The 67,685-nt window shown below is 33.9% G+C and overlaps 2 protein-coding genes and 1 long non-coding RNA gene across 5 annotated transcripts in view; 2 read left to right on the top strand and 1 right to left on the bottom strand.

Moving 5' to 3' along the window:
- Positions 1 to 7,042: 7,042 nt before the first annotated feature.
- Positions 7,043 to 15,251, bottom strand: LOC149484889 (very long chain fatty acid elongase 7-like). The gene is made up of 5 exons (XM_089701226.1): positions 15,186 to 15,251; positions 10,260 to 10,450; positions 9,387 to 9,461; positions 7,865 to 8,164; positions 7,043 to 7,295 (listed from the first exon to the last, which is right to left on the bottom strand). The coding sequence occupies exons 1-5, from the start codon at positions 15,229 to 15,231 to the stop codon at positions 7,101 to 7,103; spliced, it is 807 nt and encodes a 268-aa protein (XP_089557352.1). The 5' UTR covers positions 15,232 to 15,251; the 3' UTR covers positions 7,043 to 7,100.
- An 8,597-nt stretch (positions 15,252 to 23,848) lies between these two features.
- LOC149484888 (very long chain fatty acid elongase 7-like) lies at positions 23,849 to 33,747 on the top strand. Its single transcript, XM_089700416.1, has 6 exons — positions 23,849 to 23,929; positions 29,374 to 29,436; positions 31,530 to 31,720; positions 32,039 to 32,113; positions 32,377 to 32,676; positions 33,107 to 33,747. The coding sequence occupies exons 2-6, from the start codon at positions 29,382 to 29,384 to the stop codon at positions 33,344 to 33,346; spliced, it is 861 nt and encodes a 286-aa protein (XP_089556542.1). The 5' UTR covers positions 23,849 to 23,929; positions 29,374 to 29,381; the 3' UTR covers positions 33,347 to 33,747.
- Positions 33,748 to 54,520: 20,773 nt separating this feature from the next.
- The window catches only part of LOC149484887 (uncharacterized), an 18,124-nt gene continuing 4,959 nt past the window's right edge, over positions 54,521 to 67,685 (top strand). Inside the window, exons 1-2 of one of the 3 annotated variants that reach the window (XR_016316323.1) lie at positions 54,521 to 54,589; positions 54,864 to 54,962. This is a non-coding gene — a long non-coding RNA (uncharacterized LOC149484887). Of the gene's footprint in view, positions 54,590 to 54,863; positions 54,963 to 55,464; positions 55,482 to 67,685 lie in introns of those variants that run through there. The other 2 variants (XR_016316324.1, XR_016316326.1) reach the window with 2 other exon arrangements.

Genomic DNA, 67,685 nt, shown 5'->3' with positions numbered 1-67,685 from the left:
AATTGTCAGAAATTGAAACTTCTTTGGCAAGATTCAAAGATAACAAAATCGTCGCCTTATTCCATGAGGTGACGGTATTGCCCTGACGCAACCTTGAAATTTTACTCTCTACGCGCCTAAAAAGAAATTACACTTCAAAAATATGCACTACAATACGTATAATGCATGTATACAGAATTAAATTGTCAAGGACATAATATTTCCGCAGAATTAACTGGAGCAAAAACAAACAGAGGTTATATTTGTTATATATCTTTTGCGACATATTAAATGCGTTGGCCTTCGTTTAGATTCATTATGTCAATCTATACTAATATTTGTATACGTAGTATATTATTATTAGTCTGTGCTAATATTATAAAGCTGAAGAGTTTGTTTGTTTGTTTGAACGCGCTAATCTCAGGAACTACTGGTCCGATTTGAAAAATTATTTCGGTGTAAGATAGCCTATTTATCGAGGAAGGTTATACGCTATATACCTATCATCACCCTTAGACCAACAGGAGCAGAGCAATGCGGGTGAAACCCCGGGGCACAGCTAGTGAAATATAATGCCTACCGGACTAGAAATTCTATTATCCGATTTTAAATTTTCTTGCAAATAATTAGACTGTGAAGAGGTACCAAATTAGATATCTTAAGTCTTAAATAAGATGGTTTTTAATGAAAGAGGTAATTGCAGGTTTCCTTATAGTGAGCAAGATTTAAAATATGCATATAAATGCAAGCGATGTTGCACTTAATATGATTGTTACATAGTAGGATTTTGAACTCTCCATGTGGAAGATATATCTTAAAATTGATTTATATTATCCGTGAACTAATTACGCATATAAATAGTATTATTTAATGCATTGAGAATGATTTTGTCATTATAAATCACTACGTAGTATAAAACAAAGTCGCTATCTATGTCCCTATGTATGCTTAAATCTTTAAAACTAAGCAACGGATTTTGATGTGGTTTTTTTAATAGATAGAGTGATTCAAGAGGAAGGTTTTAGTATATAATTTATTATGTTTTAGACAAAGCGGGCGAAGCCGCGGGCGGGAAGCTAGTAGTATACTAAACAAAACTTACCTCCTTTTTCAGTTCAATAGAGGTGACCTACTTGTATCACCTCCCTGTTTTGTCTGTTTTATATCCACGGATAAAACGACGGGCAAAAACTTCCTTCATCGTTACTTAATTACTTACAGACTTTTAGGGATCGAAATCAACAACAAAGTTAAAGCTAATGTTTGTTCTCCAATATTTTCATTCCAAATCTCATCGAAATCGGAGTTGTCGTTTAGCCGAAAGCGTGAATGAAAAAAGTATTTTGCAATTATAATATATGATCACAGATAATAATCTATACAGGGTGTCCCAAAAAGTAGTGATGAACGGAAGCTGGGAGGTAGAGGACCTAGAGGGCTATCGGAATCACCCCAATATATAAAAATAAACCCGTTTTCCTTGGTCACGGCATCACGCGTGAACGGGTGGACCGATTTCGATAATTCTTCTTTTATTATATTCCTTGAAGTACGAGGATGGTTCTTATGTAGAGGAAACATAAATATATACCACGGGCGAAGCCGGGGCGGACCGCTAGTTTAGTATATATTATAATATAAGATCTAGCTAGTAAGAAAGTGCGCGCACGTAGCGACGCAAATCCCGGGAGACTTTTTTATTAGCCCATAGAGTTGATGGGAGAGACAAAATAGTTGCGGAGACAAAAGTTGCTCTTGCGCGCTAGCTCTAACAATAGTAGGTGTTTACCTTACTAACGATGCACCGGAACAAACATATTTAAGAATTGCAAGTAGTTCGCAAAAATTGTGCCAATGCATACAATAATATGTAATATTTTCAAGGGCTTTAGTGCACCTTTCCCCCAATAGGCTCACAGATTCAGTTGTTTTGCGATTTGGCAATTGTGTCAAGTCAGACTTGTTTTCACGGCTAACACGATGTTTCAAAAGAAATAAATGCGCATAATTATAACCTTTTTAATGATATTTTGTCACATTTCTATGTGAAGTTGGGTATGAACTAGATCGTGTCTATAGGATAGGGAAATTTGGGATTGAAACTGCATGCAGGTGAAAACCGCATGAAAAATTGCGTATTTATTTAGTGTTGGTGTGGATATGCGTATTCCTTGCACTGTTAAATTATGAAAACCAGTTTTCTATCGTGTTTATTATAAGATATGAACAATCACAGAAATGAACCAAGATAATATTTACCTAAGTATTTTTGGTAGAGCATAATAATTAATAACCGAAATATACATTAAGTTTTAATATTATGCGCTTATCAATTTTGGAAAGACAAAGTTGTTCTATTTATTTGTTTAAACCCAATACAACCCAATATGAATTTTTCTTTGTATTTTATTAAAAAATTTAAAGACATATGCATTCCTAATATTAGTACAAATTGGATGTTATATATTATTATTATCACAATCAATCCATAGGTACTAATATTATAAATGCGAAAGTAACTCTGTCTGTCTGTCTGTTACTCAATCACGCCGAAACTACTGAACCAATTTGCATGAAATTTGGTATGGAGATATTTTGATACCCGAGAAAGGACATAGGCTACCTTTTATTGCGAAATATGTACCACGGGCGAAGCCGGGGCGGACCACTAGTATCAATATAAGTACTATAAATTAATAATTAGGTAACAGATATTGATATGTTTTTAATTCCTTATTAATTGTATTACGTGAGAGAGGAATTTTTCATTAACTATTAGTGTGATATAATAAAGATTAAAATATAGAGTTATAGAGATAATAAATGGAAAAACACTGTATCCTTTAAAATTTCGACGTTTTTAAAGTTAAAGGATCAGGATTTAGAAGAATAAAAAATGTTCAAATTATTTATTTTTGTTTTATCTTCACTGTTGCAAGTTTAAAAAAAAATTCTAAAAAGCTTAGCTTTTAACAAATTATTACTGAAATATTTGCAAAAACATTTGTTCGTTTTTACTGCGAACTTAATAATGCATGATCAACTTTTGACATTTTGTAGTTAGATTACTGACATTTTCGTGTAATTAATTTTGTTTGTGTCCCTTCTGTTTCATCAACTTTGTTAAATGATTTTGGTGCAAATAATATAGCGTAGGAATAACATGCTACATAATATATTATAAAGCTGAAGAGTTTGTTTGTTTGTTTGTTTGTTTGTTTGTTTGTTTGAACGCGCTAATCTCGGAAACTACTGGGCCGATTTGAAAAATTCTTTCGGTGTTAGATAGCATTTATCGAGGAAGGTTATAGGCTATATACGCTACGACCAACAGGGGTGGAGCCACGGGGGTGAAACCGCGCGGAGCAGCTAGTACTACATAATATTATAACAAGCAGCTTTGCCCCCACCGTCTTTGTTTGTCATATAATATCGTATGTAGTAATTCGGTATCTCAATACAAGTTATAACACATATAAATTGTCCTATTGCCACGAAGTATGCACGTATTATATAGTATTCTTTTCATATCTACTTACATTTAAAGCACAGGAAATATAGACAGATCTTTGTAACTGAATCACGCAAAAACTACTAAAACGATTTGTGTGGTAATTTATTACAAAGTTAGATTGTAGTCTGGATAAGCATGAGCTTAAGTTTCAAAAACCTATAGCTTTTCACACAGATAATTATTGATATTCAAAAGCTTTGCACTTCAAAGATATAATAGCATGTTTTAGTTGCTTGAAATAAATATTAAACATATAAATTAGTTACTTCTAACGTTCAATTTAAATGTTTTGTGTCAAGACTATCCAACCACGGTTGGCAAAGTTAATTTGTTTTTGTTTTACGATCCCCTGTTACAAATGAGCGGTATTTTGGCCTTACATAAACTGGACAACGGCAACAAAGTATAGGAATATTATCTACCTATAGGAGTGTAATTATAAGTCATTATGAATATTAATTACCCTAACGAGAGATAAACTCTATGTAAAAATAGACATAAGAATAAAATACACTACTTTGAATCATGGCAAAATCTTTATTAAAAAAGAATAAGAAAAACACGCTTAGGGCGCTTGTGCACTACAAGGAATTTTACTGTCCGGCATTCCGATTTTTTACGGTCCGGTGTGGCATGAAAAAACCGATGAATTGCTTGTGCACCTGTCCGTCTTTACTCGGATCAGTGCGGTACTTACAGTTCAAGGAAGTATGGCGGTATAATGCTATCATAAATGATTGTTTTCGCATTTTACAAGAAACGAGTAAAAATATAGAAGGTGAAATATTATATTACTTCGTTATAATAAAAAGTAAAGTTCCGTAAGAGATTTAAAATGCGTGTTTCACTTATTTATTTTAATCGGTGACGAGGAGCTAAATCTATTCCCACTTGAACTTTAACTTACCAACACTTACTTAGATAATAATTATAGGTCAATGCTTGGTCAACGTATATAAAATAACAATACCGACTTCTCAAATCTCATTGCCAGCTAAAAGAAAATAAAACAAGAGCTTGCTTTCAATTGGCATATGCAATAAAAAGAGTAAAATCCAAGCAAGTGGGCACTCGAAAATAATTATACCTACAGCGACTCGTAAACTCAAAAAACCATCCGGAATAGGGAAAAGTAAAATGTCGGACAGTAAAATTACGTATAGTGCACAAGCTAGTATTTAGATTAATTGCGTGCCATACCGGACCGTAAAAAATCGGAATGCCGGACCGTAAAATTCCTTGTAGTGGACAAACGCCCTAAGGGCGTTTTTACGGCCGATTTTTTACGGTCCGGTTTGGCATGAAAAATCCGATGAATTGGCTTGTGCACCTGTCCGTCTTTACTCGGATCAGTGCGGTACAGTTCAAGGAAATTTGGCGGTAGAATGCTATCATATTTTTTTTGCATTTTACAAGAAACGAGTAAAAAATATAGAAGATGAAATATTATATTACTTCGTAAGATATATTATTCTATAAAAAGTAAAGTTCCGTAAGAGATTTAAAATGCGTGTTTCACTTATTTATTTTAATCGGTGACGAGGAGCTAAAGCTATTCCCACTTGAACTTTAACTTACCAACACTTACTTAGATAATAATTATAGGTCAATGCTTGGTCAATGTATATAAAATAACAATACCGACTTCTCAAATCTCATTGCCAACTAAAAGAAAGTAAAACAAGAGCTTGCTTTCAATTGGCATATGCAGTAAAAACAGTAAAATCCAAGCAAGTGGGCATTCGAAAACAATTATACCTACAGCGACTCGTAGACACAAAAAACCATCCGGAATAGGGAAAAGTAAAATGTCGGACAGTAAAATTACGTATAGTGCACAAGCTAGTATATAGATTAATGGCGTGCCATACCGGACCGTAAAAAATCGGAATGCCGGACCGTAAAATTCCTTGTAGTGGACAAACGCCCTTATTGGGATCATATTGTTAAAAAACTTAAATTTTCACGCAACCAAGTATTTATGTTGGATTTTATTTCAGTTTAAAAAAAATCTTATCTATAAAATATGAATGATTAAAATGGATACCTAATTCTAATTATTTCACTAACTTAGATTTCACAACTAAAACTAGAACTAGAATTTTACAACTAAAGATAAAATGGCAGTGCTACGTCAATCAATCAAACACTAATTTTATAAATGTACATATAAAAAAATATACTCTATCACATAAGCATTTTTCCATATAGTGCCATCTAGCGGTTTGTATAGTAAATCAAATTTGTATTATATAGTTCGCATTTATATAAGTAATACAGAGTTAATACCAATAGATGTCGCTAAATATTAAATATAAATGGCGTCAGTTTAGATTGACTGAAGATAAACTTTGATAAAAATGTATACTACAGTTAATAATATAATATTATACTAGACAATTCACTATAGGCACATCGAGAATAATAATTAAAAAATATATAATAATAGTCACGTCACTAAACGTATATATTAATTAAAGAATTTATATAAAATATAGTAGAGCCCTGTGGAAGAGCTAGAGCCATTGCGTTTCTATTGAAATTATAATTATCAATCAACATTGATTGACGCATACTTGTTATCCTTCACAGTTATCCTTATTAATTTAAATGAACGCCTCTATGGTAGGTAGTAGATACTACCAAACGTAGCTCTTAGAATGGGTAGATCTTCTATTATTATAATAATATTATCTTCATCTCTAGACTCTACCGAGCTTAGTAACCTATAAAATCGGAAAGTTAAATTATAAAAAAAAATGCGAGGCAAGGGTTCTAATGCAGATTACCTATTTAAAAATTATTACTTAAATGGATGTGAACCAAGGACTTAATAGAAAATTCACTGATAATTATTTTGACCTACGACTGTCACCTATGCTACAAAAATAAATAATTACACTAGCCGATTTATGTAATGACGAATAACAAGCGAAATTCGCAAAATCATCAATGTAAATAATTAATTAGGTAGTAGTATAATTATTACTACTATAGCAGCGGGGAGCCGCTGGAGTCAGGCCGCTGCAGCTGCAGCACCAGCGCTGCATCGGTCGTTATGGAAATCTTTGAGGAAGGCCTATGTACTGCAGTGGACGTCTTGAAAGGCTGGAATGATGATGATGATGATAACTGGTGATATTTGGAGCGTTATAATTTTGCAGACAAATCTTTCTTAACGGTAGGTAGAACATAGTAAAGTATAGGTAGTGTCCCCTAGTAGGACACTGACTTCTTTATAAACAAGTATGTGATTAGCCTTGCTTCCTACAAGACCGAGACATTTTTTTCCTCGTCTCAACCGGGATTCGAACCCATGATTCGGTTCTACGCTGACGAGTTAACCGCTGTACCATAAAGAATATGGATTATATGTTTTTCTAATTCGTCCAATTTTTTAAATTAAAATGTATGACGACTGTATGTATGATGTTTAGTGTATTTTTGAGTAAGCGAATGAATATTTCCTGCCTTTTATTTCTAAGAAGGTTCTGAAGGATCAATATAATAGGATAAAGGAAGTAAAGCTTTCCTGGGAAATAAAACAAATTCAAAATAAATAAAATGTATAATATTAAAGCGATGTTTTCTTAAATCTAATAATACGCTAATCTACTTTCTTTGAGCACTTATTATTATTTTCTTCAGATTGATTCTTGTACGTCTTCATGTAGAAATCAGTGAATAAATAAACAAATAATAATAAATTTCCACACACTAGGGTTGTAACTACGTAGGAGGGTTTACATTTGGCTAGCTTGTATTCCGTTAAGAAGTGCGCTAAAATTAGGACGAATTGTACCTGTAAAGAAATAAGAAAATATATTACAAATAAATTCTAAATAGAGGATAAGGCTGCTTTTCCACCAGATATGTGCGAGGATGTGTAGCGAGGGATGTGTTTTGTAAGAACTAATCATATTATTATGCATCGTCGCACATCTCTGGTGAAAAAGCACCGTAAATCTATATCATATCTAAATCTATATTTATGTAAGTTTGAAGATATATCTATGTAACGCTCATTGTTGGAATAAATAGCTTACAACGGGTTTTATGGTCACAGTAAAATACGTAACGAATTTCGTGTTATGGTTTAAATGATAACACTCACGTCACGGTGTGAGCATCACAAAAAGATCACAAAGCGTAATTTGTGTCGTGGCTGACATGCGAATTTCGACCATGACGCGTTCACAGGAATGAAAAAAAGCCATGACGAGTTTTGTTAAATTATCATTTTAGGCTTTTATTTATTTATTCTTTATTCTACAATCATATTCTTATCCATATCATGTCAAAATGTCTCTAAGCCATCTCTACCATGCAACCTTCTATTATTACTTCATTTTAAAATTCAAAATAACTTACCAATTGCATTTTAGTGATATACTTCTTCCACCATAGATACTTCGCTAGTTCTGGATATGCTGACAGCCCATAATACGCATACATAACAATATGGACGTACGAATTGATAGTCCCCAAGAAGGCAACCGCATTGACATTAGGTTCATACTTCAATATTGCCCAGGTGCTTAAAACAGTGAAGGAATGATGGTATATGTGAAGGAAGCTCGCTTGGTTGTACTTCTTGCGGAGTATGAAGAATATCGTGTCGAGGAGTTCTGTTATTTTTGCCAGGAAGTATATGTATGTGCCTATTGTAGCCTGGAATAAGAAAATGGTAAAGCTATTGCATAGCATGCCTTCAAGCCACACCTCCGAGCCCGTCGGAGTGGGGAGCGTGAGGTTTTTTCGTTACGGAATTTCTCGATTCGGTCCTCGCGCTCAAGGCCCGCGATAGAAGCTATGCAATACCTTAATATAGCCTGTATTATTCTTATTAATTAAACCACTCTATCTACCAATGAAAAATATTTTTTAGCCTATTGAGTAGGCTTAGACCTATATCGTTAAAATAACCAAAAAATCGTATCTCTTTTTATAATATACGTTCGATTAGATATCAATTTGAACAACTGCAACGTTTACTTTTTTCACAATGTAAACCTGCTTTTGTAACAAAATTCCAACAAGGGTTGGTAACAATTATTACAATCACATCATATTATAACTTGCGTATATTATAAAGAGATGCTTAATAGTTATAATGGTATAAAATATTAAAAGTTTTAAAGGCAACACAATTTTACATTGAATAATAATAATTCATAATAAGGCCGTGCTTGTATTTGATTATGATTTATATTCTACCTAAATTTTAGACCTTGATTTTTATGTAAATACTAAATTATTGAACTTTGTACTGTTTAAAATTTATTTGCTATCCTAATTTTCTTTGTTCATAACTTAATTAATATTTAATTATTTAGGCAGCAATACAGTAATACTAGAATTCTACAAGATATGAATTATTTGACGCATATTGTGATTAAATATAGGTAGGTACAAAACTACGGTTGTAAGAAGGACATTTGACACATCACTTTTTTCATGCTACTACGAATTTAGTCCTACTGCTTGTTACGCCTGTTACTACTTACTGTTGTTTTAAAGATATCATTCATAGGGACAAACAGACAGCGGGAAGAGATTTTGTTTTATGCTAAGTACTAGATTTCCGCCCGCGGCTTCGCCCGCGTTTTCAAAGGAAAACCCGCATAGTTCCCGTTCCCGTGGGATTTCCGGGATAAAACCTATCCTATGTGTTAATCCAAGTTACCCTCTATATGTGTGCTAAATTTCATTGTAATTGGTTCAGTAGTTTTTACGTGAAAGAGTAACAAACATCCATACATCCATACATCCATACATCCATACATCCATACATCCATACATCCATACATCCATACATCCTTACAAACTTTCGCCTTTATAATAGTATTAAGATTAAGATTAAGATAAGATGTAGTAATAACAGTAAACTCACAGTTTTCTTTAAATCTGCCTTCTCCATTATACATTCAGTCTGTAATACTCCAGTATTCCACAAAAATGTGGTTCCCTGAAAACGAAAAATTGACAGTGATTATTAGGTATGCAGTTTACACTTCAATAATTTCACGTTTCTATTTTTTTTGCATGCTGTATTATTTTATAGGGTTTTCCACCAAAGTGGAATTATTAATATACAGTAAGAATCAATAAGAAATTTTCAAATTCATATAAGTAGATGAGTGGGTGTCTTTTGGTATCCATACAGTGTCGATTTTTAACCGACTTCAAAAAAAAGGAGGAGGTTATCAATTCGGCCGGTATGTTTTTTTTTTATGTATGTACACCGATTACTCCGTGGTTTCTGAACCGATTTACGTGATTCTTTTTTTGTTCGATAAGGGATGGTGTCGAATTGGTCCCATAAAAATTTTATTCGGATAGGCCCAGTAGTTTTTATTTTATGAGCATTTTTGTCTGTATTTGTAAATGTTGCAAGTGCAAGTTTGAAGTCGGTTGTTTTTAACGCAGTTATTGACTTGTTCCATTCGACATTACGATTCTTTATATAAACTGGAACTTTTATTGTGCTTGTTTATTTTTCGAGATGTATGCGCTTGATTTGAAAATATTTAAAATCGTCATAAATAAAATAGCAATAATTATGGACCCTCTTCACTATGGGCAGCGTTGGGAGAGTATAGGCAATCACGATAGTGTAGAGAGCCTAGCCTTTTCTCAGCCATCATTGTAGTTGTTTATTCATAATCGCCGTATTGGCGGCAAACATCGAGGAGCATTTGTTGGCCCAACGCTGTCCATTGTGAAGAGGACCCTTTAAATAAACACAATTATAAAAATCACTCACTTGATAACATATAAGGAAAGAGATCATCACTTGAATCACATTATATACCCCCAATATATTATTAAGTGGGTAAGGGGATCTATTCTTCATATACATAGGTCCTAGTTTCAATACAAAGAGCCAATACGAGATCATGATCGTCATCACGGGTATGGGAGACCCCATGAGGAACCAATTGTCGACGCCATTGCCTGAAAATAATAATAAAAACATTTTCAATAGTGTAGAAAATTTGTTTTACTTTACTTGTAAATTGAGTTGAGATTTGAAAACGTAAATAAGATAATTAAACGCCATGTCATTCTCTAAATTAATTTTTACATTCGCAATAATAAAGCTAGAGACAGAGAACAATAATTATTCATCCTATTTACGATAATTACTTTCAAAATGAGGGTTGTTGTGTCACATTATCTCGGGTATTATTATATTTTTAGTAGACCGCATTCCGCAATTTGCAATGAATACTTCACAAATTTTTATTTATTCTCTAAGTGTGGCCCGCGGTTTCAACTGCATTACTCCGCTCTTATTGATTTTAGCGTGTACACTGTACAATCCATACTAATATTATAAATGCGAAAGTAACTCTGTCTGTCTGTTACTCAATCACGTCTAAACTACTGAACCAATTTGCATGAAATTTGGTATGGAGATATTTTGATACCCGAGAAAGGACATAGGCTACCTTTTATTGCGAAATATGTACCACGGGCGAAGCCGGGGCGGACCACTAGTGTACATATAAGTTTACAGGGAAAGTTAGTGCTATATAATTTGCTATTGTCTAATTCAGTCAGTCAGATCAATACATATAATAAAATTCTAGAAAAGTGGTGTCTGTACAATGAAAATATGTAAAAAAAAATTAGCAGGGGTTATTACTAAATCGATCCCAAACCCAAAACTGTTGTTAAAAAAATTTTTGTCTGTTTGTCTGTTTGTCGGTTTGTCTGTTTGTCTGTATGTTTGAACACGCTAATCTCAGAAACGGCTTATCCGATTTAGATGCGGTTTTCACTAATATATTGTGGTAAGCTTCATTTAACATTTAGTGTTTATTTCATGTCAATCGGTTCATAAATAAAAAAGTTATGACTATTTAAGTAATCACAGCGAACATTTGCTAAGGCATTCTATACATGAATTACTTTATTACGTAAATTATACGCTAAAGTTATTCCTTGACATGTCCAGATGATCATATCGAAAGTCCCCAAGCGTGGGGGAGGGGGTTGTTATGCTGAGGGGGTAGTAGGGGGGGTCAAAGGACCTTTATTTAGATTTTTGCTCACAAGTCTAAAACCTGCACAAATAGCATTATGGTTACTTCTAGGTAAATTTTCTATATAAAAGGTCTTTGAAATTATGTCGTAGGTATTATATTTTTAACCCCCGACGCAAAAAGAGGGGTGTTATGTCCGCTATGTGTGTATTGCGTGTCTGTCTGTGCCACCGTAGCTCCCTAACGGGTAATACGAATTTGATGCGTTTTTTTGTTACATTAGTTGTTTATTTTATTATATAGGGGTATGTGGGAATGAAAAAAACGAATGTTAGTTGTTAATGTAGGTTATACCCAAGTGATATATCAAATGAAAATAGACGATATGTCAGAAACAATTAGTCAAATTTTATCAAAATCGGTTCATCCATTTATTTGTTATAGGGGTAAAAGTGGGAATAAATAAATGAATTTTATCAAATATACTCAAGTGACGTATCTAATGAAAGACATGGCGTGTAAAGTACAAGAAAAATTATTTTATCAAAATTGGTTCATCCATTTATTGCATAAAAGTGGCAATAAAAGTTGTCAAATATACCTAAGTGGCATATCAAATGAAAGGGCATGACCTGACGTGAGAAGTATAATGAGGCATAGGTATTTTATCAAAATCGGTTCATCCATTTATTATATAGAGGGGTAAAAGTGGGAATGAAAAAAACGAATGCTGTCTTTTGTACCCAAGTGATATATCAAATGAAAAAAGACGACCTGTCAGTAACAACAAGTCAAATTATATCAAAATCAGTTCATCAATTTATTTGATATAGGGGTTAAAGTGGGAATAAATAAATAAATTTTATCAAATATACTCAAGTGACGTATCTAATGAAAGACATGACGTGTAAAGTACAATAAGACATAATATTTTATCAAAATTGGTTCATCCATTTATTGGATATAATATGTAGGTATAAAAGTGGGAATAAAAGTTGTCGAATATACCCAAGTGGCATATCAAATGAAAGGGCATGACCTGACGTGAGAAGTATAATGAGGCATATTTAATCAAAATCGGTTCATCCAATAATTATATGTAGGGCAAAAGTGGGAATGAGAAAAACGAATGCTGTCTGTTATACCCAAGTGATATATCAAATGAAAAAAGACGACCTGTCAGAAACAATTAAGTAGTCCAATGTTATCAAAATCGGTTCATCCATTTATTTGATATAGGGGTAAAAGTGGGAATAAATAAATAAATTTTATCAAATATACTCAAGTGACTTATCTAATGAAAGACATGACGTGTAAAGTACAATAAGACATATTTTATCAAAATTGGTTCATCCATTTATTGGATATAGGTATAAAAGTGGGAATAAAAGTTGTCAAATAATATACCCAAGTGGCATATCAAATGAAAGGGCATGACCTGACGTGAGAAGTATGATGAGGCATATTTAATCAAAATCGGTTCATCCATTTATTGATTTATAGCGGTAAAAGTGGGAATGAATAATCGAATGTGGTCAAATAATATAATCAAGCGGCATATTAAATGACGTGTGAATTACAATTAGTCATGTTTTATCAAAATTGGTTAATCTGTTTATTACATATAGGGCACCTTAGGGGTGATAGTGGGGATAAATAATCCAAATGGAGTACCAAACGAAAGGATATGACATGTACATAATATATAGGTATGATTAGACATGGTTTAGATCAAAATCGGTTCTGCCATTTACTAGGGGTGAAAGGGAAAAGTTGAAAGTCTGTGAAAGTAGAAGGAATATGGGAGCGGGAGAATAACCACATCCTGGAAATTTTGAACTCTTCTGTACCTAAGTTTTATAGCTCAGTTTAGTAATAAATTTTACTAACAGTTCTTTTGTGTTATTATTTATTTGATTTCTTAACTTTATAATAATGTGTAAGTACTTATAATTTAGTTGTATATGATAGTACGTGTTTCAAGACGTGTTTACTCAATAATTGTGGGTTAAGTAGTACCTACTATGCAGTCACTATTCCACGCGGACGAAGTCGCGGGCACAGCTAGTCATAAATAAATCCAATAAGTCAATTATGTAGTAAGTATTCAAATCTAAATAATAATTTACATTTAAAATTGTAAATTCTTAACCTTTATAATTAGGTAGGTACATTGTCCACCTGTCTGTCCACGTTATACATTTTTGTATAAATTATTTTTATGGATGATAAGAATAATTTTGAAGTTAATTTGGTACTTATCAGAACATAAGAAGCGCTTTCAAATAACAATAATTGAAATTGATGGTTCAGTAGATAATATTATTAGTGGTTTATTACTTTATCGTTTTCTGAATCTCCTTTGTTGGATCATTGTTAAAAATAATAAGAACTATATTGGCATAAAGATGAGATAAAAAATCAATTAAATTATAGAAGTAAAAAGTCTTAAATTATTTCAAACTATATAGTTAGGTAACTAGTATGATGAATCGTAACAACTAACATTAAAGTCAATAACATTTCTCTCTGTATCTGCCATCTTAAAAATATTTTAAAATTCCATTTTTATTCTGCTTTATTGCGGACTAGCTTTCCGGCCGCGGCTTCGCCCGCGCAGTCAGAGAAAAACCCGCGTAGTTCCCGTTACCGTGGGACTTCCGGGATTGCGTCATTTTCTCGGGATAAAAAGTAGCCTATATCCTTCCTCGGGTATGAAAATATCTCCATACCAAATTTCATGAAAATTGATTCAGTTGTTTAGGCTTGCTGGAGTAACAGACAGACAGAGTTACTTTCGCATTTATAATATTAGTATGGATTGTAAATTTTATATTTTGGTATTTTTATCTATATTAAAAATGTAATTTGTTTTAAGCATTATAAATAGCTCATAAAGTATCTGTTGTTTTGTATTTTGGGGACAGTAAACAGGGTCATAGTACCTACATAAAGAAAATTTTAATTTTTCTGATTTACAACTACCATAATCTTTTAAATTTACTTGTCTTATTTAAAAAAAATGTCTTATTAAAAACAGCACTAAAATGCATGTCATTTGGTGTTTACTTTAATAAATAAGTATCGACTTATGTGTCTAGAACATTGCACGACTCATGATGCGAAGCATCAGAGTGTGCTTTACGATCGAAAAATTTTTTTCGCCTCATTTTTGCAGCTATTCTTATTATTATAGCCTTGTTAGTTCACGGAATCAAGATATTTTGCATACTATTGTCGAGATAATTTAATGGAGATTAATCCCATACTTTTTAAAAATTGATTTACTTCAATAGAATTGGAAAAAAACACCGAAATAGGTCAAAAAAATTTTCCTGTCCGTCATGTGTGAAACCTGAAAACACTATAACTTGTGAAAAAATCCATCATTTGAGTTAAATTTTTTTTTTAAATATTCTAATCGACGATTGTAGGTCACTGAATGCGAATGATTAATTAATTCAGTGTCGTTTAATTGCAATTAATAAAAAACGAAAACTACAATAAGTTTTTTTTTTATATTTCATAATTAAATGAGCATTATGAGTCGTGCACTTTTGGATTTTCCAAACTTTTTTGAATTTTTTTTAATAATCTTTCAAATTGAACATTTCATTCAGACTTGCAGTGTTATATCTTTTTTTTAACAGAAGAAATTCCCGCCAAAATCTAAAATTAGATGAGATAGAATTAAAACTCACCTTTGTCCCATTGGTATTTATAGATTTTCGTTTCATTGACGTCCATATTGTTCGGCGACAACACACGGTCTTACATCTTAATAAAATATTTTAAAAATTATTGAAGAAATTCATTATTTAATTAGTTGTGTGGCTTGAGTAACCGCGGTTTGAAATATAGACCCTTGACCATAGAAATCTAAATAACATGTGTCTTGTTATTTAGATTTCTATGCCCTTGACGTACTCTACGATTTGCTCTCTATCTTACTGTAGGATGTTCATTCATTTTTTCGCTTTTCGACTACCCTAAACTAAAAGTTTTAAAAATTTGTAGTACCCTTAATAATTTCAGTTAAAACATTTAGTTTTTTTTTAACATTCTCGCTTTCGCAGAAATGAAACAAAAATATTGGTGAAAGTAGCTGGTTTAATTTATTGGTTAAAGTTTAAACATAGCTTTTACAAACTAATTTGAATACCTACATCACATTATACGAACAATATCATTGCTTAATACATATTCATAATTTATTTCAAAATAATAATTATTGTAATATGAGGCTAAAACATATTTTTTTTCTAATCGCTATCAATCGGACCACTCCCGAGTGTAAAAGAGTCATACATTTTATTATTGATTATTCTGCATTTGCAATTTAAATAATGGTCAATGAATTGTATATACGTAATAAGTTGGAATACGATGGTTTATAAATATTTATATGCTAGGTAACTAGCTTTTCATTGCGATTTTGTCTGTAGTCTGAGGAAATTCAAACATAGTCTAAATCTAATCTATAGTCTATACTAATACATATTATAAAGCTGAGTTTGTTTGTTTGTTTGAACACGCTAATCTCAGGAACTACTGGTCCGATTGAGAAATTCTTTCGGTGATAGATAGCCCATTTATCGAGGAAGGCTTTATATTATCATCACGCTAAGAGCAATATGAGCGGATCCATGGGTGTGAAACCGTGAGGCGCAGCTAGTTTAGTCCTATAAACAAAATTAAAGTTTTCACGCTCGTGTAGTTACAAACACCCGGATACTAAACTCTTGCGTACATTTTTCATAATTCATATTAATTAATACAATAAGTACCTATATAATAGTTTTTTTTTAATGATTCCACTGCGGTAATTATTTTACAGAAAACTGTGTAAAGAGGAACAAACCTTATCTATATGATATTTTGATATAATATAAAAGAGTAAAGGTTATTTTTTATTCAATTAAACAGTATTTTCTATAAAAGCACATATGATTATGTAGAGCTTTCACTTCTTCAAAAAACATGTACCTATATATGCTTAGATATTTAAAACTATACAACGGATTTTGATGCAGTTTTTTTAATAGATAGAAATATTCAAGAGGAAGGTTTAAGTATACCTATAATTTATTAGGTTTTAGACAATGCCGGCGAAGCCGCGGGCGGAAAGCTAGTAACGAATACCTTGATGTCCTTACATTGTTAAATTGTTGGAAACTGTATGAAAATCCGTTCAGTACCTACTTTTTGAGGGTATCGCGAACATACAGACATACACAACAAGATTGGTTTATAATATAATGACGTGATATAGTGATAGTAGTTATATGCAATGACGAATTTTGGGCTAAAACCAACATCCATACTAATATTATAAATGCGAAAGTAACTCTGTCTGTCTGTCTGTTACTTAATCACGCCTTAACTACTGAACCAATTTGCATGAAATTTGGTATAGAGATATTTTGATACTCGAGAAAGGACATAGGATAGGTTTTATCCCGGAAATCCTATGGAAACGGGTTTTTCTTTGAAAACGCGGGCGAAGCCGCGGGCGTAAAGCTAGTACCTAATATATTATAATTTATTAATATGTAAATATAGCATTGACGAACGTCGTGACATATGACAATAATAATATGGTATGATGAGGTTATGGTATTATTTTTATTTTTCAAGCAAAATTCAACTTATTTGATTTACTTCTCAGTTGTAATACGTCTTGATTAACTTTTACAATTAAAGACAAATATACTGAAAAACATTGATCCATTTTTAATAAGTATTTAGAAAAATGAGAAAGTAACTAAAATTATTAATAAAAGAAAGTGATGTGTGTGTTTATCTACTCCTGATAAAAATAGTAATGGATGTTTGTAGTGTTTTCTACAAAAGAGTAAAATACCAGAAGATAAGTCTATCTTCTGGTATTTTACTCTTTAAGTGGTCACTTATACAAGCAAAGACACGGAATGAAGCTAATAAAGTCACGTTTACCCTTGAATTAAAATTCAGTCTATACTTCACATAGAAAATAAACACTTCAAAACCAACTTGTCCTTGTGAATGTACGATTTTCGAATCGGAAAACTTGTAAAATGTTAAAAAGTTAAAATAAATTCTATTTTTTTATCTTTTCATTGAAATAAGTCAGCTTTAAGAAATATATTTATTAATTTAATTATTTACAAAAGTAGAAAAAATACCTGCTTCATTGCTATATTATTTTTGTATACTTCCTAAAATTTCTTAAAAATACTTAGGTACATTTAAAATGAAAAGAAAACAATTAGTATTTAAATAGCATGGATTTATTCAATGTAAAATTACAATGTAAATTTATTAGCAACTCATTAAAATTAAATAATCGTCGCATACTATGGAAGACTCATCATATTCATGAATTATTTTAGTTTGAATTTAACGACATCTACCGAATATTACATGAACTACTAACAAATACAACTCTGATGTAATAATGCAGTTGCAAAATAACTATTATAGATGGCAGTTTATCGAAACGTTATAAAAATTCATAATATTATAATGTATTATTTTATAATAATCAGGATTAACAGGTTTTTCTGTCTGTCTAAAATCTAATTTCAAGTGTCTCATATTTTTTAGCAATAATTATTTACATGGGTCGTTTTGCACCTTTATCCATACTACCGAGAACTACCGAGTACCTAGATATAAGTCATAAGTGCCAGTTGAGCAAAAAAACAGTTTCAGGGTAGAAACAAAGCCTTTAAGCTGATCTTAATCTTAATCGTACCTCGAGGCGCTCCGAAGGATATCATCCTTTTATTGTGGATATCCCCAATATTCGAACTCGTCGCTTCGAGTCTTCCTTCATCATAAAAACAGCTAAACAATGGAATTCACTCCCTTACACCATTTTTCCTGAACAATACAACTTGGACCTCTTCAAAGCTAGGGTGAATAGGTTCCTTTTAGGCAGACGTGCAACCAAGTAGGCCACATCGCCGCTTCCTATCAGGTGGGATTGTGGCCAAACCTCTACCTATAGTTAATAAAAAAAAAACTTGCGATTTTAAGAATTAGGAATAAAATATATCTAATTTTCATTAGATAATGTACTGCGTGAGTGATGATGATGAAAGCCTTTGACTTCTCTTCTATAACAGGCAAATGCCGAGTCTAGACTCTAGATTATTATCACGTGAACTTGCTAATCATTTTGACTATATTAGTCTCTGTTCTTTTGTGTCCTTCATTTTTGAATCAATATAGCAATTCGCAAATAAACTCTGGACATAAACTTCAATATTAATATACTAAATACGTAGCTATGAGTTGATGATAAGTCGTCTTACAATTACATACCTACTATAATATACAGACTTATCTAATGATTAGGTATAGTATGTTTTTTATTTGATGAAACTACGTAGGTATCTATACTGTATGAAATCAAATTTATCATCACTACATAGTATAAAACAAAATCGCTTTCTCTGTCCCTATGTCCCTATGTCCCTTTGTATGCTTATAACTTTAAAACTACGCAACGGATTTTGACGCGGTTTTTTTAATAGATAGAGTGATTCAAGAGAAAGGTTTTGGTATATAATTTATTATGTTTTAGTTTTAGACAAAGCTGTCGGAAAGCTAGTACATAAACTCAAACATTGATACATACAATTAGACTTCTAGAATAAAAGTGAAGTCCCGTGTCCCCTAGTGGGGTAAAGGGCAGATGCATTACGCATACATCTGTTCCACTGGTCGATTTTATTTAGGGACAAGTAGGTGATCAGCCTTCTGTGTCCTGCCAGACCAAGACATTTTTTTCTCGTTTCCACCGGGAATCGGACCTAGGACCCCTCGACTCTACGCTCACGTGTCAATCACTGTACCAAGGATGCGGTCAGACTTCTTCAAGAAGCACTTTTTAATTGTCATAACATATGTACATACACCAACATAAATGCAAGTAGTCCAAAATATTCCATTAAAGTTCGATGAATCTTAAATGTATCTCAGGGTTGATTCTTTGTCTACGATTCCAGTCTGACCTATGTATTGTTTAGAAATAACATTGACCTATTTCCGAAATACTCCAGTACTGTATAATCAATGTCATTACCCTATTGTGTTGAGTTTATTGACTTTTGACGCCTAAAAATACATGTTACTAGAGAGACAAATAAACTATGTTTACCCGACTGTGCAGTAGGAAGGTTATGTTTTTCGAGCGTATATTTGCATTTAGGTTTTTTTTTATTTAACTTTACTCCTATTTTAATTACATTAAACATTGTTATAAAGTGTCTTTTCAAACTAACTGAGTAAAAAAGCAAAACATAATAATAAGTATGTAGTTTGTAAAACGAAATAACCTTAATTTATTAATTAATACCAGATCAAGCAATTATAAATACAATGTTTAATAATTCCACACGAGTACAAGGGTAATAGAATTAAAAAATATAAATTATAATCCAAAATAAAAGAAAAAGATCTTTGAAAGCTAAAAATTTAAACATTACTGATTCATTGTATTAATTTTTGACAAAAAATTATTAGGACGTTTTAATTTTGTACTAATGTGTGTGATTAAAGATCATACAATCATACATATAGCACAACATTCATACATCTTAATATTTGATAGTACCAAAAATATAATATTATGTACATTTCGCTGTTCGAAAACCTTATTTTGTACCTGATTACCTACTAATATTGTTTTTTTATTTGTAAGTAAGTACCTATTTATTTATTAAATTGTATCTAAATAACCTATAGGAGAGAAATGTCTAAATCCACCACCAACTTTACAAACAAAACAATATATTTAACTGAACTCAAAAAAGTAAGAATAATATTGACTTTACAAATCAGTTACTCAAACACTGATAGAAATAATAGTCAATATCTTGTCAATATTTAATTAGCATGTAGGTATATGAATAGTGTTCTATGCAATTAATAATTATTTTAGTCAATGCTAATAGGTATGCATTTATTAAACCTTCGTAACATTTAGAATAATCACGGATTAGATAATTTATCTAATCTTCTTATATATAATAAAACCGGCCAAGTGCGAGTCGGGCTCGCGCACAAAGGGTTCCGTAGCAGCAAATATAATAAATTACAGTTAAATCAACCTATCTCAAAAACTATAAGAGATACTTTGATCAAACCAAAAATCGTTGAAAGAGTTAATTAGCATGCATCACCTCTATTTTTTTTAGAATTTTATACCCCGTAGTTATAAAAATAGAGGGGGGGGGACATACTTTTTACGACTTTGAGAGCTGATATCTCAAAAACCGTTCACTTTAAGAAAAATGTTTTTTAGAAAACTTTATATCATTTTAAAAGACCTTTCCATTGATACCCCACACGGGTATGTACATCGAAAAAAAAAATTTCATCCCTCAGTTACATGTATGGGGGGCCCCACCCCCAATTCTTTTTTTTACTATTTAGTGTCATATTTTTGTAGCGGTTCATACAACACATATTCCCATCAAATTTCATCACTGTAGTACTTATAGTTTCCGAGTAAATCGGCTGTGACAGACGGACAGACGGACAGACGGACAGACGGACATGACGAAACTATAAGGGTTCCGTTTTTGCCATTTTGGCTACGGAACCCTAAAAATGAATCGAAAATGTGTTGGTAAGCGCATAACTCGAGAACGGCTGAACCGATTTCGATATTTCTTTTTTTATTATATTCCTTGAAGTACGATGATGGTTTTTATGTAGAGAAAATCTAAATATGTACCACGGGCGAAGCCGGGGCGGACCGCTAGTAAAAAATAATAATGGACGTCACTCGCACCAAAATTAAAGACAACTTTCATATAGAGAATCTAATATTTTTTCTTTTAAATAACAATAATGCGTGTATTTTAAATTTAAAAACAAAAACAGATAGCTGGATTATAGTAACACTAGCTGTGCTGTGCGATTTTAACTGCATTGCTCCGCTCCTATTGGTCTTAGCGTGATGATAATAATATTATCGCCTGTAGCCTTCTTCGATAAATGGATTATCTAACAATGTAATTGAACAAAAACTCCCTTTTATTTATACGTCGTCGTCGTCGTTTATACGTCGTAAACAGTAATAATTTATCAAATCGGACCCATGGTTCCCGAGATTAGCATGTTCAAGCAAACAAACTCTTAAGCTTTGTGACAAAATAAAAACCATTTACATATTCCATTACGTTCTAACTTCTAACTAAGTAGTTAAAATACAAAATGGTAGTTAAATTGATTAAATATTACTAAGTAACTGCCTGTGAATGATTATTTTGATAGTAAACTTCATTAATTAATTCACATGTGATTAACGACTTCAGTATATTACTATTTAAAGTGTTTATTTATATAGGTACTGTTATATCTCACAACTATTATCTCAAGTAATAGCTTATATAAAATGCACTTCTTGGTTCAGTGGTGACTTGTGATAGTTTTAGTATAGACTAGCAAACACGGCGAACTCCGTTTCGCCACCAGAGACACATTTTCTTTGCTATAAACCTCACGGAGCCCGAGACCTTTCCAACGAATGCAAAACCGTGGAAATCGGTTCGTGCGTTCTGGAGTTATAGCGTCAGGAAGGAAAACGCGACTTATTTTTACACGCTTTATATTAGCTTCACCTGTATGTTTGTATGTTTGTAACCGACTTCTTTGGGCGCGATTTTGACCCACTTTAAACGGCCAGATTTCGTTCAAACTTTGTAGATTTATTGAGGGCCGATGACAATACACTAATTTGATAAAATTTTCTATTTTTAGTTCGGTTTTCTATAAAAAGCGTGTTTTTTTTAGTTTTATCAAACTATTATTATTACACGCTATAAATTAGCTTCACCTGTAGGTGTGTTTGTAACCGACTTCTTTGGGCGCGATTTTGACCCACTTTAAACGGCCAGATTTCGTTCAAACTTTGTAGATTTATTTAGGACCGATGACAATACACTAATTTGATAAAATAAATATTAGTTAAAAAAAAATAAAAAACACGCGTTTTATAGAAAACCGAACTAAAAGCGTTTTTTTTAGTTTTGTTAAACTATTATTATTATACAGGGTGTCCCACTGTTGGTATACTAAGCTCAAAGGAGGATATAGTTTTGCATACGCTGAGTACGTAAAAAATAATTAAAAAATTCCAGACGCATTTTTTTTCAAATAGATGAATTCTTAAAACTCTATGTGTACACCCATAACAAGCGAGCCGCCCAACTTTGCCACCAGCACGTGAGCTATCGTTTAAGATTATGTTTTCATAGATAAAATGCTCATATTAGAGAAGCGGTATATGCCGGCTGCGCGAAGCTAGAGAAGAAAACATGGATTTTCAGGAAAAATTTAGCAAAAAATTTTGGACGTAATTTTTTTTTAAAGTATTTTTTACGTGATCAGTGTATGCAAAACTACAAGTTCCTTCGCGCTTAGTATACCAATAGTGGGACACCCTGTATAGTAGATAATGTAACACCGTAATAGGTTTTACTGTTACAACTGAAAAGAGAAAGGGGCTGGGTTCGATTGTCGATAAGTCTTAGTTAACTTAGAAGACTTAACTTAACTTAACTTACTACACTCTTAAAAAAATATACTAGGTAATAATTCCTTACTTCCTTATCTAATGTTATTAATGCGAAAGGGTTTGTTTCACCACGTTAAGACCAATAGGAGCGGAGAAATGTGGGTAAAACTGCGAGGCACAGCTAGTTTGATAGCCAAAGAAGGAAGTAGTTACTGATATTAGCGCATTCAAACCAACTCTGAACTCTTTAGATTTATGAAATTAAGTAGGTATAATAATATATACTTTTTTTTGCATGTAACAATAAGCTGATTAAAACGTCAATCTATCACGATTAATGAAATTACGTAAAATGCAAAAAAAATCTTGCAAAAGTTTAATTAAAACGCTTTTACCTTTCAAAATAGATATTCACATTTTTGGCCCAAAGATATAATGCATAAAAATAGTAACTAAAAGAAATGAATACCTAATAATTAATATAGCTTTCAAAATATTGAAAAATATTGAAATTCTCCTATTGGTCATAGAACCTTCCTCTATTAAAAACTATGTAACATAAAAATAGTTAAACATTAATTATTATAATAACTATTTAAAACAGTAGTTCTATAGATGTACATATCGAGACAAACAATCAAAATATTATAACTATGCAAAATATTGCATTTGAAGGGCCCCGGCAGTTGAAATAAACCAATCCATTTTGCTATCAAATTATTTAATTATTAAAAAATACAGTAGGTACCTATGATAAAATCATCCTGTGTTCAGTCAAGCGTGAACTTGACTCTAAGTGACATAAAATGCCAATATTTTTAAGAAAACCCACAAAACAATAAGAGGTGCGGTGAAGTACACACGTCTGTGAATTTTTTCATTAAAAAAATATAATAAATAAGTGTTAGTGTTATTTTTATAAAGGATTAACATGTAAGTTTATGAATATTGAAATAATAATTCATACTCATGAAAGCATTAGAGTACATAGTTTTAATACGTGAAAAATAATAATAAGGATCTTGAAAAAAAGTAAAATAATTTACCACATAAATAATTTGGCCCAATTTGTATACTTGAAATTGATATTTTTGGTTTTATGGCATTCAAATGCTTTATAAATACAAATTTATAAAGAATAGAAGAAATTCGATCACGAGGCGGGACTCGAACCCGCATCCTTATCGCCATTCCGGGGCGCAAAGAATAGCATAAATTCGATCGCTCTGGCGGGTCACGAGTGGCTGAATTTATATAGGACTTTTTTTAGTTTTTGATTAAAAAAATCGGATTTGAAATCGCTTGAAATTTAAAGACCAATGAAAATTCTACAGCTCTCCAAATTAATTAATTTTTATTTACAAACCGTAATAAGGAAAACTTTGTTATAACTGAAACTCTTAAATTCTAGTGAAATAAGAAAAATTAAAATTATACGTTTTTTTCAAGAGCCAATTCAACATTAGCTTTAATTACTTTATTAAAAACTAGCTTTACGCTCGCGGCTTCGCCCGCTTTGTCTAAAACCTAATAAATTATATACTAAAACCTTCCTCTTGAATCACTCTATCTATTAAAAAAAACCGCATCAAAATCCGTTGCGTAATTTTAAAGATTTAAGCATACAAAGGGACATAGGGAAATAGGGACAGAGAAAGCGATTGTTTTATACTATGTAGTGATATTTACATTATAAATTAATATAAATTAATCAATTTGAATAATTTATCTTTGCATTTCTCGTTTCATCTATAGGTATCAAGGAAATACGATAAAAAGTGATTAATTATTGCTAAATTCTAGTAGTTTTCTACAATATAGGTATCATAATATTATTATCAATACTATGAAGAAGTTGTTTGCCCTGGCTCCGCCCGGTATGTCATATTTAGATTGTTTTTATCGGTTTCAGAAAAAGGTATTCGGTTTCAGTCAAAGAGGATCAAACATACAGAGGTACATACATCCTTCTAGTTATAATATCATAGAAAGATTATGAAGATGCATTGAACCCGCGCTACCTAACTAATAAGTAATAACCTAGGTACTTACGATTTTTTTTTATCCTGAAAAAAGCCATGTTTTACCATTGAGTTACTATGTACTACGTACAGTATCTCAATGTGTTTTACTGCAATGCCATTTCTCTATTTCAATTAATTTATACCAATTCTCTGTACCAAAAAATAGCTTTCAAACAGATAACAATAAAGTTATATTTTATAGTTTACAAGTAACCTAAATATTTTCTCCAAAACCCATTTTCTTCTGAATATCTGTCGATAAAAACAAACATGAACTCTACGTAACCTAAACGAATTTTTTTATCAAATTAATGTTGCAATTATCATTAATGGTTAAAAAATGGTTTAAATTTACATTTTTATTCTTTAATTAAATTAATTGGTGTTACATTATCACATTACAAAATTTATAGATACATTGTGACGTTTTTACATACAAAAGGATTAATTACTTATAGATTTTTTATAAAAATCTGTAAAAAAAATGTTCATAAAATGCAAGAGTTTTTGTGCAATAATTAATCGAAAAATTCAATAATGTAACCCAAGGTGTAAAAAATTCCTTAATAAAAATTCTGTCATCGCGTGCGCTGCGGAATCTATTCCTTGAAGTACGAGGATGGTTCTTATGAAAAAGAAAACGTATAGGTACATGTAGGTACCACGGGCGAAGCCGGGGCGGACCGCTAGTATATACGTTATAATAAAACCTATTTATTTTGAGTATAATCTTGATTACAATAACCTTCTACTAATGCTATTTATGCAAACTTTTTATTTCGGTTATAACGAGGAAAGCAATTAAAATCTAATCTTTCACGTAAAAACTACGGAACCGATCACAATGAAATTTAGCACACGTATAGAGGGTAACTTGGATTAATACATAGGATAGGTTTTATCCCGGAAATCCCACGGGAACAGGAACTATGCGGGTTTTCCTTTGAAAACGCGGGCGAAGCCGCAGGCGGAAATCTAGTAACATCATACTTTTTACTATCAAAATTATCGAGTATTAAACAATAATATAATTTTACGTACCTATAAGCATTTTTGTTCAATCGATAACTTTAATTTAACTATGTGACATCTGCCAACCCGCACTTGGCCAGCGTGGTGGATAATGGTCTGTACCCTCATAGGAGGCCCGTGTCCCAGCAGTAGGAACGTATATGGTCTGATGATGATGATGATGATAAAGTTTAACTAATAAAAAGGTAACATATTCAGGTTAAAATTATCTTTATATATAAAAATGGATCGCAAAATGTGTTGGTAAGCGCATAACTCGAGAACGGCTGAACCGATTTCGATAATTCTTTTTTTATTATATTCCTTGAAGTATAATATATTATATATATTATAAAGGCGAAAGTTTGTAAGGATGTATGGATGTATGGATGTATGGATGTAATGTGCGAAGCCGGGGCGGACCGCTAGTGTTAAAGATAATTTTGGTCACTCGGTAGCTCGATGATAAAATATTTTTTTGAGATTTGGCTGAGTTTGTCGTCCTATCCGTTCATATATGTATGCTTAGATTTTTGAAAACTATAAAACGGGAATAGATGTTTTTTTTAATAGAAAGAGATTCAAAACGAAGATTTTAACATATAATTTGCTAAGTTTAAGACAAAGCGGGCAAAGCCGCGGCCGGAAAGCTAGTGCTAAATGAAAAAATTTCATTAATTTAAGGAAAATTGTAATAGAAAAAAAATATTACCGCAAATTGGTGTAAAGTCAAATTAAAAATAATTGCTTATTTGCAACTGGTTTATGAAAATCGATAACCTGAAGATGATTACTTCAAACCGGTTTGGAAGTAAACAATGAAAGTTAGCAAAAAGCTCTTATAATAAATCAAACTTTCATTTTTGATTAAATACGTAAAGACATGAAAGAAAATCAAGTACAGTTATTTTAATCAGTTACGAATACTACTGATACTCACCAATAATTAGGTACCGAATTACTGAACATTTGAAAAGTTTAATTGTAAGAAATTATTATCATAGCACTGAATTGTTTGAATCCCATCAAATTCAGTCTAGCCGTTTAGGAAGTTACCTACACGACACATAAGCAACATAACTACATACATTACTTTTTCACAATTACATGAAGTATTGAAACACGAATGAAAATTTACATTAGGAAGCTATGTCATCGCGAAGATGACGCAAGAGACGCCGCGAGATGTAACTAGTATGTCCCTTAAAACAAATATTCAACGTATAAGAGCAAAATCAATAGCGGAATCTCGATAAGCATTCATACATCTCCATTGTTTTGCGATAAGATGAAATAATGTTTAACTATTGTTCGTAAAATTCGCATGTAAATATTATTCTAGAAAGAAAAAACAAATTTAATAAACATAATCGTAGATATTGCTAATCCAGTCCTTACTAGACATGTAAACCTCATCATAAGTGGCTCCCAAAAGTCGAAGAACCTATAAATTAAAAGATAATTAATATTTATTTGTTTAACTGACATATTGAAGTGAGTAAAGTTATAGAGATAGGAAAGAAGTAGTAGAAGTACCTACGATAAAATTTAGAAAAAAGACAGATTGCACTAGTTTTTTCACCTACACTAATAACAGAAGCAATCCTAACATTATTATTTACGTATATTCAGTCGATAGTGTAAATAGCTACCTAATCCTTCTTGCTTAAACTTTTAATAATTATGTATCAAACCTCGTTAAAAAGACAAAGTATGTATTATTCAATTTAATAAACAGTACGTTATTAATGTTTGTAACAGTAGCAATATTAGATACTAGCGACCCGCCCCGGCTTCGCACGGGTGCAATGCTGATACTAATTAATACACTACAGAAAAACTGTGAACGTTGTTTATAAAAACATAGCGGCCCGCTCTGGCTTCGCACGGGTATAAATTAATATATAGTCGGGCGGCCGGCCGGTACCGCCGCCGCAAAGGCTACGTCCCGCAATTTTTAAATCTGTAATATCTTCGAAAATATTCACTTAAATCATACGGTGTAAATGGCCATATAGATCTATATTAAATGAACAATGTATTCAAGGTATTTAATTGGTTAAGGATTAATGCTGTATTGGTTAAAATCGCTTCGAAAATTAGCCATTATTTGTCGTAAAAAATAAATGACAAAAAAAGTTATTGTGGGTTATCCATAAGAGATAGACATATACCATCGCGGACTTTTCTGTAGACCTTTTCAATATGTATAATACTTAGTACATTATTTTGATAAAACTCGTAGGGTTCAGCCTGCGTTTGCAATGTAAGCGGAAAAAATGTAATTTTTTACGACATCACATTAGAAACCTCAAAAATAACAGTACTTCTCCACTATTTAATGGATGTTATTATACATATAAACCTTTCTCTTGAATCACTCTATCTATTAAAAAAAACCGCATCAAAATCCGTTGCGTAGTTTCAAAGATTTAAGCGTACAAAGGGACATAGGGACATAGGGACATAGGGACAGAGAAAGCGACTTTGTTTTATACTATGTAGTGATGATTACTTTGTTGTAAGTTGGTTGTAAGTTATTGACGGAACAAAATCAAAAAGGTTGTTTAACACTGAAAAAAATATTATATTTCCTGCTTGGTGCGATGGTGAAAAAGAAAGCATTATATTAGAAATATTATTCTTGACTCAAACATTTGAATAATTATTTTCAATATTAAAATTATTATCAACAGTTTTAGGCAGTCGTTACAAGTAAGGTTAATGAGATATACAGCCTTATCCATGAGGTCAATAACCTCTCGAATAAGTGTGAAAATCTGTACCAATATCATAAAGACATTATTGTTTGTATGTTTGTAGGCTAAGCCATCTTCGCAACTACTGATCAGTTTATGAAAATTATTTTACTAACAGCAAGTCGGACTATTCGAGAGACATTATGCTGCTTATTTTAATTTTATTATTTCTCTAAAAACGTTAAAACAAAAGCAACAAAAACAAAGTACAATAAGATATAAATATTTATTGTCTCTTCTAAATATCTTAATCTTAATACTATTATAAAGGCGAAAGTTTGTATGGATGTATGGATGTATGGATGTATGGATGTTTGTTACTCTTTCACGTAAAAACTACTGAACCGATTACAATGAAATTTAGCACACATATAGAGGGTAACTTGGATTAACACATAGGATAGGTTTTATCCCGGAAATCCCACGGGAACGGGAACTATGCGGGTTTTCCTTTGAAAACGCGGGCGAAGCCGCGGGCGGAAATCTAGTATAAAATAAAGGAACTATAATGTTGCATTCTAAATAAAGGAAGTATACTTTAGAATATTTTAACAAAAAAATAATATTTCTGTTTTATTTTCAGATTCAAAAATGAATAACAGCGTCGGATTACGATTTCCGGTATGGGATATGGCAAAAAGTAAATGTAAGTATGAAAATATTCAAAATATTATATCATTCATACTTTTATACTCTAAAATAAACAATATGAGTTCAATCCTGCGCATGAAAGACGGTTCCACGAAACTATTATTTATTTTTTGGCAAATATAATAAACTAGCGGTCCGCCCCGGCTTCGCCCGTGGTACATACTTTGCAATAAAAGGTAGCCTATGTTCTTTCTCAGGGTCTAAAGATTATCTGTGCCAAATTTCATCAAAATCGGTCCAGTAGTTTATGCGTGAAAACCATACATACATAATTACAAACCTTTCCTCTTTATAATTAGTATAGATATATCATACCTATATTTAAGTAAGCACACTGTGGTACCTATTTAATATTTTATGAATCATTTTTAAGTCTTATTCAAAAGATTGTAATTAAATGAAGCAAAATATGTGAATTCAATTATCAAATTTATTTACATAATCAAGTGCATTTAAAATAGTCCAACCGACATAATAAGTTTATACTGCGAATAGTTATACATTCAAACCAAATATAATTGGATGCAACTTTGTGAAATGATAACAGAATTATTAGTAATCCTACAATTAATACTGTGTGGAATTAATGTTTGATAAAGCGAACTAATTTGTCCGAGAAAAGAGTGCTTGCAAGTTATATTAAAGATAAATTAAAGTTACCTAATAATAGTTATTCTTCTATGCACCTCGTTAAAATTAACAATATTTCACGCATATTATGATGATAAAACATATTTATAAACTACCAGTGCATCGTAATTCATGAGCAAATCCTTTTTTAAGATTACATTACTAGGAAAAATTATCTTCCATACATGACAATTTTAACACCTAGGTGTTTCAAACAACGTGTTTACAATGTGTATACTACGGTTACATAGTTGATTCAACATGTTCATTGTATTATTTGTATAGGTTAATTAAAAATTGCGAAGGTTTTTTGCGCATAATGCGAATTTAGTGTGACGTCATACGATAATATGCAGGCAGTTTTATTAATAGTATATTGTGCATGTGCTAATAAAATTAACTAGCTGCGCCCCGAGGTTTCACCCGCTTGGCTCCGCTCCTGTTGGTCTTAGCGTAATGGCATATACCCTTCCTCGATAAATGGAATATCTTACACCGAAAGATTTTTCAAATCGGACCAGTAGTTCCTGAGATTAGCGCGTTCAAACAAAAAAACAAACAAACTTAACAATATTAGTATAGATAATTACCTGCTTACTCCTGCTCTACCTCTTCTATTAAGAAATTATATAGCTTTCTTGTGTTAAAACTGGTGCCGTAGTTCCAGAGCTTATTTGATACAAACAAATAGAATATATTGAAGATGATTTCTATGGTAATAATAATATGATATGTTCAAAAATTGAAATGTGTAATTCAGTTCATAGCACGGAAGAATTCTTGCAACTACATAAAAAAGGAAATTGATCAAAAGTAAATTTAAAACGTATATTGAACCTTCTTGAAGCTTGCGAACTATTGACATTTGACAAATCGATCAATCGTAAAAAATATTTCTGTTTATTGTAAACAGCTAACGACGTGCTTTTTATGAATGAATGTTTATAATTTGGATTTGTGTTATTTAATTAGTTCAACAAGTATGTATACTTCAATTATTAATTTTATTTGGTATTCTAAAACATTTCACATCGACTACCAAAAGATTAAATGCTAAGTGCTTGTCGCGTATACCTACAAATAACTTGTGAAGATATCTAATAAATTAATCCTGATACGAACTGAACAGCTATCAATGATTATTTCTATACACTACGGACTTCTAACAACAATCAACAATAGTCTGTAGTACCAAGTATCTGCCTATCTTATCTGTCCGATGTTTAACTCATAGCATTCTATGGAACTATGCAGATCATACCGTAAGTCTTAAGATCGTATGGATACATTCATCCCGCCTTGAACTATGATGATGGCATAGCTAGTGACTTCTTTTAAAAAGGCTTACATTGTCATATTCAAAAACATTGATAAGTTTTCCGTACCGTAAATAGCTTCTAGAAAACGTCTTCTTGAATTAATAAATATTAGAGCTTGATCTAAGATTTTTGTTCGCAGACGATGAAGTGGATACCCTACCACTCATGGCCACACCTGGTCCAATGCTGATGATACTAGCAGCGTATCTTCTCTTCGTGTTGAAGGTGGGACCCTCGATCATGACGAAACGGGAACCTTACAAGCTGACGATCACACTCCTACTGTATAATGTGTTTCAAGTTGTGCTGTCGGCGTATATGGTGCAAAAGGTAAGTTGAATATTAAGTTTTTGTCCCCGAATTTAGGTTTTAGGTTTATCAAGCCATGATCTAGGTATGTCTATATAATTTAATTCAAAATCATTTAGTTGTTCTGGCGTATTCTGCTTATTTAAGACACAACGTTTTATGTTCTGAAATTACTCTAATATCTGTTGTTCTTAATATTTCTGTAATAAATCAAATATATTATATTATGAAAACATTTTTAGGTTAGAAAAGTAAAAAGTTTTTCTTCAGAAAGGAGAACCTACCCAGTGATATTATAATATTAATAAAAAGTGAAATTTGATTTAATTATATTTTCAGTATGTATCGATGCTACTTACAAAAGGCTTTGCACCGACTACATGTTACATGCACGACAAAAAAGAGAGAGAACAGGTAAGACTATTCTATTCTTTAAAAGTACGTAATATAAATATTATTGGTTTATATTGGGTGGATTTTACAGTATTTTGCTATTCTGTTATTAGAATTAAAATTGTATTCTCTACATGAAATCTATATTCTTGGTACATATTCTCATACATATTACATACATAGTACATAGTACATACATATTCTCGAAGCATCAGGTCATCTTCCAATATTGTTACATCAATTAAATTTTTATTGTTTAACTAAATTTCAAATCTCCTTTACAGATACTATTCGACATATGGGTATACTTCGCAGCCAAAGTGACAGAATTACTCGACACTGTGTTCTTCGTTCTAAGGAAGAAGGATAGTCAGGTTACATTCCTGCATCTATACCACCATTCAATAATGATGTTTGGTACCTGGATGTATTTGAAGTACTGGCCATCCTACACTCTGTACTTTATTGGATTCCTGAATGCTCTAGTACATGTCTTTATGTACACGTATTATGGGCTGGCGGCGTTGGGACCAAAGGTCGCGAAGTACATTTTCTGGAAAAAGTACATGACACGATTTCAATTGGTAAGTACCTAATTTTGTTGCCGTCAGACTAGATTATTCTAAGTTAAAGGAGGCCTCATAGAGGGGTTTAGGCTTAAAGCAGTTTGATAGACTATGACGTCATAATAATTATGGTACCTATTACACTTTCTTTGACTTTACGTCACGATCTTATCGTAGTTGTTACTGTTGTTTAAACCTTGTTGTTATCTGAAATTGGAAACTGGCATCAATGGTTACTTAAATTATACCTAATTAAAATTTTATTACTTAATTAAATTATATCTACTCAATTAAATAAATAAAACACGTAAGAACCATGCATACAAATGGGAAATATCTTTAAAATATGACCAGTCTATTTCTTCAATATTTGACATAATTTTAACTAAAGTATAGATTCGACTTATCTCAAAAGAATCAAAAAGACTAAATTAATATTTGTTTTCAGATACAATTCGTCTGCATAATAATACACTACATTATAGCCGTGAATCGAACGGAGTGTCCACCAGCCAAAGGCGTCGCTCTGTTCGTGGCTTGCAACACTTCCTTCTTCATGTTCCTATTCCTGAACTTCTATAGACAGAACTATAAGACCAGCATCATCAAATTGGACGGCACTAAAGGATGTTTTGGATTAGTAGCTGTTAAGAAGGAGAAACCAGTAGATAGACAGAAGAGTCAATAGCCTTGTGTAATTTAGTGCTTAGTGTATTGTGATAGGAGTGATAAGGAATTATTTATGTCCAAAGAAAGTGCGTGTTTGTAGTTTTGTATTGAAATTATTATTGGTTGTAAAGTTGAAGATCTGGTAACAAGTCAATAGTTGGGATGCTTTTTCTTGATATTTAATTTATAAAAAAAACACACACACACACACATAATAATGAGGAATAAAGATATTGTACGGTAGAGTGTATGTTGGTTCGCAAAAATACCCGAATTATTAATGTAATTTTAAAAAATGAATAGTCACAACTTACAGATAGTTAGGTACCAATTAAAAATTATCTAAGAATGTCTAGGACTTGAATTTTTGTTCGATTAAAAAAAACATAATATAATATAATATGAACGTAACTTGATGATAAAAAGTTTCACAACCAATTAATGACGATTGTTAATGTCATTAAGGCGTTACCCGGCAATTTCGACTATGTTCAACCGCTATAAAGTCTGGTACAACATAAAGCACAATACCGAAAAAAATATATAAAATAGGATGGTCTTTGATCTTTAATTGCTCGCGAGGACTTTTTTCCAAAGTTAATAGATTTCTAGAAAAAAAATGTGCCGTGGTCATCGATTTTTCCGCAAATACTCTATAAACTTCGTAACCTGCTGACTTAGAGCTCTGAAAATTTTATGTTTAATAAATTATCAGTTACACAACAGTCCCTGACGAGGATTTTTTGTTTCACTGATTGGTATCTTTTTAAATACAAAATGCGAGGAAAAAAGAAGGTGCAGCGGGAGAGGTTTGAGATCCGTCAAGTATGGTCAAGGTTATTAGCGCATGTATAAGCCTTAATTATTATTTAGATATTATGTGTATGTTGATATTTTCTTATTTCTTCAATGAATTAAATTGCTTTGTAATTAACTACTTGAAACAAGTTTAATTGTGATAATGTTTTATTTTATAACATACATTTCACAAACAGGCAGCATGAATGAAAAATGTATGATGTTTTTCCTGATAAATAACAAAAAAGGGTCTTGACAGACGGACGGACGGACAACAAAGTGATCCTATAAGGGTTCCGTTTTTTCCTTTTGAGGTACGGAACCCTAAAAATAAACTTAAAAATATTTCATATTTTTGACCCTGTAATAAGATGTTTATGATTCAACTGAATAATAGTAAAATTTTCAGATCGCATTGATATGCGAAAAAAAATACTTTTTTTATAAAATTTATGTGGTTAACATAGCATTTTGATAATATGACTTCAAATGAAGGATAAATGTCAGTATCAAGTAACACAAAAAAAATAAATAAATAGAAATGCAATTGTTTCAAAAATATTTAAATATATAAGGATTAAGGGCTAAGGGCGGCCGTAGACGGACCACTTCATTCGCAGTTAACGGCTGAGCGACGTACACGGACTGCTCGAGCGGTCGGTCGTTGACGGCTTAAAGCGGTCGCGACTGCTCGAGCAGTCCAGCGGTGAATGAATGTTCCCCCGCGGTCACGGCTTCAAGCCGTCGGTCTCAAATGCTTGAAGCGGTCCGTGTACGGCCGCCCTTTGTCTTTGTATTATTTATTTTTATGTTAATGTAGATTTATTTAGCACTGCTTTTGTTGAAATCATGAAATGAATGTACCGACAAGAGAATTGTCAAGTGTGATTATAGACCGGGAGATACTGACACAAAATTTCGAGTCATTTGTAACAGGATGGCGGTTCTACAGGGTTCTTAGTACGCAATGACAAAAAGAAAAATGATGGTGTGAACGCTGGTACCGGCGGCTTAGTCGCGTGGGCGTTAGTCGAACTCGTCGGAAAATAGCGAAAGTCAAACGATTTGTAACAGTATGGCACTTATTTTTCCTGGAAGTTTGAGGATCAAAGAATATAAATACAAAATTTCAAAGATCTAGGTGTTGGAAATCTTCACTTATATAAATTAATACTAAATTAATTTTTCAAGTATGACAGCACTTTTTCCCCCTACTAGAAGTATGGCAAATATAATAATGGTCACATTTTATCAAATACTCTCCAAAAATCCAAATGCAATACTGGTACAAAAAATTTGGCGAAATAAATTTTTTTTGCAGATTTTCGGCGGTATGGCGACCATTTGGAATCGTCCGAAAAGTATGGCATGGCGATTTTCGTAAATGGCTGCACGACGATGGTTACCTGTGCAAAAGTTAGCCTGGTACAAATGGTTGAATAATTGTTTTATTTAAATCAACATATTCGCGTCGGTATGGCGGGCTGTAAGTCACACCGGAAAAGTATGGCATGACACTACCGCCTACTTATTTTTTATGGGCTATCGGTAAATACTAAAATTTTTGTGTTACAAATCGTTTGACTTTCGCTATTTTTCCGACGAGTTCGGCTAACGCCCACGCGACTAAACCACCGATACCAGTGTTCACACCATCATTTTTCTTTTTATCATTGCGTACTAAGACCCCTGTAGAACCGCCATCCTGTTACAAATGACTCGAAATTTTGTGTCAGTATCTCCCGGTCTATTATGTTTAGTGATATTAAATTAATATTTTCTTTATAAGTTGGTTTTATTTCATACTAGCCGTGCTGCACGGTTTCATTTGTTATTTTGATATACAGTACAATATCACTGTAAAGTTTTATCCATCCGTCTAGCGGTATTCTCGTGAATGAGTGCATACAGTACATCCATCCTCAAAAACCTTTGCATTTATAATAATGTGATAATAATAGAAGATAGGATTGCGTTAATATTTAAAAGAAATTATAGTCCTTTTCACCTATGATGATTCCTGTGACACTTCATCGTGTTCCGAATTACTTATTTTATGTTTATAAATTTATAAGTCAAAATAATTTTAGTGCATAATATTTTTATTTTATGGCGGCATTATTACCAAAAATATAAAAATGAAACATCTTAAGCTTATAAATCAAAAACATTATCGTTCAGTTTAATATAATGAAAAATAAAATAAAATAACACAAAAATATAATACCTACGCAATTCGTTTACATGAAATGGATCGTTGAAAAATCATAGAGTTGGAAAATCATATAATCGGCGCCCATCTTGTGATCGTTTGTCAATCGAGTCAATCGTCTGTACGAGTGCGTCAGCCTTGTATACAAGTTGCATTTTTATATTGATACTTTACGTGGTATTCTGTTATTGTTACTAATTGTTATTGTTGACTTTTTGTTGCTGTTGTTTGCTAAGTTTCCTTAGTTAATTGTTGGCGAAATGCCGAAAAAACTAATTTTGGTACTTTATTCAAATCGATTTCATTTCCATATAAAATATTATCGATTATCGGAAACAATTGATACATTTTCAGTAAAGACATCTCTACACGTGTCAAAAATCGATGTGTCACAGAAATCATCTTAGGTGGAAAGGACTATAATATTCTAGACATACAACAAAGAGTACCTACATTATAATCACTACTGTCATAAAATTTTTGGATAAATTCCGATAGATTAAATCTTGGATTAATCTAAGAAGGCGGACGAATTTGGATGGAAAATTAGTGTTCTCATATATTTTACTTTTAATTAACTACGCCAATTTTGCATAAATCAAATATGAAAATCAGTAAAAAAAATATCGTATAACCAAACCAAATTCAAATCTCTTTAATTATAATAATTATATATACAAGAATTTTCCGCAACTACCTTATAGTTAAGAACATCTACCTTATCCGTACTAATATTATAAATGCGAAAGTAACTCTGTCTGTCTGTCTGTTACTCAATCACGCCTAAGCTACTGAACCAATTTGCATGAAATTTGGTATGGAGATATTTTGATACCCGAGAAAGGACATAGGCTACCTTTTATTGCGAAATATGTACCACGGGCGAAGCCGGGGCGGACCTCTAGTACTTAATAACATTATTTTTTCAATACTAATTACTTTTCAATCAAAACATTGACCTTTGGTGCATGTCCACATCAATAAGACAATGCATTGAAGTGTCAAGGTGCATATGTATGACCCCTTGTGAAATGGAATCTATTGTTAAATTGTTTTTATCCCAAATAAATTTACCCTTGGATTTCGTAGTTATAAAAATGTAAAAAAGAGTTCGACGACATCTGCCAACCCGCACTTGGCCAGCGTGGTGGATGATGGCCTGCCTCATAGGCATGCCCGTGTCCCAGCAGTGGGAACGTAATGGGCTGTTGACCATGATGATGACGATGATGCTGATAACAAAATAGAATTCTGTCGTTTACAGCAACACGAAAATTATTAAAAAAAAATAAGTAACAAAAATTTAATTACAACATAACCTTGCTTATGCTCTAAAGTCATTGAGTGGTTCCATTCACGACTTAATATAAAACAATAGTCGCTTCCTGACTGTCCATATTACCTATGTACCTACATGCTAACATCTAAAACTACGCAATAGATTTTGATTTTGATTTTTATAATAGACTAGGTTTCCGCCCGCGGCTTCGCCCGCGCAGTCAAAGAAAAACCCGCTCCCGTGGGATTTCCGGGATTGCGTCATTTTCCCGGAATAAAAAGTAGCTTATGTCCTTTCTCGGGTATTAAAATATCTCCATACCAAATTTCATGAAAATTGGTTCAGTAGTTTAGGCGTGATTGAGTAACAGACAGACAGACAGAGTTACTTTCGCATTTATAATATTATAGTATGGATAGAATGATTCAAGATGGACGTACATAGTCTATCAGCTTTTCAGCAGAGCGTAGACGGGATAGATACCTAGCTTGTTTGTTTAGCTACCTATATAGTTTAAATAATATGGTCATCACGTATTTAGTATTAGCAAATCCACGTAATTAATGATATTTAGTGTTAAATTGGGTACAGGTAATTTGTTCTTCAAAATACCAATAGTCTTACCCTTGGTCTTACCACAAAACAATTTAAACACAGTCTAACTTTAAACCCAGGGATTTGTCACTTTAGTTGTCTATGTGAAAATATACGACAAAACCAGATAAAGAGAATTCGCGCTTAAAGCGCGTCACACACGGTGAAAATACTATAATATTTTATCTTAAGATACTGTTATATTTTATATTACAGTATCTTAAGGTATCCGGTATCAGCGTTCTGACCATCATTTTTCTTTTTGTCACTGCGTACTAAGACCCCTGTAGAACCGCCATCCTGTTACAATGACCTGTTACAATTTTGTGTCAGTGTTTCGGGTCATTTGTAACAGGATGGCGGTTCTACAGGGGTCTTAGTACGCAATGACAAAAAGAAAAAGAAAATATTATAGTATCTTCACCGTGTGTGACGCGATTAAAGTTAAACCCTGTCTAATGTTTTTTGTGGTAAGACAGTATATTATGTTCAAGTTAAATACAACCGATTTAAGCATAAACGAAATCACTTATAAAAACAATATTTATTTCCATTATAATTCACAAAGCTTAACAAAGCATATTTTTATTCCGAACCTCAATGGTCTATAATGGTCTATAATTGTTTGCGAAAATAATGACGCCTGAATTTATGTTCGTTTATGAAATGATAAAAAGATTTCGAAGTTAAAATGAAAATGAATTTGAACTTTAAACAAATTCATTCAAATAGAAAATGATGCCGTGAATTTTCTCTATGTATAAGTGTTTGTTACACTGTGACTTGTTGATAAAGCTACTATACCTACTAAACTTAACTCTATGTTGTAGTTCCTTATATTTAGTCTATTTTAAACTTTAAGATGAATACACATTTTCATTATATCTAGATAAGTTATTATAGCTTATAGTTTATACGCTAAACAGAACATATCTAAAAGTTAGAGAATAATAATTCTTATAGAGATACTAGCTTCCGCCCACGACTTTGTACACGTGCATCCCCGTTTTTCCCCGTTCCCGCAAGAATTTCGGGAAATCCTTTCTTAACGGATGCCTACGTCCTAACATCTACCTGCATGCCAAATTTCAGCCCGATACGTCCAGTGGTTTGGGTTGTGCGTTGATAGATCTCTATATCAGTCACCTTTGAGTTTTATATATCTTATATATAAAATTCTCGTGTCACAATGTTAGTCTGCATACTCCTCCGAAACGGGTGGACCGATTCTCATGAAATTTTCTGTGCATATCGGGTAAGTCTGAGAATCGGCCAACATCTATTTTTCATATGTACCACGGGCGAAGCCGGGGCGGACCGCTAGTATACATATAATATATAGATTTCTGGAGCTATTACGGGAACTCGAATTCGTCACCGAAAGAATATATTTTCTTGCCTATTTTGTTATATGTGTGTAAAAACACGTTTTCTTTTTTCTATCTATAGCAATGCTCTTTGCAAACGTCCAAAGGGCAGGTAATGAGACAATAATATTTTAAACTAGCGGTCCGCCCCGGCTTCGCCCGTGGTACATATGAAAAATAGATGTTGGCCGATTCTCAGACTTACCCGATATGCACAGAAAATTTCATGAGAATCGGTCCACCCGTTTCGGAGGAGTATGCAGACTAACATTGTGACACGAGAATTTTATATATAAGAGATTTAATTAATTTTGCATAATTAACCCCCAGCTGGCTGGTCTCCAAAAAAATGACCCAGTTTGGAGGTCGGTGGACTGTGAACATTTATTTTTATAAATGAGTCTCAATTAGTGCAAGCTTTCAAATTTAAATGCTACGTGTTAGAAAAATTGCCAGGTTAAGTTTGTAGAAAAACATCATGAATTATGAAAATTTTGTTGGAGCCACCTATTATGACTGAGTTATATTTTGAATACTGAATTCACAATCCTATCCTACTAATATTATAAATGCAAAAGTTTGTGAGGATGGATGTATATGTGTATGTGTGTGTGTATGTTTGTTACTCTTTTACGCAACTTCTACAGAACCGATTACAATGAAATTTAGCACAGATATAGAGGATAACTTGGATTAACACATAGGATAGGTTTTATCCCGGAAATCCCACGGAAACAGGAACTATGCAGGTTTTTCTTAGAAAACGCGGGCGAAGCCGCGGGCGGAAAGCTAGTAGATAATAATGAATAAATACCCCCTTAAAATGTTGAATCTAAACATGAGATTTTCTACACATAGGTACTCGACTACTTTTTAAATACACGCACATAATTATTACTCATTTTTTTCCTATATTTAGATACTTATAAATACAATAATAATCACCTCTTGCTTTTATAAATATTTATACTCAAAACTAGGTACGTAATTATTTCAACCCCAGAACAGTAAAAACAAATTTCAACCCATGAGCTTAATATAGTTAAATAGTTTAAACTCGAGGTCAAACGTATATTTTTTTATCATAAAGTGTGTAAGAGCTATCAAAGCTTGGTCTACAGATTTTTTTTAATCTGCCGTTGAAACCGCGAGTCTCTAGGCATTATAAAACTGAAGAATAAAACTTGTATAAAAAGTTAGCTATAAGTTACATATTATGTAAAATTAAATTTTAATATTGACATGATTTTAAAAGAGCAACTATAGAGTTTCTTGCCGGTTCTTCTCCATAGATACTGCTTTCCGAGTGGGGGGTAAATGTAATAAATGTTATGACGATTCAAAAGTGCTTTTATAAGAAGTCTAATTGAATAAATAAATGTTTGAGTTTAAAACTTTCAATCAGTGAAACTTTTGCTTGATTTTTATTATTATTTTAGAATACAATCAATACCAGAACACTGTTAAATAAATACAGGCGTTCAATATTTGGTCGTTGGTGGCAAAAGCTTTGTTTAGATAACTATTCAAATAGAGTTATAACAACAAACATAAAAAGGTGTACGTATTTGCTCGTAGCAATTGGAAAGGCGTCAGAAAATTGATTTCTATATAAGTCACTACAATATCTAAGAATCTATACTTAATATTATAAAGCTGAAAAATTTGTTTGTTTGTTTGAATGCGCTAATCTCAGGAACTACTGGTCCGATTTGAAAAATTCTTTCAGTGTTAGATAGTCCATTTATCGAGGAAGGTTATGGCTATATTATCGTCACGCTAAGACCAACAAGAGTGGAGCAATGCGGGTGAAACCGCGGGGCACAGCTAGTCTGTGATAAGATCAATATGGCGATATGCTATATTAAATATGTAAGTTCGTATGAAGCAAATTTTCATCCGGTAGCCGAATGAATAATATACTATTATTTGTACGGTATCTGAATTAATAATTTTATTCATGCAGGGACAGAATAAAATGCATTCAATGTCGATATCAAAAAGATACAAAATATTTTATGACTAGGTTTTTAAGGGTTTTAAGCATCAATAGGTACATTAAAATCTATTTAAAGGCAAATTTTAAACAATACACAGTATCTTCTTTCATTAAAGTGTTTTTATCTCTTGCAATTTCAATGCAGAATAAAAAAAAGTTGTGTGGTTTTATGAAACCACGGTAAAAGTGAAACTTAGGCACAAAATTATCGTATTTGTACGATAATTATCGTACGGTTCGACCGTCACGCGACATGCGCTACACAGACCAAAAAGTTTGAGACGATGTAATAAAAGTTTCACTTTAAAAACACATAAAAGAAAATCTTTTAATGTATTTTCTTCCCACTCCTTATTCCAAAAATAACGTAGGTACAAAATCGGACCATTATAACGCCAATCTTAATAAGAAAGCTCACATAATTTAACAGGAAAAATTTGTAAGACAGATGTTATAGCAAAAAATATAATCCCGTCCGTGTGTATCACTAGCTCTTCTTGATATTACATGTCACGTAACCCGCTTGTCATTTTCTTACATAAATGATATCCTTGTAGATATAAATTGAACTAGATGAACTTACATAGTCAATTAATACTACGTTTAATCATAAATGTTGAAGAGGTTGAGGAGGTATTATCAATACGCTAAGACCAACAGGAGCGGAGCCACGCGGGTGAAACCGCGAAGCGCAGCTAGTGATAGATATTTATCGAGATAAGAATATTATATTGCAATACATTTGTGATTTGTCAAATGAATATTAAATGCCTGTTATCGTATATTCCAAATCATAAAATATGACAGATAAAATATGGGCATGGTTGCATAAATCTATGAGAGATACACTTGTCCCAAAACACACAAATATTTAAGTATACTCATTTGTGTCTTAATAAGGCTTTGTAGGCAGTCAAAATCAGGTGTATACCGTCAAGTCTTAAAGCATAATAATAATTTCCAATGTAGAAAATGACAGAGTATGTAGTCCTTTTTTTATGTAGTCCTGAACTAACACTTTCCCATACTAGAAATAATACCGCTTTAAGACATCATGATAACCCCCCAAAAACATTCAATTTTTAAAATGTTCAAGTTTATTTACGTACAAAAAGACTTTTGCGTTATCCAGTCTATTTTCTATCTATATCCGCAACCAAACGAAGCTATCCCAGAAATGGTCCTTCGAGGAACTAAAGTGAAACCTCAATCGTGTCCGTAATTGGCAACCGCTCGAACACACATTGATTAAATTTTCTTTTGTGCTCTATTGTGCTACGCTCTAAGAAAATCCTTTTATCCTTTATAGCGAGGCAAACGAGCGGTCGGGTTAGTTAATGGTACGAAGCGTGTGTATTACCTTAATCAGTGGCTTTTGGTTCGAATATTTTGAAGTTGCAAATTTATATTTAGCCTATCATATTATCATATATATATAAAGCTACACTACCACTCACTCACTGACATCGCTTTTCTCGGAAACTATGCGGAAAGTGGGGGGGATAACGACGTGATCGTGTAGAGGTGCTCTGATCGACCAGAGGAAAAATATAGCGATCTCGATCACCTTCGAATACCGAGTGGATCCCTGGTGGTGCGCAAAAACGGTGATACCTGGAGGGGGGGTGTCTGAACAAAAAATGCTCGGAACTGGTGGCGATTACCAGGGGAGGTGGAAAAATGGGGATTTTCGCGAAAACAAGATGGCCGCCGTACTTTGCCAAAATCGCCGTTTATGAATCCTTACGTCTCAAATTTGGCACACGTGCTCTGTTCGAGCCGGCAAATCGATCGGTGCCCAGTTCGAGTGGCTCCGGGCCCCCGTTTCCGACTTTCATACATTGGAAAATCCAACGGCCCGCGGAAACGGTGCGAGTTGGGTGGGGGGTCCCGGAACTAAAAATGATCACCACCCTGGGACGCTACCAGGGAGCCATAGTGGGTCGCTCGATTTTGGAATTTTTCCATTTTTGGCGCAAACATAAAAACGTAAATTTAGACGAGGTGGCGCAACGGAGAAATACACCAATGATGCATTCGTACTCGCCCAGCTCCCAGAATATCCAGAAAAATACGAAATCTTAAACTTTCCCTCATCTCGCGAAGACGGTCAACGGCCCGCGCAAACGGTAGCAGCTGCATCTGGGGTGCTCGAACTAAACTTGGAGTAGACCTCGAGCAATTACCACAGATAGTGAAAAAAATTCAAAATGGCGGAAAAAATGGCCGCCGCCATACAAATGCTAAAACGGCCATCGCTGGTCCGATCGCGCTGAAACTTGGCACAGGGGCTTTAATCGAGCCTCACATTACGTTGGAATACTCATCATCGAGTTTCCATAGCTGGTTTCCGAGTTTCATACAACGCGAAATTCGACGGCTCTCCGAAACGGCGCCAGATAGGTGGGGGGTGTAGAACTAAAAAATGATCAGGAAGATGGGGCGCTACCAGGGCAATGGAGAAATTTCAAATTGGACGCAATTTTTTTTTCAAAAATGGCCAATTTTTCAAAGCAAGATGGTGGCGCCGGTTACTTTACGATCGGTCTGAAAATTGACTTCTATGCTCTAATCGGCCAGATTTACAAAACTGCATACTCAGAATTTCTCTCCGACCCCCGGTTTCCATTTTCCATATATCACGAAATTCAATGGTTCTCTGAACTGGTGGCAGGTAGGTCAGGGTCGCCGAAGTAAAAAATGCTTCAAAACCTGGTCCGCTTCCAGGCATATAAAAATTTTTGGTAAAAAACGAAATTTTTTTTTTCGAAAATTTTGTATGGAAATTTCCATAGTAGGAAGGGTAATTGAATAGCAACGGCAAAAGACGGCGCCGCGGGCTGCTTGCTGCCCGCGCAACGCGCAACCTCGAAGGTCGACAGCCTCCCAAGGAGTAGAAATTTATTTATTAACTTTTGAACTACCGCACGAGCCAAGCGAGCGAAGCGAGCCAATCACGGCAGCGGCTGGCGTAAATATTCAAATAGATAGCGAGGAGCGAAGCGACGAGCGAGTTAGGTTAACTTTTGAACTACCGCACTAGCCAAGCGAGCGAAGCGAGCAAGTCACGTTAGCAGCCGGCGTAAATATTCAAAGAAGTAGCGAGAACTACTGCACTAGCCAAGCGAGCGAAGCGAGCAAGTCACGTCAGCGGCCGGCGTAAATATTCAAAGAAGTAGCGAGGAGCGAAGCGACGAGCGAGTTAGGTTAACTTTTGAACTACCGCACTAGCCAAGCGAGCGAAGCGAGCAAGTCACGTCAGCGGCCGGCGTAAATATTCAAATAGGTAGCGAGGAGCGAAGCGACGAGCCAGTTAGGTTAACTTTTGAACTACCGCACTAGCCAAGCGAGCGAAGCGAGCAAGTCACGTCAGCGGCCGACGTAAATATTCAAATAGGTAGCGAGGAGCGAAGCGACGAGCGTGTTAATTAAACTCTTGAACAGTTATTATGAAAAATCACTGCCCGCTATCGATTAGACAGCTCAAAATGATGAAATTCGGGGATCACGTTTCAAGGATTGAACCAATATTTGAATAAGTAATTTATAAACAGTTTCGACTGACTGTAGAATCGCTGTTAGCAGATGTAACAAATGGACAGGAAATTCCCATTTTCAAATGACTGAAGATTTCTGCCCTGGGATGAGCCGCGAGCTGCTTGCAGCTCGCGCACCACGCACCCTCGAAGGTAGACAGCCCCCCGGAATAGAAAATATTTGAATAGGAAATTTATAAGCAGTTCCGATTGACTGTGGAATCGCTGTTAGCAGATAATAACAAATTGACGGGGAATTTTTATGCATTTTCAACTGACTGAAGATTTCTGCCCTGGGATGCACCACGCACCCTCGGATTTGGGCAGCCTCCCGAAGTGGAAAATACTTGAATGGGGAATTTATAAGCATTACCGACTGACTGTAGAATCGCTGTTAGCAGATGTAACAAATGGACAGGAAATTTGAATGCATTTTCTAATGACTGCCCTATTGCTTCAACCCAGGGGCAAAAGGGGCTCGCGGGCTGCTTGCAGCCCGCGCACCATGCACCCTCGAAGGTCGACAGCATTCCAGAATAGAAAATATTTGAATTGGGTATTTATAAGCACTTCCGATTGACTGTGGAATCACTGTTTGCAAATAATAAAAAATTGACGGGGAATTTTGATGCATTTTTAAATGACTGCCCTATTGCTTCTACCCAGGGGCAAAAAGGGCTCGCGGGCTGCTTGCAGCCCGCGCACAACGCACCAGCTAGTTATTATAATATATAAAGCTACACTACCACTGACTCACTGACATCGCTTTTCTCGGAAACTATGCGGAAAGTTGGGGGGATTTAGACGTGATCGTGTAGAGGTGCGCCGATCGACCAGAGGAAAAATATAGCGATCTCGGTCACCTTCGAAAACCAAGTGGACCCCTGGAGGTGCGCAAAAACGGTGGTACCTGGAGGGGGGGTGTCTGAACAAAAAATGCTCGGAACTGGTGGCGATTACCAGGGGTGGTGGAAAAATGGGGATTTTCTCGAAAACAAGATGGCCGCCGTACTTTGCCAAAATCGCCGTTTATGAATCCTTACGTCTCAAATTTGGCACACGTGCTCTGTTCGAGCCGGCGAATCGATCGGTGCCCCGTTCGAGTGGCTCCGGGCCCCGGTTTCCAACTTTCATACATTGGAAAATCCAACGGCCCGCGGAAACGGTGCGAGTTGGGTGGGGGGTGTCGGAACTAAAAATGATCACCACCCTGGGACGCTACCAGGGAGCCATAGTGGGTCGCTCGATTTTGGAATTTTTCCATTTTTGGCGCAAACATAAAAACGTAAATTTAGACGAGGTGGCGCAACGGAGAAACACACCAATGATGCATTCATACTCGCCCAGCTCCCAGGATATCCAGAAAAATCCGAAATTTTGAACTTTCTCACAGCCCGCGGAGACGGTCAACGGCCCGCGCAAACGGTAGCAGCTACATCTGGGGTGCTCAAACTAAATGTGTAGTAGACCTCGAGCAATTACCACAGATAGTGAAAAAAATTCAAAATGGCGGAAAAAATGGCCGCCGCCATACAAATGCTAAAACGGCCATCGCTGGTCCGATCGCGCTGAAACTTGGCACAGGGGCTTTAATCGAGCCGCACATTAAGTTGGCATACTCATCATCGAGTTTCCATCGCTGGTTTCCGAGTTTCATACAACGCGAAATTCGACGGCTCTCCGAAACGGCGCCAGATAGGTGGGGGGTGTAGAACTAAAAAATGATCAGGAAGATGGGGCGCTACCAGGGCAATGGAGAAATTTCAAATTGGACGCAATTTTTTTTTCAAAAATGGCCAATTTTTCAAAGCAAGATGATGGCGCCGATTACTTTACGATCGGTCTGAAAATTGACTTATGTGCTCTAATCGGCCAGATTTACAAAACTGCATACTCAGAATCTCACTCCGACCCTCGGTTTCCATTTTCCATACATCACGAAATTCAACGGCTCTCTGAACCGGTGGCAGGTAGGTCGGGGTCGCCGAAGTAAAAAATGCTTCAAAACCTGGTCCGCTTCCAGGCATATAATTGTTTTTGTTAAAAAGCGAAATTTTTTTTTTCGAAAATTTTGTATGGAAATTTCCATAGTAGGAAGGGTAATTGAATAGCAACGGCAAAAGACGGCACCGCGGGCTGCTTGCTGCCCGCGCACCGCGCAACCTCGAAGGTCGACAGCCTCCCGGAGTAGAAAATATTTATTAACTTTTGAACTACCGCACGAGCCAAGCGAGCGAAGCGAGCGAATCACGGTAGCGGCTGGCGTAAATATTCAAATAGGTAGCGAGGAGCGAAGCGACGAGCGAGTTAGGTTAACTTTTGAACTACCACACTAGCCAAGCGAGCGAAGCGAGCCAGTCACGTCAGCGGCCGGCGTAAATATTCAAAGAAGTAGCGAGGAGCGAAGCGACGAGCGATTTAGGTTAACTTTTGAACTACTGCACTAGCCAAGCGAGCGAAGCGAGCAAGTCACGTCAGCGGCCGGCGTAAATATTCAAAGAAGTAGCGAGGAGCGAAGCGACGAGCGAGTTAGGTTAACTTTTGAACTACTGCACTAGCCAAGCGAGCGAAGCGAGAAAGTCACGTCAGCGGCCGGCGTAAATATTCAAAGAAGTAGCGAGGAGCGAAGCGACGAGCGAGTTAGGTTAACTTTTGAACTACCGCACTAGCCAAGCGAGCGAAGCGAGCAAGTCACGTCAGCGGCCGGCATAAATATCCAAATAGGTAGCGAGGAGCGAAGCGACGAGCGCGTTAAGTAAACTCTTGAACAAAAGCGACTTTAGGGCGATTCCCACTCAAACAAAAAAACTACGTAGGTTAGGTTAGGTTAGGTTAGGTTAGAAAAAAAACGACTTCAAAAACAGAAAAGTAAGTTCTTATTTTTAGTGCCGAAAGCATAATGAATTTGATTTTAAACGAAGCTACTAAAAAGACTGAAGTTTTCAATATGTAATAATATACACATCTTCACACATTTATTGAGTGAATGAGCCAATCCTTCACGCTTTATAATCGTAGGACTTACACCAAGAGTAGTGTAGATTTTGTATCGAAAATAGCCAATTTTTTGTATCGCGAATAATGTTATTGAATTGCAAGTAGGTAGTTCTTGTATCGAAATAATCTTAGTTCTTGTATCAAAAAATAGCGTAGTTTAATAAGTGTTTAGTGTTTGGCACCGACTTCAAACCTATACAGTGAATAATAACACAACTAAATAATATTTAGTAATTAATTATTTTTTACTTTTCCGTTTTTGAAGTCGGTTTTTTTTAAAGTAGTTATTTTAATAGTGTAACGATATCTTATTCGATACACCCTTTGACTGTATAGTCCTATGGCTTTCAGTTAGATATTTTTAGTGCCGAAAGCATAATGAATTGGATTTTAAACGAAGCTACTAAAAAGACTTGAAGTTTTCAATATGTTTTATACATCTTCACACATATTTTATTGTCTTGAACAGTTTATTATGAAAAGTCACCGCTATTGATTAGACACCTCAAATAAATAAAATTCGGGATCACGTTTCAAAAATTTAACCAATATTTGAATAAGTAATTTATAAGCAGTTTCGACTGACTGTAGAATCGCTGTTAGCAGATGTAACAAATGGACAGGAAATTCGAATGCATTTTCAAATGACTGAAGATTTCTGCCCTGGGATGAGCCGCGAGCTGCTTGCAGCTCGCGCACCACGCACCTTCGAAGGTGGACAGCCCCCCGGAATAGAAAATATTTGAATGGGAAATTTATAAGCACTTCCGATTGACTGTAGAATCGCTGTTAGCAGATATTAACAAATTGACGGGGAATTTTAATGCATTTTCAAATGACTGAAGATTTCTGCCCTGGGATGCTTCCGCACCACGCTCCCTCGAAGGTCGACAGCATTCCAGAATAGAAAATTTATGAATTGGGAATTTATAAGCACTTCCGATTGACTGTGGAATCGCAGTTAGCAGAAAATTATAAATGGACTTGGAATTCTAACACATTTCCTAATGACTGCCCTATTGCTTCAACCCAGGGGCAAAAGGGGCTCGCGGGCTGCTTGCAGCCCGCGCACAACGCACCAGCTAGTTATAATGCTACACTACCACTGACTCACTGACATCGCTTTTCTCGGAAACTATGCAGAAAGTGGGGGGGATAACGACGTGATCGTGTAGAGGTGCGCCGAGCGACCAGAGGAAAAATATAGCGATCTCGATCACCTTCGAATACCGAGTGGACCCCTGGTGGTGCGCAGAAACGGTGCCACCTGGAGGGGGGGTGTCGGAACAAAAAATGCTCGGAACTGGTGGCGATTACCAGGGGTGGTGGAAAAATGGCGATTTTCGCGAAAACAAGATGGCCGCCGTACTTTGCCAAAATCGCCGTTTATGAATCCTTACGTCTCAAATTTGGCACACGTGCTCTGTTCGAGCCGGCGAATCGATCGGTGCCCCGTTCGAGTGGCTCCGGGCCCCAGTTTCCAACTTCCATACAACGTAAAATCCAACGGCCCGCGGAAACGGTGCGAGTTGGGTTGGGGGTGTCGGAACTAAAAATGATCACCACCCTGGGACGCTACCAGGGAGCCATAGTGGGTCGCTCGATTTTGGAATTTTTCCATTTTTGGCGCAAACATAAAAACGTAAATTTAGACGAGGTGGCGCAACGGAGAAATATACCAATGATGCATTCGTACTCGTCCAGCTCCCAGGATATCCAGAAAAATCCGAAATTTTGAACTTTTTCACAGCCCGCGGAGACGGTCAACGGCCCGCGCAAACGGTAGCAGCTACATCTGGGGTGCTCGAACTAAACTTGTAGTAGACCTCGAGCAATTACCACAGATAGTGAAAAAAATTAAAAATGGCCGAAAAAATGGCCGCTGCCATACAAATGCTAAAACGGCCATCGCTGGTCCGATCGCGCTGAAACTTGGCACAGGGCCTTTAATCGAGCCTCACATTACGTTGGCATACTCATCATCGAGTTTCCATCGCTGGTTTCCGAGTTTCATACAACGCAAAATTCGACGGCTCTCCGAAACGGCGCCAGATAGCCGGGGGGTGTAGAACTAAAAAATGATTAGAAAGATGGGGTGCTACCAGGGCAATTGAGAAATTTCAAATTGGACGTAATTTTTTTTTCAAAAATGGCCGATTTTTCGAGGCAAGATGGTGGCGCCGGTTATTTTACGATCGGTCTGAAAATTGACTTCTGTGCTCTAATCGGCCAGATTTACAAAACTACATACTCAGAATCTCACTCCGACCCCTGGTTTCCATTTTCCATACATTACGAAATTCAACGGCTCTCTGAACCGGTGGCAGGTAGGTCGGGGTCGCCGAAGTAAAAAATGCTTCAAAACCTGGTCCGCTTCGAGGCATATAAAAATTTTTGGTAAAAAGCGGAATTTTTTTTTTTCGAAAATTTTGTATGGAAATTTCCATAGTAGGAAGGATAATAGGAATATAGCAACGGAAAAAGATGGCACCGCGGGCTGCTTGCTGCCCGCGCACCGCGCAACCTCGAAGGTCGACAGCCTCCCGGAGTAGAAAATATTTGAATAAGTAGGTTATTTATAAGCAGTTTCGACTGACTGTGGAATCGCTGTTAGCAGTCTATAATAACAAATGGATAGGGAATTATAATGCATTTTCAAATCACTGAAGATTTCGTTACGTAAAGTACAAAATTTTACACAATTATATCAATATCTAAATTTTTACTTACATCAAAAGTTTTAATGAAACTTGAAAAAACACTTGAATGTGATTCGTAAATAGATAGGTAGGTATATATTTTTTTAGCTAACCGCGCGCCAGCGGCTTCGCCAGCGTAGTTGAAGAACCCGCATAGTTGTGAATAAAATAATAATATAGGTAATGAACCGAGATGAGTAATTTCTATTGATGTTATTAAAACAAGTAGGTATTAAAAAATCGAGGTTAAACAACCATATTTTTTTTTTCTCTACGAACGGATCTCACCAGTGTTGAGATTTCGACTCGGACTCGACTTATCGTAATTGACACAGTTAAACAGGACGAATAAATATTGACCATTGATTGCTATGGGGTCTATAAACCCATCGTATATTTGCATAACAATTTTTTTCAAAAATATTTAATGTGTAGAATCTAAGGTAGAAATGGACTGTTTAATTTTTTATTAAATATGTAAGTTACATATCGTTTCTGTAAATTTTGTTTTGTGTGCATTGTACAATAAAGTGTTTTCTATTTCTATTTCTAAGTGGGTAGGTACATAGATTTAAATAAAAATGATTCAAGTGCGAGTTGGACTCACAACACTAAGGTTTCCGTATAAGTATGAAACTTCACTATAAGACCTTGCCAAGATTGCTTAGGTATATCTACGGTTTTTATTATTTTTGTTGTCGAAGCGACATCGACATCATAATCTTTGAAATTTTCAAATGTAGGTATCAAGGTTCATGAGATCAGAGATGGTCATGATCATGGCCTGGTAGCAGATGGACAGACAGCCAGTCAGTAATATAGTTCCCTTTTTACCCTTTGAGTAGAGATTCTTAAAAACAGAAAATTATCATTGTTTATAAATTTTTAAAACAATAATATTCAAGATCTGTAGAACAAGTGTAGAACCTATTATACTATCTCATTAAACATGTAAGAATAGTAATAACTAATAAGTATTTATTTATAATGATTTTTTATTTCATTTAGCTTTTACCAATGTTGTACCTAATAAAAATTAAGTCTGAATAAAATGTACCTACCTACCCTCTTCAAATATTTATATGATTTCAAATCAAATTGGATTAATAAAAATTAATAATCAACAAGCATTCAATGAGAATTTTATAAATCAATATGTACTTACTTTAAAATATGCAATATGTAAAGTTATCTAACATTAAAATATATTTTAAAAAATTGTATGAAAGCAATTTAAATTATTTGTATAGCAATATATCTAAATCATTTGTTTCTACTTTATGAATATTATTACTAATAAGAGACACTTGATGAATAAGAAAATGAAACACATTAAAAAGTTTCCATTATAATATATTTACACTGAAAACATAATATCTAAACCACAATATTTATTTAATTTAATTATTATATGACTTTGTGTAGACTGTAGGTATAGGTACCATGTTTAAATCAATATTTTAATGATACAGTAACTTTTATTTCATATTTTTGTCAAGACTTTTGCAGGAATCCCAAGTTAAGTACCTATGTTGTTTTTGAAACATATTTTTTGGATAGATAGGTATATATATTAAATTTATGATGTTTGGTGAATTAAAATTGATAAAGAGTACGGCCACATTACTATACTCGGTTCCTTTTTTCTTATAGCAAACAATGCTGTTTAAAATGTAGACGGCTTATTTGCTTTATATTATAGTAAAAGAACTAAGAAGTATAAAATGTACAGTAACAATAGCTATCAAGTTTTCAGAGACATCATGGTTATTCAAATTGAAATTTATACACTATTTTTTCATCTATATAATACCATCAATACCATCAATGGTTCAATCAGTCTATGTTATTCAATATTAATAATACAAATAACTTTCTGGAATCTTTTATAAATTTATAATGTGAGCATCTGCAAATCATAAAACATTTCCATTATGTTTGGTAAATTCAACTTTTGTTTTTCTTCATTTTCATATTCTGATCTTATTAGATTTCACTTGTTTTACACTTGACATTGTAGTCTTCTTTCATCACAAAAATATATTATGTTTTAATTCATTGTTAACCATTGTTCGATTTTTATTCAATGACATGAAAACTTCTTATCCACTTCTTTTGGAATGATACATTGGCAAAACATATTTTTGTTATGCATAAATAACACATAATATTTTACATTATACACAAGAAGCCGTTTTCTTATTTGTTTTCGGAAAGTTGTTTGTTGTCATAAAATTATTCATTTGACGTTACAATGATCATTTAAAATTTGACATTAGTATCAATATATGTAGTAAAAAAGTGCATTAACAATTGAAAGACTTTAATTCATTAAATCTTTAAAAGAAATATAATGACGTAAAAATAAAACAGATTTAATGAAATAAAAAATTACGAGCACGTATAACTTTTTTCCAAGTGCATTTAAATTAAAACATTGCTATTATGACCAAAAAATGTATAATGTTGGCAGCATTGGATATATTTTTCTCAAATCAGAATAAAATTTATTAATTTGCAATTTATTTAAGACGATACGTTTTTGTTTACTTTAGAATAATTTTATAAATATTTTAGTTGTGTTTAATAATTATGATAATATTGATTTCTTATTTATGTTTATAAAAAGCATAATTTGACTTTTATATTTGATATTCAAGGTATTCATAGACACAGTCTTCTATAATTATTGTGTAATAATAAAAATAAATTAAACATTAGTTACTTGTTATTATTATATTTTATTAAAAGAAATAATAAATATATTTGTATTTAATATATTCAATAGGTATAGCATATTTTCGAAAAATAATTAAATATGAAAATAATTAAACATAAATTATTAGACTCCTTATGCTACGGCCACACTACCTTATCGTCTACCGGGCTGTTACCGCAATAATTATGGCATTATATTACCGTCTAAATTACTGCATGAACTGATGTGGTTACACTAGAGTTTACCTAGATATGTCGGTAATTATTGGCATTTACCGCAGCAAAAAAAATATTAGTTAATAATTAAAATATAATAGATATGGTTTCTGTAATAATTCATCAAGGATTCTTTCTTTTTCAAAATGATTTTTTCTTTTTCAAATCATCTATTGTACTTGGAAATGATAAATTTTGTTTGATCCGACGCCACGCATCATTGTGTACACTGCGATTTTTATAGTTCTTCTGTCGGGTATCCCAAAGAGAAGAATTCCAAGAATTCCAAAAATTAGCGCCATCGAGCGCTTTTTCATTTGACCACTCCATGTCGGTCGATACGTGCGTCGTCGGTGAGCTCATATTGCACACTGGACAAACGGAAGTGTGGCCGCATACGCAATAATTACCGCGGTTATTTTCTTTGATGTGCGAAAGAATACCGCCGCCGGAGCTATTGCCTACCGTCATTTGTCATATTGATTGGCATTGTAGAATTATGGCCATAAGTCGTGGTTACACTTATGTGTTGTTAAAGTTGTGGCAATAATTATTGGCATATCGCGGTAGTGTGGCCGTAGCATTACTAACAGTTGGATTTTAATATTTAAATACATATTATTGTTTCTAAATTATTTTATTATTATTTTAATATATTTTTTAGATTAGATTACGTATTTTAAATACCTATTTCTTATTAATTAAAATATATTTAAAAAAAAATACATAACTGTGAAATTGTCTATTCCCACTTTTTTCGTAATGTTTGCAATTATTTTTACTTCCGGAATAAAAGACCCCGCGCCCGCGCCAATTCTCTTCCATTAACATTTCGTCTGTTCACAGGGTAAGTCGATTTACATATTTTATTATTAATTAATTATTGGTCTCATATTGTACTTGGAGTGATTAATGATTTGAGTTTTATTGTTGTCTTTCTTTATACATTTTTCTTACTAACAATTAAATTTGTTACTTTAGGTAATTATTATAAAATATAAAAAGACTTCATTTCAATTCATGACGATTTATTCTTTTGTTTTTTTCAATGGTTTAATAAAAACAAGTGATGTCTGATTTTTAATGCTTTGTTTTTTTAAATAGTCATTTATCGTTTTCAGTAACTTCGAGATTCTACGTGACTTCGTGCCTCAACATGTTCCAAGCATCATCTAGCAACAATGGCGGCAACGCAGCGGCTATGGCGTGCATCGCTACCGGTAAGCTTTATTCAATTTATTAGGTTTAAAGTCAATTAATATGCCTACATATATATTTTCATAAGGCTCTGTTAGGTAGGTAATCAATCACTTTTATCTTTTTTTGTGCAAATTGAAATGTTCTGAATAAGTTGATACTTACCTACTTTTAATGCTTAATAACAAAGATTTTTTTTATAAAATTGGTATCTGATGTTTAACATCTTAATACCTACGTAATTACCGTTGTTGTCATGTGTGTCTATGTACTTACCTTATAGGTTACAGAATAAAGTCATTTTCTTTAACATAAAATAGAATAGAAGATAGTATTTTAAAATATATAATAATAAGTATAAATGTAGTAGGTAATAAGTCGGTAATATATTTTTTTCCTAATTTGTTGTACTTAAATCGAAATGCGCGGGAATCACGAACCGGCAACGCGCGCGACGAGCGGGCGCGCCGCGCGCCGCGGACGGCGTCGGTCGCCATTTTGTGTGATAGATATATTTATTATAAAAATAAATTAGATATTAGGTACTTAATTCATTAAAAATTGTAAATATCCTTAAAAAGTAAAAATATTATTAATTATTATAAATCATGAAATTGTCTCTGATCATTCAAACACATGTTAGGTATATCAATGTTCTGTATTTTAATTTTTAACGTATGTTATAAGGATACATACCTACCTATTTTCTTTTCAATGAAAGCTTTCTGCCAGTGAGTAGTTAAAATTGGTCCACCGCTTTAAAAATTTGTATGTAATTGAACGTATATTATATATTTTATTTTATATTTATTTATTTTTAACTTATCTGTGGGTATAGATAAAGTATTGATATTTTCGGTTTAATTTCAATTAATTATTCACATTCTTCACATTATGTAGCGAAGTTAATTAATTGAATAAGTAAGTAAATGTCAGAAAAAAGTTATTGTGGGTTATCCATAAGAGATAGACATAATATACATATTATATATAACCATCACGGACTTTTCTATAGACCTTTTCAATGTTTACAATACTTAGTATATTATTTTGATAAAACTCGTAGGGTTCAGCCTGCGTTTGCAATTTAATCCATCAGTCCTCGGAATCACAGACACAATAGAAAATCTATTGTGTCGCGCCCCGATCGGGGCTTACGGTGGTCAATGGGTTAAGCGGAAAAAATGCGTTTGATAAAATTATTTGCGACATCACATTAGAAACCTCAAAAATAACAGTACTTCTCCACTATTTAATGGATGTTATTATACACATAAACCTTCCTCTTAAATCACTCTTATCTACCTATAAAAAAAAACCGCATCAAAATCCGTTGCGTAGTTTCAAAGATTTAAGCATACAAAGGGACATAAGGAAATAGGGACAGAGAAAGCGACTTTGTTTAATACTATGTAGTGATAGTGATGTAGGTAGGTACTTACTTTCAACATTAAAGCGAGATTTATAAACCAGGTTTTAGAATTACATAGGAGACGGAAGGACGACTGAGTTGTATCATATACCTACTAGAGTCTAGAATTTTACTTGATAGGTAATGAGATTAATTTTAATTTGATATTACAAATATATAAGTTATATGTATACCTATACATGATTTAATAATTGCCAATAACAGTATGTAAACTATTTCCATAAAATAATAACATTCCATCATATTACGTAAGTACATAGTTTTGATAGGATTAAAATTAACATGATAAATAATTCTAGATATGTTTGATTATACGAGTATAATATTATACTGAAACGTAGATCGTCACGAATATTTTTTTTATAGATTGCGGGGTAAGGTAGAATGACGCCACATTTTCTATTCGTATTTCGTAACGAGCTTAGTATTTTTTTTAGAGTAGTTTCGACTCCTTTTTCATCTTGGATCTCATTCTCAACCCATATCTAATCGATTTAATATTTTTGTGTTACGAAATTTTAGAAATGAAGTAGTGATTTCACTAGGGATACTTTCTTTAACATATTTCATACGGATTTGTATTTTATAATCATAGGTACCTACAACGCATTATTCTTTGTTTGGGACATTTCAATTTGCTTAACAAATTATAAATAAATTGTGCGGCATTATATAAATATTATGTTACTTCTGACCTGATAAAATCTCATTCTGTTTTTATTATTATTTTAATCGGTCAAATTATTATTAAAGGGTCAACGCATCAAGCCGATCCCCGGTTTAAGGGTAACAACGCACAATGTGTCGCGATGGCAACATGCGCGGCTGTTTACTCTTCTATTCTAAATAGAGCCGTATTTTCTCAGGAAAATATTGACACTATTTTAGAATTTGGTGACATGTTATACATTCAAGTAAGACCACTTGGGGTTGCGCATAATCATCCTCATTTATATCCTGAAGAATTGCCTTCTGATATACGTGTAGGGACCTATTTGGCTAATATTAAATCGATGGCAGACAACGATAGTTGGATCGACAACGGACTGTTTCCCACATGTGACAGCGACATAGCCACTTACACTTTACAATTAAAATTAATCCTAAAAAATAAAATATTTCACACTGCACATAACGACTCCACACATAGCTACCTTTTCACCGGCGCTAATAATACGATATCTTTTTGGAGGTCAAATAATTCATATTTTATTTTTAATAGCCATAAAGTAGACGCGAATAATAAATACGTCCATAACTCGCATTCGGTAGGAGCCGCACGTCTCTTTCAGTGCAACAATTTAGATACTCTTGCAAAGTTTTTGTTTTGGAATCCGGCGTTTGGTAGTCAATATCAAATTCATAAAATAATTTTAAATAATTTTCATAGTGTAAATATTATTAATGAATTAGTTAGTGTAGACAACCAATTAGTTAATGTAGACGACCAATTAGTTATTGTAGACGACCCTAAATTGTCTAATTTAAAACCGATAGTTTTAGTTAATAAAGGTATACCCCCAAAATATGACCCTAAATTAAATTCCCTAAAACCAAAAGTTTTAATTCAAAATATTCGCGACCCTAAATTAACAACACTGACACCCGTTGTCTGCATAACAAAATTACCCGACGTTAGGATTGTAGGTAAAAATACTAAAAAACGCGGTAGACCGGTTAAATATAATAAATCTAAAGCACACAAACAAAACAATATAAACGAAGATTCGGATAGTTCATCAGTAAAATCAGTAGAAGTAGGACGTAAGAGGGGACGACCAGGTAGGCGATCTATAGATGCAGATTCTCATTTAAAAGCGGTCATAAAATATAATAAAAATCATCCCGAGGTTAATAGGCAGGCAGTTCAGAAGTATAACGAGATCAATCCCGAGGTTCATAGGCAGGCCAGTCAGAAGTTTAGTCAAAGTAATCCAGAAGTTAATAGGCAAGCGGTAGATAAGTACAATAAAATTAATCGAAATCTAGACGTTGAATTACGGAATTCAAACAATTTAATAGGTACAAAGAGTGGCGACGGCTTAACTATCGTCAAATTGTTTAGTTTTAAAAACATTTCATTATTAGATAGGGAAGCGTTTTTGTGTAGGCACTGTAATGCTAGATTGTTCTTTGAGGAAAAGAATCGTATCAAGTGGTGCTGTGGGGCTGGCGCTTATAACGTTCAAAATTTCCCGCCTTTAAATGAACCATTTTATAGCTTTCCTTCTTTTTTGCATAAGCCTAGGGCTTATAATAATTTATTTGCTTTTAGTGCTTTAGGCGTTTCACACGGATTTCAACATCCGACAACGGGGGTATCATTTTTAAAAATTCAAGGGAGGGTTTATCACAGAGTTTTCGATCTTGCGTACTCAGAAACTACTAACCCGGCTGGACTTTACATCTATGATAACAGTGAGCGAGAGAGCCTCGCTACAAATTTAAATTTAGATTTAACTGTCATTCGATCGATTACAAATTTCTTGCATAATCACAACCCTTATATAGAGTGCTTCAAGCGGCTGAGCCAAGAACCATCCGACCACGCACACCTCATTTTTGAGCACACCACACGACGCACACATGGCAACATTCTCGGTGATATGCCTTTAGGCAACGAGATTGCTGCCATTATAAGCAATGAGCAGGAACGTTACATTCCTCGCGCCATTGCAATCTGGAAAATTGGAGACAAAAAGCCTCACACAGTAGATATAATGCACCCCCTATATGAAACTTTTCAATATCCATTATTGTATCCGCACGGTAACCCTGGATGGTTTCCTAACAAAACGGACAATAATGGAGCAAAACTAACCCAGAACAAATATGTAAGATGTCTCCTTCTGAGCGAACCCCGTTTCAACGATTTTAATCGTTTGTCTGAAGAGTGGTTAGTTGATATGCAATGTAGGATTTTAGAAGAAAGACTTCGTTACCTGTATAACATCCAAAAAGGTAACACGGATAATGCTCTCCGTTCCGCTCCATTAAGAGAAGTAGAGTCAGTTTTACAGCAGATAAGTGTAGATGAGACTATTCGAGGAGAGGGTGGGGTTGTGCCTGGTAGAGTCTATTTGCCAAGTAGTTACACGGGGGGGCCTAGATATATGAAGCAAAAGTATATGGATGCTATGGCAGTAGTTAACAGATTAGGATTGCCATCTTTTCTTTTAACTTTAACTTGCAATCCCAAATGGCCTGAAATACAAAATTCAACAACAGGTCATCATAATACGCCATCAATTTGTGCTAGAGTTTTTAACATTAAATTGCAACAACTTTTGAGGGATCTACGCACAGGGGTTTGGTTTGGTAAAATTGTTTATATTTTATATGTAATAGAGTTCCAAAAACGGGGATTACCACACGCTCATATCTGTTTTGCAGTCGAGGGTGGTGGCCCCGTTCACGGTACTGATGTGGATAAATTTATTAGAGCAGATATTCCTGACGCTTCAGAAGTTGATGGAAAATTAAGAAAAGCTGTTTTAGATTACATGGTACATGGTCCATGCGGTCCGCCGCATAGGACAGATTTAAAATGTTGGGATAGTGAAAAAAAAAAATGTACAAGCTATTTCCCAAAACCAGAGACAGAAGTCACATATTGTAATGATAAAGGGTTTATTAACTTAAAGCGTAACAGTAAGAATACAGCCACTATTAAATACAGAGGGAGGGATGTAGAAATTAGTGATTTGTGGATAGTACCATACAACGCTGCACTTCTTCTTAGATATGATTGCCATTTAAATTTAGAATCAGTGTCCACTCGAACAGTCATTAAATATCTCTTTAAATATATGACCAAAGGTCCAGACGAGGCTCGAGTCGCCATTGTTCCAGATGAACTAAAAAATAACGAAATAGAACAGTACGTCACAAAACGATACATCGGTTCTGGTGAGGCTGCTTGGAGAGTTTTTGAGTTTGACGTCACGGGACGTGAGCCTACTGTAAAGATGTTAGACGTGCATTTAGAAAATCATCAATCAATTTTTTTTAAGGCGGGAAATGAAGCGCGTGCAGTTCAGAATTCGGATTCGGATCTCGTCACGTATTTTAATCGTCCCCTCGGTGAAGAATTCGATAGTTTAACATATTTAGATTTTTACGAGAGGTATATCGTTCATTCCAGCCGCCCCTCAACAAAAAATACAACCATTTATAATATGACCAACGGCAAATTTTTGACGAAAAGACAGAGGGGAGAAATAGTGACGCGTTTATTTTGGGTCGCGCCCAACAGAGGTGAACAATTTTATTTAAGATTACTGTTAGCTTTACACCCCTGCCGTAGTTACAGGGATCTTTATAACTTGGGTGGTCCAAATTGTAACACATTCCAGGAGGCCGCTAAAGCCGTTGGTATCGCCAACGATGAAGCCGAATACGAGATAGCTATGCAGGAAGCTTCATGTTTTTTGACCGGACCACGCCTGCGTAACTTTTTCGTATTATTGGCTGTTAACGGGGTAGCAGTAGCGACACTGTGGGAAAAATTTAAAAATGAGCTAGCTGAAGATATACTTAACCGCGTAAATAACGATCCGGATAGAGCGTACACCCAGGCCTTGGTTCAAATTGACCGTCTATTGCGAAAACATGGTTCGTGTTTGTTAGAGCAAGGTTTGCCTGACGCGCACGATGACACCACCGAACTAGGTCGTGAGAAGGCTCTACACGATGCAGACGGGTTACGCGAATTTGTGGATGTTTGGACGCCCAAGCTGTCTCATGACCAGCGGCAAGTGTTCGAATATGTGCAAAATTTGCTCACTGATCACGGTTTTCGCAATAGTAACGAAAGTGCTATTTATATAGACGGTCCGGCAGGCACTGGTAAAACGTTGCTATTAAATACGATAGCAGCGTACGTGAGGGGCGTACTCAACGGTGTAGTTTTATGCACAGCGAGTTCAGGTATTGCCGCGCAGAACTATGAGGGCGGTATGACTGCGCACAGTATGTTTAAGTATCCGTTAAGCGCTATTGACGATTTAGGCTATTGGTATGTAACAAACGGAACCCAGAGAGCTGAACTCATACTACACTCCGATTTAATCATTTACGACGAAGCGCCGATGGTACACAAGTACCTCATTCATTTGTTAGATAGGTCTTTGCAAGACTTGACAAAGTCTAATAAAAGTTTCGGGGGAAAGGTTATCATTTTTGCCGGAGATTTTCGTCAGATTCCGCCCGTAGTTACGAACGCCAAGTGTCATTCTGATATATTTAATGCGTCAGTTAAATCATCGCCCTTATGGCAGAGTTTAAAGACGTTTTCACTAACTACACCTCAGAGGTGTAGTGAAGATAGTGTTTTTTCCGATTTTTTACTTCAAATAGGTTCAAATAATTTGCCTTTACATTCGGTAAAGGTCGGTAGATCTTGTCAAAATTTAATAGACCTTTCACTTTTATCATTTACTACTGATTTAAATGAGTTAATTAATTTTGTTTTTTCGGATTTCCTTTTAGAAAACGAGCCAGAAGTTTGTATAGGTAGGGCCATTCTTTCCACTCACAATTCAAATATTAGAGAAATAAATAGGACTGTATTAGACCGTTTGCCAGGCGACCTTTTACATTTCTATTCAGTAGATAAAACGGCTACGGATGACACTGACGAATTGTATTTAGGCGTAGACGTGTTGAATAGTATGCACCCTAAAGGTATACCAGAACACGATCTCACTTTAAAAGTAGGATGTATTTGTATAATAATTCGTAACCTTAGTTTTTCAGATCATTTAGTTAATGGTACAAAAGTTATAATCGTAGCGACTTCACCTCGATTAATAACAGTTCGCAAACCGGGAATAGCCGAATTGTTTTTTATACCGCGAATCATGTTTAAAGCCCCCATTGATCATAATAGTCCAATAGAAATGTGTCGATTGCAATTTCCCCTTCAGGTGTGTTATGCAATGACCATTCATAAGAGTCAAGGTCAAACTATTAATAGGGTCGGCATAGATTTAAGATCGGACGTATTTAGTCACGGACAGTTGTACGTGGCATTAGGTCGCGTACGGGATAGGAACGATTTAATGCTTCTTGTACATAGGGAAAAATTAATCAACGGTAAACCTTACGTAAATAACGTCGTCATTCCACAGTTACTTTAGGGATTTCCCACCATGCATTACACTATTCACTTTGCTTGGTAGATTGACGAGTTACACTTGCAAGCATTACACACTCGGCTTCCTGGAATGAAATTGTTCACCTCCGTTCTATATCAGAAATCAATTATTAAAATCAAATCATGTTGCCAACGTTTACATTGTGCGTATTTTTTTATGAACTCTTATCATCACGACGCTAACATTAAAAAACGAATTGATTCTACGTTAAAGTTGAAACACTGTGTAACAAATTATTTGTATTAAAGTAAAATGCGAGAGCGAATGTATAAGTTTGTTATTGGTTTTAAGGTTGTATGCGCATTGTCGAGTATTTATATGTCAGTGGCGGTGACAGTAATTTATAAAATTGACTGAACTTTTCTTATATATAATAATGTTATAATGGATATGTAAAGTCATAGCAGCTGCTTGGTTCATAGGAATTTAAATGGATTTGAATGGACCTTATCGGCTCGGTGACAGGTGGAAATGCGTGTCGAGAGTCCTCTGCAAGGCGGTAGGTCGTGAGTTCCGGAGCCGGCGGCCGGCCGTGGGAGGCGCAGGAGCGACTCTGTCGCAGAGGTGAGTGCGGTGCCCTAAGTCGCTTTGCATTGGCGCTGCGTCGCGCCTGCAGTGATGGCGGTGACTAGATGTAGACAGTGTCGAAACAATAGAATATTACGATTGATAATGCGGGGCGTTTCTCTCAAGTTGTATGTATTAATATTTATATTACATCTCATATAATATGTCATAATTGTGCTAACCTAACCAAAATATTTGCGTATTTGAAAAAAAATGGACAGATCACGGATACACAAAATAAAAACAATTTTATGTTCCTATAAATAATTGTTATTTATTCTAAGTATCAAATTTGATAAATGTTGAGTGAATGTTATCACTATCATGTAAACAAAATTTAAATGGATATGATTATTAATATTATTTTATTAATATACCGAGAAATATTCACAAAACGAAAGATGTCGTTTACTTTAAAAGTCAAAGCAGTATCATGAAAGGTCGGGAACCTTCAGATGCTGGGAAATGTTACCCAGGCATTTTTTTTTCTTTTTCATATAAATCGCATTTTACTTTTCCAAAAAGCTGGTACATCTCAGTAAAATGAGTTTTCTTTCGATTTCTGTTGCTGCAAAGATTTCGTAGTGGGATTATGTTGTAGGCAATAAAAAGACAAAAAAAGCAAAACAGAATATTGTTCATTGACTATTAAATAAAAATAATCATATTTTTACATTTAAGTTGTGCTTTAAATTCAGTGATTTAACTTTATTTACCATGGTTATTTCCGAGATACCAAATTAGGCTTATTTTTCCGAAATTAACCGAATAGAAATAATATTTATTAACTATCAAATTATGTGGTAATATAAAATGTGCTAACCCTAAGCTTCTTTTGATGCTGAGCAATGTTGTAAAATATAGATCGCTACATTATTAGGTAATTTTGCCCATCATTGTAACTTTTGTTTAAAACAACCTTCAGTGGTAGTTATAATATTTCAAACGTTATTTAATGACATATTATGAGTAAAAGAAACCTGTGTTTTCGCCATCATGCACAAACTATCAACTTGAATTTTCACCATTTTTTTTTTCCGCGAAATGACACATGATATTCAATGAGTTACAACAAGTTGCTGATTTAAATTAGCGACACACACACTAGGCAGTGTTGACAGACAAATTAACCAACTATTTTACACCAAATACTTTGAATGTTGCCAAAGTATGAAGGTATTTTAACAATTTAAAAATTTGCATGAAGTGTTCTTCAAAGCAAAGCTGATGACCCATTGTACGCCAATGATCAAATTTTCAGTACCCAACCACTATATTAATTTACCTATGAATATTTTTTTAGTATTATTATTTATCAAAATACAATCTCGATGCCATAAAGCATTGGTAGCACATCTCGTCTCTCTTTGCTTGAAGTGTTCTTCAAAGCAAAGCTGATGATCCATTGTACGCCAATCATCACATTTTCAGTACCCAATCACTTTATTAATTTATCTATGAATATTTTATTAGTATTATTATTTATCAAAATAAAACTCGATGCCATAAAGCATTGGTATCACATCTCGTCTCTCTTTGCTTGAAGTGTTCTTCAAAGCAAAGCTGATGACCCATTGTACGCCAATCATCACATTTTCAGTACCCAACCACTATATTAATTTACCTATGAATATTTTTTTTAGTATTAATTTATTATTTATCAAAATACAAACTCGATACCATAAAGCATTGGTAGCACATCTTGTCTCTCTTTGCTTGAAGTGTTCTTCAAAGCAAAGCTGATGACCCATTGTACGCCAATCATCACATTTTCAGTACCCAATCACTTTATTAATTTATCTATGAATATTTTATTAGTATTATTATTTATCAAAATACAAACTCGATGCCATAAAGCATTGGTAGCACATCTTGTCTCTCTTTGCTTGAAGTGTTCTTCAAAGCAAAGCTGATGACCCATTGTACGCCAATCATCACATTTTCAGTACCCAATCACTTTATTAATTTATCTATGAATATTTTATTCGTATTATTATATATCAAACTACAAACTCGATGCCATAAAGCATTGGTATCACATCTCGTCTCTCTTTGCTTGAAGTGTTCTTCAAAGCAAAGCTGATGACCCATTGTACGCCAATCATCACATTTTCAGTACCCAACCACTATATTAATTTACCTATGAATATTTTTTTTAGTATTAATTTATTATTTATCAAAATACAAACTCGATACCATAAAGCATTGGTAGCACATCTTGTCTCTCTTTGCTTGAAGTGTTCTTCAAAGCAAAGCTGATGACCCATTGTACGCCAATCATCACATTTTCAGTACCCAACTACTTTATTAATTTATCTATGAATATTTTATTAGTATTAATTTATTATTTATCTACTGAATGAACTATATACTGAAGCCCTATGCTTCTTGAGGAGATAAAGGAACAATCATCAACATTATTTTATTATAAGTATCGAAATATAAACTTAGCACCATAAAACATAAGAGGTACATCTTGTCTCCTCTTTTCTATTCAAAGCAAAGCTTATGATTGGGTATAATAATATACAACATTTTCAGTACTTAAATTGTAAATTATACCCGAATCCTCATAAATTGAAACTTTGATTACAGATTATATATTATAATAATCACACCTGCGCAAAGCATGCATATGCATTTACGAGTATTTTATATAAAAAATATTTTAACAAGAATATGGTTATTCATCACATCGAATAAATTCAAGCGTTTGTTACTAACGTAAATAAAATAAAGGGTGGCAGTTTCACTTCTTAGATTATTTCGTATGTCTTTAATTTGCATAAATTAAAATGTATTTTTAAGGATTCTATTTAAAACGGCAAATTGTTTAATAGCTACCAAAAAAAATACATAAAAAATATCAGAAAAAAGAAATATACAAAAAAAACACACACAAAAAAGAACAAAAACAAAAAAAAATCAGAAAAAAAAGTATACAAAAAAGACAAAAAAAAAAAACACAAAAAAGAACAAAAAAAAACGAAAAATAATAATGATAGAACATCAAGAATATATTTGCCGCATCAACGAAACAAGAAACAAATACTGGAATTACATACGTTATCTAATTAAAATAGCCATTTTACTATTATAGAAAGCAATGAAAACATTGGTCAGACGCAATAGCCAAACAAACATGAGTGACATGATGACTTTTTCTCACTCCAAAAATGTCTCGAAGCTGACAAAAGAAATTTTCTGTTCACCAAAGGAAACGTCGTAAGTGGACAAAATCCTTGATAAAAGCCATTGTAATCAAAACATAAGAAAATTGACTATCACAGTGAAAGTTCACGGTAAATATAATATATTATGTAATTAAAAAAAATGGCATTATGATCCAGTTGCCGTCGTATGTGAGGTCACAAAGTTTTGGAACTAAACTGAAGTGCAAATTATAACCGAACGAACATGAAACTAAAATCCTAATATTAACAACATCAAATACAACACTGAAGGCTATGCTTTTATGATTGATTTGTATGATAATATTTTCTGAAACGACATCCAAACAAGAACATGAATTCTATCCGGTTGCTGATCGCACTCGCTGGGCTTCCCAAAAGGGTCTCACCCGGTGGGGTTGATCGCACGGATCCTGCAAGCGAGTGGAGTTAATGAATTTTAATTTACATAAAAATACTTGACTGTATTCAGTATTGAAGTATGCTGGAATAGTTCGATATATATGTGAATAGCGTATATTTAGTAATTCCAGTATTTTGAATCACCTCAATCAAGCAAGATCAAGATTTATTTTATAATTAAGTATAAAAAAATGTATTCGTATAAATTTATTCTTTTATCTCGTTTTAAATGAAACTAAAGTTTAAAACAAATGTTGGTTGTCGATTATTATGTACTTATGAAAAAAAATATATTAACATACACGTTACGTTGTCAACAGTTATTTTAAAATAAATTAAAGTTATAATATTGTAATTCGTATTGCAAAAATAAAAACTTTCTTCCTTACTTTTACTCTGCCTTCTCTTCTTCGAGAGAAACTTTATTGAATTAAAGTATCAGGCAACTCTTCTATTTTTTCGCTATACCTTCTTATGTAACTCGCCCTTTTCGTTTCGTGTTATTTAATTACACCACTGTGCCTATTCTTCTTTCTCTTCTTTATATCTTCTCTAAATTCTTCTTAATACGTTATAGTTTATACTTTATACCTATAGGTATGTAATTTAAAAAAAGTCTACGTTAACCTGTAATATTAAGAACTCATTGTATATAAAGTACATACTATCATTATGTAAAATACATTTTATCTTAATGTACCTAATGTTGGAATACAGCTGGTCGACTGGTTATTTATTTTGTAATTTGAAACATTTCATTGCTTGCTTGCTTAAAATAATTAAAGTGACTATGTAGTAAGTACGGTTATCGTACAAACTCCAAACCTAAATCGAGAACTGAAGAATTGTTATACTAAGTACAATCAATTGCTTTTTTCACATGCATATAATATATCTATAAAATATAATTTTAGTTTTTATTAGATACATAAGTAGAACATTTATGTTTACGTATCACCTATAAGTTTTTGTTATTTACAATATTTTATTAAGACA

This window comes from Colias philodice, chromosome 11, assembly GCF_061535455.1.
Source record: "Colias philodice isolate Cphi_HAF_F1 chromosome 11, ilColPhil1 Martin Lab GWU primary, whole genome shotgun sequence".
NCBI lineage: Eukaryota > Metazoa > Arthropoda > Insecta > Lepidoptera > Pieridae > Colias > Colias philodice.
Note: the sequence above shows the minus strand (reverse complement) of the source record. Positions and strands in the feature narration are given on the sequence as shown.

What these genes read in the sequence shown, in the direction of transcription:
- LOC149484889 (XM_089701226.1), bottom strand. Translation starts at nt 15,231, where the DNA reads ATGGACGTCAATGAAACGAAAATCTATAAATACCAATGGGACAAAG. An exon ending in TAAATACCAATGGGACAAAG is followed by an intron (nt 10,451 to 15,185) that starts GTGAGTTTTAAT and finishes TATTATTTTCAG; the next exon opens with GCAATGGCGTCGACAATTGG. An exon ending in CTTTCCTTATATGTTATCAA is followed by an intron (nt 9,462 to 10,259) that starts GTGAGTGATTTT and finishes TTTCGTTTTCAG; the next exon opens with GGAACCACATTTTTGTGGAA.
- LOC149484888 (XM_089700416.1), top strand. Translation starts at nt 29,382, where the DNA reads ATGAATAACAGCGTCGGATTACGATTTCCGGTATGGGATATGGCAAAA. An exon ending in ACAAAAAAGAGAGAGAACAG is followed by an intron (nt 32,114 to 32,376) that starts GTAAGACTATTC and finishes TCTCCTTTACAG; the next exon opens with ATACTATTCGACATATGGGT. An exon ending in ACATGACACGATTTCAATTG is followed by an intron (nt 32,677 to 33,106) that starts GTAAGTACCTAA and finishes ATTTGTTTTCAG; the next exon opens with ATACAATTCGTCTGCATAAT.